At 35.3% G+C, this 60,948-nt stretch overlaps 2 protein-coding genes across 4 annotated transcripts; one reads left to right on the plus strand and one right to left on the minus strand.

Annotated features, from left to right (window-relative positions):
- Nucleotides 1–10,610: 10,610 nt before the first annotated feature.
- On the minus strand, nucleotides 10,611–20,375 carry LOC129264624 (uncharacterized). 3 transcript variants are annotated; one of them, XM_054902532.2, is made up of 4 exons: nucleotides 20,116–20,375; nucleotides 17,865–18,055; nucleotides 13,821–14,150; nucleotides 10,611–13,486 (listed from the first exon to the last, which is right to left on the minus strand). In XM_054902532.2, the coding sequence occupies exons 2-4, from the start codon at nucleotides 18,050–18,052 to the stop codon at nucleotides 12,565–12,567; spliced, it is 1,440 nt and encodes a 479-aa protein (XP_054758507.2). In that variant the 5' UTR covers nucleotides 18,053–18,055; nucleotides 20,116–20,375; the 3' UTR covers nucleotides 10,611–12,564. The 3 variants fall into 3 exon arrangements, with proteins under 3 accessions (XP_054758507.2, XP_063958471.1, XP_063958472.1); XM_064102401.1 differs by having other exon boundaries at nucleotides 20,112–20,133; XM_064102402.1 differs by lacking the exon at nucleotides 20,116–20,375 and adding an exon at nucleotides 19,903–20,102.
- A 1,613-nt stretch (nucleotides 20,376–21,988) lies between these two features.
- On the plus strand, nucleotides 21,989–58,538 carry LOC129264623 (leukocyte tyrosine kinase receptor-like). Its single transcript, XM_064102400.1, has 25 exons — nucleotides 21,989–22,103; nucleotides 23,188–23,328; nucleotides 25,896–26,109; nucleotides 26,739–26,869; nucleotides 34,364–34,495; nucleotides 35,717–35,875; nucleotides 36,111–36,238; nucleotides 36,712–36,878; nucleotides 37,618–37,817; nucleotides 38,019–38,256; nucleotides 40,065–40,209; nucleotides 40,762–40,890; nucleotides 41,234–41,396; nucleotides 42,088–42,270; nucleotides 42,705–42,800; nucleotides 43,257–43,349; nucleotides 44,453–44,557; nucleotides 45,039–45,225; nucleotides 45,838–45,925; nucleotides 50,575–50,769; nucleotides 51,108–51,298; nucleotides 52,017–52,118; nucleotides 53,688–53,822; nucleotides 54,211–54,301; nucleotides 55,244–58,538. The coding sequence occupies exons 2-25, from the start codon at nucleotides 23,241–23,243 to the stop codon at nucleotides 56,201–56,203; spliced, it is 4,320 nt and encodes a 1,439-aa protein (XP_063958470.1). The 5' UTR covers nucleotides 21,989–22,103; nucleotides 23,188–23,240; the 3' UTR covers nucleotides 56,204–58,538.
- The last annotated feature ends 2,410 nt before the right edge of the window (nucleotides 58,539–60,948 follow it).

Genomic DNA, 60,948 nt, shown 5'->3' on the forward strand with positions numbered 1-60,948 from the left:
TAAGGAATGCTTGCTTTTCACACACAAAACTCGCTAACCCCGGACTAGTGGTTTTTGTCGATCATTCGTAGTACAAGTACTTCACTCGTACCTTTTTACACACGCTACAATTTCCTTAACCCCGTACTATAGGTGGGGCCAAATTGCCATTTAGCCCCACCTATAGTACGGGGTTAAGCTTAGCCCACTTTCGTTTTACACTAGCGATCTTAACCCCGTACTATCGCTCTTAGCACCGCAATTGCTGGGATAACCCTGCTTTTTTGCAGGGCCAAATAATCCCGTACTAAAGGTGGGGTTAGCCCACTTTGCAAAAATGCTGTGTAAAAAGAAAGTGGGCTAAGCTTAACCCCGTACTATAGGTGGGGCTAAATGGCAATTTAGCCCCACCTATAGTACGGGGTTAAGGAAATTTTAGCGTGTGTAAAAAGGGTATAGGGGTGTTTAACATGAAGTTGTTTTATATGCTTGACTGAACCATGGACCTATTACGAATGGACATTCAACGAATCCCCTCCTTTGACACAGAGACCGTCGCCGCTAATCCTTTTATAAACAGAGCGCTGGCAGCTGACACCCATCAAGCCGGTCGTAAAACACGCTCTCACTGATTGACCGCGGAAATCAATTGTACGCTGCTCCTACCCATTGCGATGTTGTTCGTTCACTTTATCAAAAGCAACGCACAGCAGCGAACGTTAGCGCTATGAAAATGATAGCAGAAACAAGAAAACAGGCGTGCATAAACGTATTTTTTACGTACATCGCTAACAACCGGAAATGAAATGCATTGACATCACCTTGCAGATCCGTATATCTACGGCAAAAAAGCAGTTGAAATTCGACGAAAAAATCTGCGGAAAAACGTTAAAATCTCAGCTTTTTCGGACAGTATCGATGTCGATAGTAGCGCTTACCTTCGGTCAGAAGTTGATTTTCATTTGGGCATAAAATTCCACAGGATTGATGAAATTTAACGGGATTTTTTTTGATGGACAGACGACAATCGCACATTATAGAGAGCCTAAAATAATGTACTGAAAAACCGGATATGAATTGCGCATTGCATTCTAGGTAATGTAAGGACTTTCCCTATTGGCAATCGGGGCTACAACATGACCGTCTTTGGTCGAAAGAGGGCCAGTGATCGATCGGTGACGATCATCGGGCGAAAGGAGCTTGTGTAAACAATCACCCCGGACGGTCGTTGTAAAAACCGCGTAAAGAGAAAGTTAAGGGTTAGACAGCAATTTTGACAGCTGGAAACAGGTGGTGGTCATAAAATGCTCTCGTTGAATGTCCATTCGTAATAGGTCCATGACTGAACAAACCACTGGAATTTGAACGCAAAGTGTTTGTCAAAGATTTAACAAATTTTGAAATTAAATCATTATTTTGAATTGTTGCAAAGTATAGATTTCAAATAAAAAATGATGATATTTATACAATAAGTTTGGTCAATCCCCTTACCCCATCCCCTCCAGTTTCTAAATTCTCTAGTTCCCTTGGACTGGAATCAACTGGTAAATATTTGCAACATCAAGTTTGATATTAAGAAGGATCCTACGATAGTCAAATTTCAAAATGTCAGTGAACTTTCTGCAAAAAGCACTGTCACAATATCTTCCAATGGATTTAAGGAAGAACCTACAAAAGGATGCTGCAGGAATTTTTTAAAAACTATAGCCACAAGCCTCATGTCAAGTTTAAAAATTGATTTTTTTTTTTTGTTCTGAGGTGAAATTTTTAATGAACTGTTTATGAAATTACTCTGATCATATTACACCTGTATCTTCCCGTGAAAAAGCTCAATTCATATTATAGTTGCATACCATGGTCTAAAATCAGACAAAAAGTCTTACATGGATTTTTTCTGTATACCAAACATGTACTTTGATATGATCTTGTTTGTTTTAAAGCATGCATACCACTGGCAACTCTGTTTGAGGTTCCATCAGTTTGGCCGGAAATGTCTCTCATCTTTGGCAAACAGCATGCAAGACAGTCATTCACCTCTCAGTACTGTTGGCATAAATATGGCAGCTACTTGTACTGCAATTATATCAAGTGCCAAATCATCGTCTGGCAATTGACAAGGTGTTTGAAGACCCTCTTCATTTGAAAATTTGATCATCCATGTGTTAATCCTTTTACAATAACTGGGAGAGAGAAAGAGGGGGGGGGGGTGTAATGAACAAATCAAAAATTCAAATCTAAAGCTCTGTTTTCATTTAGCTGAAACTAAGAATTCTGGAAATCTTTCTAACACTCAAAAATGAATTTGAAATCATCCTTTGTCTAGTGTAATTTTTTTAAACAAATGAAAAATTAAACTCCTCTTTTGTATTTTGTGCAAGGAGCTTTGTCCATGCAAATTAAACATATAATGTTTATTTTCTCTCGTTTTTGTGGGTTGAACTGAATACTTAATAACTCATTTTCACAAATTGCAGTAGATTTGATAATGCAAAGTTGTTGTTTTTTTCACCTAGAGTTTTTCAATAACAAGGTTATGGCAAATTTGCTGTTGGCAAACTTGAAAAAAAAAATGAGTGTTTCAAAATAGTGCCAATGTTTATCATGTTTCCTGTCTCAATGATCTAAAACTACCATTTACTTGTACACATTTTTCTGACCATGCAATGTATAGATAGGTGGCATCCCCTTTGTACATTCTATGTGTAAGTATATCTGGACATCTGACCATTGGTGTAAATGGCATTGCAGGAGATATGATCACTAGAGTAAATGACACAGTGCAGAAAGGACTAGTCTTCGCACTGAGAATCAAAATTATAAAAGTCTCTGGTGTAAATGTCATTGCATGAGATATGATCGCTAGAGTAAATGACACAGTGCAGAAAGGACTAGTCTTGCACTGAGAATCGAAATTATAACTTAAGTTTCTCTCATCAACTGGAAATTCTCTTCTAATTCTCGCTAGTTTATTTTATAATGTCCAAACAAATATTGATTTTTCTCTTCAACCTTTTTCATGTTTTACATTAGTAACCAGATATTTGAGTTAATAATTTAGGCTAGAGTTTGTAGTTCAAGCAACATATTCAATATTAGTACAGACATGTTCACACATGGCTTGGTTAATTAGTCTTTAAATCATTGATATTAAACAAGATATTTTGATTAGGGTAGGTTTCAATTATTATGGCCATCAAAAAAAATTGTAGCAGTGTGCCTTACTCTTTTTTAAATAAAAGGAAAATTTAGGATTTGAACAAGGTGGCATGCATCATGCTTAATAATCTCAAAGTACAGTTCATAGCATGCTTTCTAGAGTATTAAAAATGAAATTGCCCCTGAAGATTGCTGAAGCGGATTGCGAATGTGGCTTAATTAGGGTCATTTGGTTTTATGAATAGTAATGGGTCTAGAATGAGGTTGAGTCAGAGGAATGATAGATGCTAAGTGTGATCTTAAATAAACATGAAATCAGTCTTTGGACTGCAGACTGTCTCGGGTAGATGTGAAAACAGCCTTCCATTTTCTACTTAAAGGTAAAGTACTATTCAGGGGAGCATTTTTCATGAAACAAAATGGTCAGTGACTGTCACTAACTTATTATATGAGCTACTACAACGTGGAGCGTTGTGGCCCAGTGGATTAGTCTCCGGACTTTGAAACAGAGGGTTGTGGGTTCAAATCCCAGTCATGGCGTAATTTATCTACATTGTGCTGCACTCGACCCAGGTGAGGTGAATGGGTACATGGTAGGATTTATTCCTTGAACGCTTCAGCGCCTATTAATACGGCAGCTCAGCTACAGCCTGGGTAATAATATGATACCAAGTATCAAAGCACAGTTGAGTATATGCACATAGTAACTGCGATATATAAATGGACATATTAGTATTATTATTACTACAAATCTTGCATCCGATTGGCTGAGGGCCAATTAGTGGGTGAAAATAACTGACAAATCTTTACATGAAACACTTCCCTCATTACATGGATTTTCAGCTTAGACAAAACTAATTAATAATCAATCAATAAATAACCATAGATTATGAAAATCTCTTCTGGAAGTTGCCCAAGAATACCTGATGATTTATTATGCACATAGGCCTATAATACACCTGCCTGAGGTGGATTTCTGGTAGTTAGAGTGTGCAGCAATACATTTTGCATTCCTAAAATAAAGGATTTTTTTTTTGGGGGGGGGGGGGGGCTAAGTGTCTTATCAAAAATCAATTTTTTTTTCTATACAAAACAGTATTTTCAACTAATCATGTTGCAATCATATAGTTATAAGCTGTGAAATTGTTACTTGAATTCAACAATATACTTGTACTTCATTGCTACTTTTCTGATTACCATACTTTTGAAAATGAAATCACATTACCAGAATTCTACTGTATCTTTAAGAATGATGTATGATTCTGAATACGCAGCTTAAGTATGTTTCAACAGACCTTGTTTGGTGAATAAACATTGCAGTATATGAATGTTACCAGTTCTGTCTCCCATTCTCATCACAGTCATACTCTCTTAAGTCTAAGTAATCATAAGAAACTTCAATTTCACATTTTTTTTCTTTTGCAGTGGCTTGAATATCTCTTGAAATTCAATTGCCGAGTTTGAAGGATTGTTGTAATCCATACCTCTAAACAAATATTCTTTTAAACCCTGTTTCATAAAATGTGTTATCTATTATGACATGTTGCGAACTGCTGTTATAAGCTACTGATATTTTACCTCTAAATTGGCTGAGACCAACTTTGTCAGCTACTTGATTAACATGTTTTTTTATTGCCCTGGGTATCGTTTCATTAAACTTCTCATAACAAACTTTCTGTACTGATATTGTTGCAAACGATGTGTTGATTTTTGTCATAATTTGTTAATTTTTCTGTCATATTTGTCTCATTTTTTGTTGATAATAGGTTATATCAAATGAGACCCAGATGTGCTCCCAGATCACTAGTAATATCATGGTAACATTGTTGACCAGTCAGTTAAAAGCATGATTTGGAGATTCCATTGATGGAAAAAAAATTACCCGTAACGATTTATTTGAGTTAAGTTTGAAGAATAATTAGGTTTATTTTTAATTTACTATATTTAGAGAGTGTGACTGTGTATGTTCTCAAGACTGTAGACTTGTGATCATGTTCTAGGGCCAGTTAGAGAAATGTATGCATTAAAACGCAACTAAAAAACCAAGCTCAACTCCCTATTACACACATTTAATTGGTTGAAGTCAAGTTGTGTTTGATCATATCTCTTAAGGACGCTGGAAATCCTATAACCTAAGAAAGGATCATACCCATTAAGAAATCTGCCTCTGTGTATTGTAGAGCATAATTTTGTTGGAGAATGAGAAGTGAGTTATTAGCAGTTTGATCAATAATGGCAGAAATAGGCTAAATGTACTCCTTGAGATGGTAAGAAGAATGAACACATATGGGTGAAAAGGAATGGGAGTTGATAAAAGAGGAGGAAGATAACGAAAGAAGGGGAGTGGAAGATAGACAAATTTAAAGATATTTTAAAGGTGCATGCAGAGGAAAAGAAGTAGAAGAGGTAGGAGGAGGGGGAGAAGAAGATGAAGATTATGGTGATGATGGTGATGCAAAAGAACATTATGAAAGGAGGGAGAAAGAGAAGAATGTAGAAGAGGGGAAAGAGCAGGAGGAATAGGAAGAGGAAGTGAAAAGGTGACTAGGGAGGATATGTGAAGGATAGATGCCACAAAGTAGATGTAAATTGTAAACAGTCTGCAAGTTCAGAATATTACTTACACAGTATTAGTTTGCATTCAAGATGGCTATAAATGTAGATCCAGATATTTTCTGAGAAAAAAAATGATTAAAAAAAGAACCACAAGGAAACAAACCAAACTGAATTCCTGAAACAACATCAAAGTTGAAATAGTCATTGCACTTTATGAAATTCTTTAACAGCTAGATCTCAGATATTTATCTTCCTAGCATTATAGGTGGAAGTAATTAATAAGATGTATCAGCATTGATTTTCTGTGCATCCAGATATATCCCCTTGCCCTTTATCAAGGCTTCTACCATTCCAGGTTCACTGTGTCAGTTAGTATTGATTTCTATATGAAAGATAGACAGGTCAGAGAGGGTTTGCATGTCTCAGCTACTATTCTATGCAGACAGAATTTTCATATATTTACTTTTCTATTTATTATTTTTTTCTTATTATGATTTAGAATTTAGAATATGTATTTATTCATTTTATCATTTATTGATTTATTGACATATTACTGTATTGATTTATTTCTTTATTTGTTTATTCATTAATATGTTTATTTATAGATTCATTTTTGTTTGTTTGATTTATTTAATTGTTCTCATTTATTGACCTATGCCACTGTTTTGTGCAAAAAGTAGTATTTGATTTTCCATTTAAGGTGCATCCATTCGTGGTATTCCCTTAAGCCATGAATTAGTTCATCCAACTGCATCATATCATCATCTCGTCTCTGTATTCTGTAAACAACGCACCTGCCTCCCCATGAGAGTACTTTGTATACAGAATCCACCATTCGATATGAATTAAAAGACGGCTAATCCTGTTTCTATTGATGAATGAAGCAAGGCTCTCACCTTGCATAACAAACCTTGGCCAAGAATGAAAAAAGCCTGACCTTGTTTGGCTAAAAAGGAAGAGATGCCTGCCTTAAGATGTTTAAAGGGAGGACCATTGTGAAGTGAAGTTTGTATTTACACAAGCAGAAAATTATAGTCCAATCACAAGTTAACAAAGAATGTTATCAGTATTTTGATTTGAATTAAATTTCCAAATACCTTTCATAGGAAAAATTAAATGCATCTGTTGTAGGGCAGTTCGCCATGGTGTTTAGTTTGTTTTGAACTAAAAATGACGGGAACAGGATTAAAACAGAAGAAACTTACATAATAATTAATATTTGATTTTAATTCACGATTTCAAAAATCTGAAATTTTGTATATTGCATTTAATATCCTACTCACAACCTATCCCGTTTGGCCTATCTTTGCTGAAAACAAAAATTAGAAGTTTACAGTAGTTTCCACCCTTTTTGGTTGTGTCTTTTAATATCCTGAATGAAATTATTTCCATTTGAGATAAAAACTTGAAAATTGAAAGATGAAGTTCATGACCTAATTTTTAATATCTACATATTTATCTGAATTGAATTCAAATAAATACTGTCGCCTATAATATTTACTCTGTGTACAATAGCATGCATATATACAATGCATACCAGACATAATAACCATAGGTCTAGTGTGACAATATCCATCAGGGATCAAAAGGTTCAATTGTTAGTCATAAATTTATTTGCCATACAGGGGAGGGATCACCCATTTGATGGCCATTTGTTCCAACGTGATGATATGTTTTCTTATTTTTATTTTTTATTTGTATTTGGTTTAAAACATAGATGGAGGTATTCATGTTTCTCCTGTTAGAGTACATTTATTAGGAGGGTGAAGTGGAGTGGGGGCGAGGGGAGGGGGTCATGACTAATTTACATTTTACTCAAGTCCTACTACATTTCCTGAATGTCACAATGACACTAAACCTAACCATACTCTCCTTCTCCAGCAATGGAATGTCAAAGCTCATTGATGCTGTTGGGTCCTGTAACAAAAGATACAACCAATTGTACATTAGATTTTGATTTCAAAACGATAACAAGCATTGAAGGAGTAAAAAGTACACAAATAAAATTATTGAAAATCTAGTTGTGTCATCATGTCTTACCAGCAAAAGCTAACCCTTTAAAAATAAATTTGTATGGTCCTACTTGTGTGCGCCTGGCCCCTCCCTTCCGGGAGTAAATGTCCTTATGTTCAATTCTTTTAATGAATCAAATAAGATTGTTTTGACAGATGCACTCCTTATGCTTGATAATTACAAGGAATTAATTTTGTACAAATATAGGGAAATAACACACACAAAGGAACAGTGCATTGGGAAATGTGCTGAGAGGGTTAACAAGATTCTGATATGAGGTGGTTTTCTTGATCCCTAAGCTAAGGTCTCACTGCATATCCAACCAAGGCACATGTCATGTGACCAGGCAATATCTGAAGTTAATGAGTACCTCGAGCATGGTTTCTACCTTCATGTATGAATGAACGGCCTTTCACATTAATGTTCACTTTGGTGCATGACTTGCTCTCAAACTCAATTTGGAGCCAAAAATTCATTTAAAATAATTTACAAGAAATTATGACTTCAACGGAGTATAAAAATTGAGAGTGCATCAGGGTCAGGGGCTGAGAAGAATCAATATAATCAATAATAAGGGGAACAAGTAAATTATTTTTCTGAAATAATTCAGATATCCTTTTGCTCATACATGGAAAACCATATCAAGTTGGATGTCCATGCACTACTATAGTATACATTTAGTGCTTTGAAAAATTAATTTCTATTTTCTTGAATTTTTTTGAATGTGTGGAAATTGTTATTGTTTAATCTTCTTTTTGATTTCCTTTTCTTCTTGTGCTCTTTCTTTATTTTTCCTTACATCCTTCATATCTTGGTAAATTGCTGATTCATCCACCGCCAACTTGTCCACTCACCACATGGTCTACCTTCATTTAGTCTAATGCCATTCCATCCATCAACATTTCGTCTATCAACCATTTGGTCTAGTCATCACTCCGTCTAATCACCATTTTGTCTATTACATTTTCGTCTAATAAGCAGTTGGTCTAACACCCATTTTCTTTTCATTCATTTTGCACAATTAAGAATTTAGTTTAATTAGACCAAATGGTATATGGACTAAATGGCTATTGGACCAACTGGTTATTAGACGGAATGGCATTAGACTAAAGAAAAGACCATGTGGTGAGTAGACGAACTGATGATAGACCAATTGGTAGTAGACGAGTGTGGCAGTTGGACGAATTGGAAATAAACCCATATCTTCCCCACCTCCCTTTCTTTCTCTCTTGCTCACTATTCACTTCTACCCATCTCATTATCACTGTTTGTTCTCAACCTCCTCCCTTAACTTTTTAATAGATTTTTGCTTTCCTTGCTTCAACTGTATGGAAGATTCGTTAAATCAATGATCAAGTAAAAAAAAATGAAGGAAAATAGAAAGTCAAAAGGATTGAAAGAAATGGACAAGACAGAAACATATGAAAGGAGAGAGATGAAGAAAAAGAGACGATGAAGAAATGAAAGACATAAAGACATGTGAAAGAAAAAAAAAGATAGGGGAAGAGAGATTAGTAAGTGGCAATATATTTGAAAAATTATGAGATGGAAAGGAAAGAAAGGGAGAGAGAAAGAGAGGGGGTGTGAGATGCGAATAGACAGGACAAGAAGATAAATGAGGAGAGAGGAATAAGACAAAGTGATCAGACAAAGTAATATAAGAGACTGAATATTCAAGTGAGAGGTGATAAACGAGAGAAATAGAACACGGTATAAGGGAAGAGAGAGATGGAGAGAGAAGGATCGAGTTAGGAGTTGTATAGAAGAGTGGCATACAAGAAAAAAAAGAGGAAGAAAATCAGAGATGAAAAAACAGAGGAAGGGAAAAGAGTAATCAGGGAGAAAAAAAGAACCAGGGGGCCGGAACACAAAACTTAGCAATTTGGTCATAATTGATTGCACTTAAAGGTCAAGTCCACCCCAGAAAAATGTTGATTTGAATAAATAGAGAAAATCAACCTAGCAGAACGCTGAAAATTTCATCAAAATCGGATGTAAAATAAGAAAGTTATGACATTTTAAAGTTTCGCTTATTTAAAAAAAAAACAGTGACATGCAAATGAGACAGTCGATGATGTCCTTCACTCACTATTTCTTTTGTTTTTTATTGTTTGAATTATACAATATTTCATTTTTTACAAATTTGACAATATGGACCAACTTGACTGAACCATATAGTATTAAACAATGCTAATTCCATATGCTCAGGGAGGAATTATTGTTGTTTCACTTGACTATGAGGAGAAAATTACAATATTTCATATTTCATATAATAAAATAAAAAAGAAATAGTGAGTGGATGATGTCATCAGTCTTCTCATTTGATTACCGACCAGGATGTGCATATAATTGTTTTGTGAAATTAAGCGAAACTTTAAAATGTCATAACTTTCTTATTTTACATCCGATTTTGATGAAATTTTCAGTGTTATGTTTGTTGGATTTGTCTCTTTTTATGCAAATAAACTTTTTGTTGGTGTGGACTTGTCCTTTAATGATCCTTGTTATCAAGGATAAAAATCAGCTCTATGATCAACCTTTGTGTTACATAGCCTCGGAAGAAGACAGGCAAAGTCCATGATGTTGTCCAATGACAAAAGGAAGCAACTCTTTGAAATTAGTTTCTTAGTAAAGGAGGAAATTTTGTCATTATTTCATGTTGAAATATTTAGTTACTTTTATTTTGGAACATCTATACATTTCAGATATTGGGGGCTAAATGAGCATACAAGAAATATCACAAATCAAGAAAAAAAAAATCATTTTTTAAGAAGGTGCAAGTTGCTTCCTTTTGTCATTGGACTGCAGCGTGGCTTATAAAATTTTACAGAAAGATGGAAACATTTGTTGCATTCTATTTATTCTCATGATTTAAAAAAAACCCACATAAAACATGAGAACAGAGATTTAGAAAAGAAAGCAAGTTTATTGGCACAAATATGTGAACAAAACACTTAATTGTATTACATAATATTTGGAGGATAATACTTTTATGGTTTACATCAGGGACACAATTATAACTGTTATCTCTATTTACCAGTCGTAAGTTAGTCAATAATCTAGACAAAGGCTGCAGCTATACTTGTATCTTTGCTGTTATGCTTAAACAAGAGTGAGCGCAAAGCAACCACCGCCTATACCTGCTTGTCTTGCTTTGGTTGATGTTTTCTTATTATCAACTAATGTACGAAAAACCTGCACCAATTCTTTGTCGATAAAATTATAATGACTAAAGCAAGACTAGAGGGTATAAGCTTTATCAGTTGTAGGCATTGATTACATTTAGTGTAACAGCAAAGATATCCCCAACAGAAATTTTAGCCTGCTGCAAGCTAGTCACTAACTAGTGGTGTACTTAAAATGCGATTGGAAGGTAGCAAACAGTACATGCTCGCTAAATGATCACTTATTTCTCTGGATGCCTATAAGCTTGTAAGGTTATCCTTTTGGTAGTCACTAGCTTGCTGCTAGCGAATGACTATCTTGACATTTCTGTAAGGGATAGCTTGCAGTCACTGCCTAGATTATAGGCTAGTCCTAGGTACATTGAATCACAATTTAATATCATGACAGTAAACATCATAATTGAATACTACAGTTCATTGCTCTTTGAACACCACACTAAAAAGAGTATGACTTTCACAAATTGTAACATATTATCAAAATTATTCTTATGATTCATTGAACATAGAGATTCAGTTGATTTTTAGTTGTGTTTGATTGCAGCTCTTGAGTTCCAGATGCAGCAAGCTTTGGTTAGGTTAGATACTGACCACAAACTGCCAATAATCTACATCACCAAGCTCAGATCATTAATGGCAATAAAATCTACATTTGGGTAATGACAGTGAGATTTTAACAACCTACGCAGTCCATGAATAGCCTGGTTATCAAAAATTATTTTGAACGTGTTTCAACCACCAAAGATTTGTGCATGCCAGTACTCTGAATTTATACTTCTTTTGAATTTGGTACTTGACTGATTTAATCTAAACTTTGTATAGCTTCTGATAGCGAATGTGCCCCGATATGCTGTGTGCACTACACTTCATCTTATAATATAAAGACAAAGTATGCATCTCATACTACCTGTATAATGTTGATTTCACAATATCAGGAACAAGACTCAAACACAAAATTCTACTTTGTCTACTGGTTTGCCTCTTACTCTTTATATTTTTGTTATGGACAATAGATGACAATACAATTTGTTGCATTACTAGTTTGGTATTTTTGATTTTTTAATCAGGCAAAAATGGAAATAATTGTTATAATTAACCAAGGAAGATGTGCGTGCTTGAGATGTTGTTTTGTTTTAAGTATATTGGAGATTGGGGCAGTAAATAATGGCGTTGTGTTTTATTGCTCTATGTACAATTTTTTGGATGGGATCTAGTTTCCAAAGTTTTACATATACCCACTAGACATTTTTCATTTGGCAATTATTTATTTTACATGCCTGTTAATGATGATGAGTTCTCTTTTTCTTCTTTGGAGATTTGAGCTGTAAAAATACAAAATACTATTTCCAAATCGGCAAAATAAAGTCACAAATTCACCTCTCACTTGCTTCAGTTAGATTTCTAAACAATAATCACTCGGCACCAAAATATATGCCACTGCTTGACAATTTAAGGTATGATAAGCAAACGTACAATATATGAGACGGAAGCACAAATAATTAAATGAATACTAAATTCAAAACCAATGCAAATTATGGAGTTGCTGTTTAAAAATGATTTTAATCTACAATGGTATATTATACATTTGAGCAACCAATGGAGGGCGGTGATAGATGAAAGCAGGGGTTAGATGTAGAAAAGGGAGAATAATTTGCAAATATGCGGATGCTGGTGATGATTACTGTGGTTGTTGATTTGGATTGACCATATCTTGGTTTGGAACGCCATGGTAGCCTTCAGGAGGTCCTTGCCTTGGAATGGGCGCTCCCATCGCCCCATTGGTAGGTCGTTCCTGGATGTTCTCCTGGTTCATGTGTGGTGAGACTGCATAGTGGGGAGCAGAAGTATTGACTGAAGGTGGAGGATGAGCCACTTCTGCAGGGGGTGGTGCCACTGGGGCAATGCTCTCGGGAAGTGGGTCTGGAACAGCGGCTTGGGTAGGAGGAGGAACCACTACAGAAGTAGGAGCAGAGGTTCCACTAGGACCAGGCGCGGCAGTATCCATCTCATTTCCGTCATCTTCGTCATCATCCAGACCTTCATCCTCATCTTCGTCACCTTCATCATCCACAGCTCTTCCTTTGCCACTCTTGGAGTCGTACAACAGCTCTATCTTCTTCACCCAGTATTCCTTCTGGAGAGCCATGATATCTCTTTCTGTTTTCAAGTTCTGCATCTTTGTTTTATGCTCTGTGTTAAGGAGATTCATCCTCTTCTTGTGCTCAATAATATGAAGATTGAGGATTTCCTGTTGGATCGCATCAGTAAGAGCGTTTCCTCCGGCTGCCATTTGATAATTAGAGGTTTGGTATACTTCCTCCTGCTGTTCTGCTTTGCGTTTCCGAGCCTTCTTTTCCTGCTCCACTTTCTTTGCTTGGGCAGCTTGAGCTCTGGCTGATGTTCGGGTAGGTGTTTTGCCAGAGCTTCTCCCAGATGATGACCTGCGGCCGCGTTTCCTGGGAGTCTTTCTTGCTGATGGTGCATAATCCTCATCCTTTTCATCATCTGGAAGTTCAGGTTCAGAATCGCTTCTCATTTCACCTTCAAAGCTACCTTCTTCGTCATAGTCACCAGGGTTGTCCTCCATGGCTAGAGTGTTGCTGGAAGAGAGGAAAATGAATTTCAATTTATTTTTTTCCCACCACTTTAAGCAATTAAGCAAAACTTTTAAATGTAATAACCTCTTTATTTTGAATTTTCTGTGTTTTGTAATGACGATTTCATTTTTCTTAATTTATTGAAATAAAATTTTTGTTGGGGTAGATTTCGATCTTCAGCATAGATGTAGAGTTTGCTTGTGAATTTATGGACTGATGAAATCTGTGCTTGACTTGCCACCTTGATGCACCCCTCTCTGCTGGATGTATGTACAGAATTATGGAACCATTTGTGAATAGTCATCATCCTGTTAAATTATCAGATTGATGAACTTACTCATACACTCCTTGCTGGTATTCTTCATTGATTCTCCTAGCAGTCTCCTTGAGTTCCTGGCACAGTTCAGGCTGGTACCTGAACTCCGGATGATCCTCTGTCCAGTCATTTTCCTCATTGTCCTGGTCACCAAGCCCATCGTCCAGGTCAATGGACATCAGTCGACAGATCTTCCTGGAGAGGAGTGTCATGTTGTGACGTTTGCCTACCATCTTGGCTTCCATGTACTGTTTGTATTCCTTCCGAGCGGCCTGGACCAAGTTCTTCCACTGGGTGCGGCATTTCTCACCACCCTTCCCCCTCACAAGGTGCTCTTCAAGAGGACCAAATCTGAATGAGAAGAATGAACATTGTTGACAGTCCACTCATGGGGGGGGGGGTGGATGGGCATGAATTACCCTTTGAATTTCAAATTATATAACGCAACCTATGAAAAAGGGTTCCCCCCTCCCATTGTGCATGAGTTGCTCTCGGATGGAAATGCCAAAGGCATTTTCTCTCTGTTTATGGAAATTGGCAAATTTCTAACTTCAAAGTTAATCCTATTTCTTTCAGGTAAAAAACTTGAAGAAAAAAAAATACAGTATTGAATAGAAAAAATGCTGTTGCCAATTTGAAGACTAAAAGCTGATCAAATGTGACTTCAAATATTCCATTTGTTAACCCTTATTAAAAGGGGGGGGTCAATTTGACCCTCCCCCCCTTGACAAATTTTGTCACTACATTACGCTGTCGCATGAAACTTTTTGACTGCTCCACTTGCTGACTTTTTACTTTCAAGTCTTGCGCATCTTTTGAGACCAAATTTGCGACGCCCAGGTATGCGGCACCGAAATCACGCAACAGTTTTTAAGTGCATGTCAGAGGCAAAAACATACACAAAAAAACAATCTAGGGCAAAATTTATACGCTTATTTGCATAATTAATAAAAAATATAAACAATAAATTTTTTGAAAATTTTACTGTAGTCTTGCAGTTTACATCCGGCTCTACGCGCCGCATACATTCATAATTTCGAAGCTTCGTATTTCCGAAGTTTGTAATTCCAAAGGTTCGTTAATGCGAAAATTAAATAAGGTTTGTATTTCCGAAAATGAAATTAATTCATTTTGGTAACAAAACGGTGTTGTCATTACAAGATAACATGATATTATGCAATTAATAGTAATAACGATCGATGATACATGTGTGTGTTTTGGCCAGAGCATGTATTGCATTAATAGGTGCCCGGATCAAGCATAGGCTTAATTTCGATTTTATCTGAGCAATTGCTGCCTAAGCAAATGGTTTAAGGATGCCTGAGATTAAGTGTGTTGGTCGCATGCGAGCTACCTCCATATAATAGGATTTGTATGGGAGCGGATGTCATTTTTAATAAGAGGTTCTGCAGGTAATAAAAATAATACTAATGATGATCATGATAATCCAAACGATGATCATAATAAAAATGGTAATAAAGAATATAAATGTTAATAAAATTTTATTGATCGTTACGCCTAGTGTTAACAATGTTAATATTTTTTTCATGATTACAAAAAAATGCTCGGAATGTTACTTTTTATGTGGGGCGTTGTGGCCCAGTAGATTAGTCTTCTGACTATGAAACAGAGGGTCGTACGTTCGAATCCCAGCCATGGCGTAATTTCCTTCAGCAAGAAATTTACCCACACTGTGCTGCACTCAACCCAGGTGAGGTGAATGGGAATGGGTACCCGGTAGGAACAAATTCATTAAATGCCTTCCTTTGGGCGCCTAGGTAGCCCAGCTAAAGCCGGGGTAATAATAATAGCAGGGCCCGCCGGGAGAACAGTTTTCTGAACTGAAGTGGCTTCCCTGGGTAAATAATACCAATATTATTATCATCAATATTGTTATTATGCCTTATTAGGCCTACATGAAATTTCCAAAAGTTTGAGCTTGTAATTCGCTCGCAACATCTCACAAGGATGCCCTTTTAAGAGTAATAAGGTCCATAATTGATCAAAGTTTTACAAGTTCAGATTTGAAAAAAAAAATTCAAACTGCTTGCTAGTGAAAAATAAAACCTAAATATATAGTTATCTTTTCAATCAGAAATCAATATTAAAAAAACTTTGCCCAACTTAATTACTACAAAACACACAACTTCTTTACACAGATGATAATCTCATGGTGAAAATATCCGTTTGCACCAAAATGCCCCTTTTGGCATATGAGTGCACCTTTTTTGGCTTTGCCCCCCCCCCAAAAAAAAAAAGGAAAATACGAACCTACGAAATAAAGAACCTTATTTCGTGTTCGGATTAACGAACCTTCGGAATAACGAATCTTATTTTGTTTTCGGATTAACAAACCTTCGGAACAACGAACCTTATTTCGTTTTCGGATTAACGAACCTTCGGAACAACGAACCTTATTTTGTTTTCGGATTAACGAACCTTATTTCGTTTTCAGATTATCGAACCTTCAGAACAACGAACCTTTCGTTTACGGATTAACGAACCTTCGGAACAACGAACCTTATTTCGTTTTTGGATTAACGAACCTTTGGAACAACGAACCTTATTTCCTTTTCGGATTATCGATCCTTCGGAATAACGAACCTTCGGAATTATGCCACAAATGTTCAGATTAACAAACCCTTTTTCGTTTTCGGATTAACAACATCGAGGTATAGGCAATAGGTGTTTCTGAATTACTAACCTTCGGAATAAAGAACCTTCGGAATTACGTGTAACCCTACGCGCATGCAAATTTTCACGGCGATCACGCAATCAGTGGCCAATATATAAGGTCAAATTGACTCCGGCCCCCAGTATATACATGTACTGGTCTGAAATAGCCCAGTGATTTGATCATAATTGGATAACAAATAAAGTTATTGAATTGTTAAAATTTGCATTATTCCGGTGAAACAGTTCTAGGCATGTCTTAGGTGGGCTGATGATGTCATATCCCCACTTGTTCTTTTGTATTTTATTATATTAAATTAGGTTTATTCAAAAATTTTCTACCAAGAACTTAATCAATCGGATTGACAACTGATTAAGTGCATTAGTTATTTATTGCTGCAACTTATTTCATCATAATGGAGACACATCATTTACACATTTATGAAAAGATGAAACAATTATGATTTCATGTAATAACAAAAGAAAAAAGAAAGTGGGGATGTTACATCATCAGCCCACCTAATGAATATTCATGAAGATATGCCTATAACTATGTCACCGGAATAATAGGCCCACAAATCTTTAAAATTGAATAACTTTGTTATTTTCAGTATTTGCTCTGTGGATTTTCACTTGGATTACTTCAGCCCAGATTAACCCTTTAATAGTCCTCTCATGGGCAGCAATTTTTTTTTCCTGGGGGGGGGGGGGGGGGGGGTGGATGGCGATGTGTCATTCTTCAAATTTCAAATTTATAAAACAACCTTTAGAAATGTTTTTCTTGCCCCCTCCAATTGTGCATGAGTTGCTCACAGATGGAAATGCCAAAGTCACTTTCTACCGTTTTTTTCAAATTGGCAAATTTCTTACTTCAAAGTTAATCCTATCTCTTTCAGGTAAAAAACTTGAAAAATAACAATTACAGCATTGAAAATAAAAAATGCTGTTACCAATTTAAAGATTAGAAGCTGATCAGATATATGGCTTCAAATATTCCATTTGTAAAATGGAATGAAATGAAAAGTAATAAATCAATAAAATCATTATCCAGTATTCTGAATTGAATGAAAGGAGGCAAAAAAGTGAATTAATCTATTTCTAGTATGTGTTTTAATGCCCTGGCCATGAGAAAGATTTTTTTTCTAATTTTCATAAGGCAAGCATTAAAGCATAAACATTTAAAAGTTGTGCATGAAATGGGTTAGAAAAGAGGTCTATTGTGCAATCCACATTCCGCAATGTTCTTTTAAAGCCAGTATAAGAGCTACATGTACAGCTAGCTATGTTTGCCTTCTCATAATTTTTTTATTTTATTTTTTTTAATTTTTTTTTGGGGGGGCTGGTCTGCCTTCTTTAAAGGAGTCTAAAATAGAATAATTAATCATATCTTACTCTTTGGCTATTGCCTGATAAATCTGTTCCCAGACCCTTCTCTTAGCATTGATAGAGGCTGTTTCTTTCCTTGGGTCGGTGATAATATCAAAACGATTCTTCACATGCTCGAAGAGGAAGAATTTCTCAGCAGTGTTCCAGTTCCTCGACCTTGGCCGACGTGATCCATACTCGTCGTCTTCCATCATTTTCTACAAAGGCAAATGTGGAATAATTGATATATTAGCAATATATAAAAATATATAAATAGTCTAACAGGATTCTCGAAGAGACATTTGAAGAAAAAAACTGCAAAATACATGTCACCAATCAGCATAGGATAGATTACTCATAGCAGAATTCTTGAATACTTCTCATGTTATAAATGTCATAAAAGATTAATTAAAGGTCAAGTCCACCCCAGAAAACGGTTGATTTGAATTAATAGAGAAAAATCTAACTAGCATAACGCTCAAAATTTCATCAAAATCGGATGTAAAATAAGAAAGTTATGAACATTTTAAAGTTTTGCTTATTTTTCACAAAAAAGTGACATGTACAACTCAGTGAAATGCAAATGAAACGGTCGATGATGTCCATCACTCACTATTTCTTTTGTTTTTTATTGTTTGAATTATACAATATTTCAATTTTTACAGATTTGACAATAAGGACCAACTTGACTGAACCATATTGTATTAAACAATGTTAGTTCCACATGTTCAGGGAGGAATTAATCGTTGTTTCACTTGACAATGAGGAGAAAATTCGAATATTTCATATTTCATATAATAAAATACAAAAGAAATAGTGAGTGGATGATGTCATCAGTCTTCTCATTTGCATACCGAACAGGATGTGCATATAACTGTTATGTGAAATTAAGCGAAACTTTAAAATTTCATAACTTTCTTATTTTACATCCGATTTTGATGAAATTTTCGGTGTTATGCTTGTTAGATTTTTCTATATTTATTCAAATCAACTTTTTTTTGGGGTGGAATTTTCCTTTAATGAATCTATAGTCTAGACCAACCTGTATGGTACAGAAATAATTAGGAAATTAAAAGAAGTTAATTCAACTTCCACAACTTGGAGTAATCCAAGAAAGAAGTAAACTATTCACTATTATAATTATTATTAATTATCCAACTATTACCTATTTAATGTAACTTTTTTGGGGGTCATTAACAGTGCTAAATATAAACGGGGATAAATTGAGAAAAAAGGAAAAAGTGAATACATGATAGAGAAAGAGATATACATGAAGATAAAACAACCTTAAGAAAAACGAGTGTACGCACTGATTATATACTCAAGGCACAGAATGATAATGATTATGTATCAGGTATTGTATAATCTCCCCCCCCCCCCTTAATTGACTTCTAAAGAATTATTGTTGTTCATTCTATTTTGTTTTGTTTGTAGGCCAGATGGAGGCTAGCACAATTAAAACTAAACATTGAAAGATAGACATCTTTACCATTCTGTGTCTTTCAACTAAATATAAATGTATTTATTTATATTTGCATGAATATATATATATTTATATTAACAAAATATAAAAGAAAACTATATAGAGAGAAAGATCGATAGATAGAAGGGCCGGGGCAGGTTGTTGATACTGGGTCTGATCTGATAGAAATTGAGTGAAAATGGAAAAATGGGATACATGGGGGAAGGGGGGAGGTAGTTCAACCTAGGTAGACAAGACAAGTGAGGTTGAGCATGGAGGGAGGGGCGCTTGCATGGTGAGACTCGAAATCAAGAAGGTAAATAAGAGAGAATAAGCCATATCCATAAATAAGGATTGGCCTGATTGAAGAGAATTAATAACACTCATATCATTATCAATGTGAGAGCAAGACACCTAACACACTTTGGTTTTACACATATACAATTATATTATTAGAATTAGGCCAACAATTTTAACAATATGTATCCCTGGATTTGTCCATTGACTGTCAAGCCTATATATGCACACTCCAGTCAATACCCATGCTCTATTGTACAGCTACCCATTGACTACACACATTTCTAGCATTCATCATACACAAACCTGTGCCAAAATGTCAAGTAAAATCACATGTAGGTTACATTACAGAGCTCATATTCTCAAGATATGACTGATTTAAAACCATCCCATAAGAATAGGAGGCTGATCATGAATAACTACATGATCTATGGTTGTAAATCTTAACAGACATAAAGATAAATCTGATTTAATTATAATCAGAGGAATAAATTTAGTCCAGGAACAAAACTGACTTACCAAGCTGTATCCCTTCCACTGGCAGCTAACTTGCTATTGTGTAGAAAAATGCTATTGGTTTTGTGCATGTTCGCACTGCTGTGTGGACCATGGCAGCCTGTGTTCCCATGTAAACTTCCATTCACCTGTTCCAGCATACACTCGCTGTGGTGTGTGTATGGAGTGTGTATGTAGTGTTCAGTGCAGATTGTGTGTGTGTGTAGCTTGCCCTGGCTGTATGCAAATGAGGTCCAGTTCAGAGGGATTGAATGTTTGGGGAGGGGTAATAAGATTAGATGAGACAGGATGGGGGTAGGAATCATAAATAGGACTGAGACAAAGGAGGAACAAAATGATTAGGGATTAGGGATTAGGGATTATGAGTTAGGTGTGACTGTTCATGTGAATTGCCAGTACTACTGTCTGTACTATTTACCTTGGTGCTGGGTCAATTTTTTTTAACAGGGCAATGCCCAATTCCCATTTATTTTTGTAATCCTAACTGATTAATAATACCAGCAGGCCGGGTTTGGCATAGCATTGTTTTAAAGAAAATATACACAATCAATCTCTCATAAAATTGCAACAATTGCAAAGGGAGTTGAAATTGAAATTGAAAAACAGTATAGGCATATATCCCCGATTCATTTTTTTGTTTTAAAATCCCTCATTTCAATATTGGACACTCTTTTCATATTCTTATTTTTTTGTCCAATATGTTTAGTATGTATACAACAACCTCTCTTGTTGGAATTGTTTTGTATTCTTTTAACACTTTTCACAACTGAAAAAAAAAATGTACTGGATGGAGTTGGTTGCTCTCTCTATAGTGGCATGGTTCGACAAATGGATAAAAAAGGAGATTGCTTCAAGACAGTGTACAAATATTATTATTGAATACAATGAAATATGTTAATAATATTCAGGATATTCTCATTCCTATTCATTCATTGCTCATTCTCTCAATCAAGTTGTATTGTGAAAATTAAAGTATTAAAAATGATTTAACGAGATCCAATTTTAATTTCTTCTCTTGATTTTCCAAAATACATCAACCTTATATGTATAATGAGGAATTGAAAATCCTGAAGGAGGTAACGCTAGTCTACAGTCGAAGACCCAATTAACATGTTAATATATTAAGTGGTACGTCTTTACAGAAATTAGCACAACTTTCTTGATTGTCAAGTTACAGTACACTCACCTCTGATAGTCTGTCAATTCACTACCTTTAAAGGGATACTCCGGGCTGAAAATATATATATCTAAATAAATACATTAAAATTCACAGAGCAAAATGCTGATAATATCAAAATCAAATAACAAAGTTATTTAATTTTAAAAATTTGCATTATTCCGGTGACACAGTTCTAGGTATGTCTTCATGAATATTGATTAGGTGGGCTGTTGATGTCACATCCCCACTTTCCTTTTTCTTATGTTATTACATGAAATCATCATAATTGTTTTATTTTTTCATAAATGTGTAAATGATGTGCTCTCCATTATGATGAAGTAATTTGCAGCAAGAAATAACCAATGCAAGTAATCAGTTGTCAATCCGATTGTTTTAATTCTTTTGAATAAACCTAATTTCATATAATGAAATACAAAAGAACAAGTGGTGATATGACACCGGAATAATGCATATCTTTAAAATTCAATAACTTTGTTATTTGTTATCCGATTTTGATCAAATCTTCAGCAATTTGCTCTATGAATTTGACTCTATTTATTGAGATATATCTTCAGCCTGGATCATCCCTTTAAACTATGAACTAAAAAATCATTGCATCTTCATTAATTTGCACTCTTCATCTTCATAAACTTTGTTAATTCTTTTTCAATCTTTCTCCAAAATCATTATATTTTCCGTCTTTGTATATTTGCAGGTTTGTGTCCTGATCCTACTCAAGAGCTGCAGTGTTTGGATGGAAGTTGTGTTCCACATTCAGTTGTTTGTAACTTTAAACAAGACTGCCTTCATAATACAGATGAGGGGTACTGTGGTAAGACTATTCAAATCAACATTTTATTTAGTTTTTTTTTTCTTTATTCAAAAGGAAACCTCTTTCTCTCAGTAGATCTAGAACTTTTTAAATTCTTCTGGATGTATAAGAAATGAGGGCCATTTTGTGAAAAATGTGTGTATTATTAAACAATGATAATAAAAATGACAATAATGATAGTGCTGATTATGATGATAAAAATGATAATGATACTGATAATATATAGGCTGCTGGTGCTGATGATGATTACATGATAATGAATGATATTAATGATAATTCTTGTAATGATGATAATAATAATGACAATTGACATTTACATCATATATTTTCATTTTCCATAAAAATTGCACCATTTTATGGAATGCAATTCAATAACTTGTCAATATTAGAGGGAACAGTGCAAGAGAAAAAGATTTGTGAGGAGGAGAGAGAGAGAAAAAGGGAAAACAAGGGATGAATAATTTATAAAAAGACAAAGAGGAAACAAGGTGCATTTCTTTTTCCCCCTTTGTGTATAAGGAAATTCTAATCATGATTAATATTTTATAGTTTTATTCTTTGGAGGTTTATCCTACCATTTAAAAAATGCAAGGTGTTTTGAGAAAGCGGATTGTCTCTTTGATCTCTGGGCTGTGTGATTAGATTCACAGAATAAAGCTTCTAACCAGATGAGGATCATCTGTTCAGGGAAGTCCTACTTCCCTGATCAGTGTGAGTTCATGAGAGTGTGTGTGGGTGGGGTATTGAGTGGGTGGTACAGCTCTGAGTTTGAAATTCATTATTGCAAAGGGAAAACAAAATATCCTTTAAAATTAGATTCTACGAGTCACATTTTATTTTCTCAATTAACCATAGGTCTGTCATGTGACTTTGAAAGTGCATGTGATTGGATAAGTCCTCCTATTGACATGTTCACTCCTGGATGGTCCTGGATAGTCATTCGCAGTACTGACATGATAGAAAAAAAAATCCCACCCCCAAAAAAATGATATCAGGTATATCTAATCAGTTTTCTCAGAATCTGTAGATCTATACACTCTCAGAAAAAAGGGTTCTATGCTTTTATTTTCTCAATTTACCATAGGTCTGTCATGTGACTTTGAAAGTGCATGTGATTGGATAAGTCCTCCTATTGACATGTTCACTCCTGGATGGGAGGTGCGAGATGGGCCATCACCGAACCCTAACACGGGGCCACCTGGAGGTTATGACCCTAGTGGAGATGGTAAAATAATAAATTTCCTTTCCTATTACTATTTATATTTTGACATGTGTATTTTTTTGTCATTTGCAGTACTGACATGATAGAAAAAAAAAATCCCACCCCTCAAAAAAAAAATGATGTCAGGTATATCTAATCAGTTTTCTCAGAAGCTGTAGACCTATACACTCTCAGAAAAAAAGGGTTCTTAGAGGGTTCTATGCTTGTTCTATATTTGGAACCTTTAAATGTTTCGTAACATGTTGTGAATTCCCTCAAACAGCCACTTTGGAGTCTTTTTTAGGTTCTTCATAAAACCATTTGATATTCTTGAGCAGGTAAAGATCACCCTTTCGTGAACCTTTTTCTCAAGGGTAAAAAAAAAACTGGGCAAAAGGGTCCCAATTCACTCCTTAGAGTTTATATAATATGTAAAAGGTCAAGTCGATGTAAGCATTTAGTTATTATGAATAAATAGAGTAGAATCAAACATGAATAAATTCAAAGAGGAAATAATTTTTTGTGGCAACCATCCATTCATGCTTGAATGCCAACTGGAAATAACTTGCATTAAATCCATTAAAATTTCTCATCGAACCAGCAAGACGTAAAAAAGAAATTGAGTTTAATAGTACCAATGGGGCTTGCAAAATACCATTATATAATGGGAATAAACCATGTATGAATTATTAATGATAATGAAAATGACTTTTAAAATGCAACTATATTGAACTTGTTCAAATCCTTCTGTACGTCACAAGTTTCTTTTTCTCTGTCACACCAATTCTAAGTTCTTACAAGAATTAAAGGAAGTATTTAAAAAATCATTGCTTTGGTTCGGATTGTGGCAGATGTTGGTTTACCTTAAAAGTAACATTGACTGAATTTATAAACACAGTAATTTTCATTCAAAGGAGTAATCTAGAGTTTCTTATGTAAACTGATTTTTCATCTGAAAAACCTTCACTTTTTCTTACCCATTATTTAACCAAATATATACAAAATTATTTAACTGAACATGAACAAAATTATAGCCCAATTCCCACCCCCACATGTATAGAATAGAAGTTTAACAAATAATCTGCTGTTGGAAAAGGGAGTTCTTTTATAAAAAGATGATTTATTATTTCACTTTACCAGGAGGTTATAACGTATAGCCAACCCCTTTTCTTCTTCATTGCTTCTTCTTTTTTTTTATAAAGCTAATCATAAAATAATTTCAGACTTTTTTTATGGATATTATGAGCACAGTTTATGAATCCTTATTCAGAATGACAAAATTGTATTTTAGAATTGACTCGATGTTGTTTCTATATTTTTTTTCTCAAATGAATGCATTATTGTATGTTCCTTGTCCTTATCTATCTCATAAGAAACAAACTTATTTCCTTAGAACTTCCATTTTCAGTAGTAAATTGTCAGATACTAAAATTAGACCTTTTGTACAAATTATGAACATATTGAATTATCTTATTGTTGCTGTGATTTCAAGCAACAATAAGATAATTTAATCTCTCTGTGTGATCTGCCTCTTTTTCACAATTGACACAAAGACCCTCAATTAATTTTGTGAAATATCGGCACAAAGGAATTGAAAAGAACATGCTATATTTCATCATATAATTTCATGTCGGACCAATTTGTCTATCCTTGTAGCCATTTGTTGAGAGCATCTCAGCCATGGCCTTTATCTGGTGTCAACACCATGAATGATTAAGTCGCAGAGTTGGTGGAAGCTATCCTCAATCAGATGAATAATAGATTAGCAATTAGGTTAACTAAAGATCAGTTGCGATAGTCATCTATATATTTTATCAGATTATGATGCATGAATTCCCAAAGTAATATGATATTTAGTGGGATTTTGGGGCTGTATAAGACCTTTATTTGTAGAGGATTATTGAGTCAATTCATGAAATGAGGGAAAATCAGAAGTAAATGAAAATGATAATGAAAACTCATAAAATTGAAATCATCAATATCCGTAGTCTCTGAAGGGGAACAATAGGCACATCAACTGAACGTGGGAGACTAGAATTTGATCATTAACTACATGAATTAATTGTTTTAATAAGAAAAAGTAAATAGATTGATACATCTATAAATTTGGGTCTAACTTGCACTCTCAAAATGTTGCTTAACATCAGAGCCGGATGCTTGGATGTTGTAAATTTGGTCTAAAAAATTGCGCGAGACTCGAGAAATAAGTCATGAGGCAGTTTGGAGTCTGCTTTTTTTACATATTGTGAACATACTGCGCAGATGTCTTAGCGGCAGATTCCTCTACCCCTGGTATTTTATGGTCTAAAGCAATAGATTGTTATTAATATAAGCAAATCGAGTCAATTCTAGGTTATTTTCGGTCCCTTTGAAAATGTGCACTTAACAGCTTTCATATTTCTAACATTTATGTTTTAAGAAAGAGGCAAGAAATACATGAACAAGTTAAACTTTTTTCAAACCCCCAAAGAAATGAATTTTATGCTGTTACATTTGGATATTTGTAATTCTTTGTGTAATTGCAAAGATTATGAATTAATTAAATTGAAATAAAAAAAGTGAAATACATATTTTCATCTCTTTTTTTATAGCTGTAGGAAATTACACCTATGTCAGTTCTCAAGGAAAATCGGCAGGGGCAAAGGCAGAGCTAGAGAGCCTCACATATCAAGAAACTGGAGCTCTTTGTAGCATCAACTTCTTCTACTACATGAATGGCACAGACGTTGGGACACTGACATTGATGGTTGCCATAGACAACCAGAGGTATCCCATCTGGCAACGCTCTGGTAGTCAAGCAGCACGGTATGCCACCTTGTTTAATATGGATGATTAACATTTGAGAGTTGTTAAAGGGTAGATGATGATGGCAAGTGATATTCTGATGATAATGAGGCTTCTGGTTCTTGATAAAGACCTATCTCTGCATTCATAGAGGTGGGCATGCATCTCATGGTTCAAAAAGTATGTCTAATCAGGGCTAGGTCTTTTCATAAGGCATTTACACACAATTGCCTTTCTCTACCCAGGAAAGCTGTAGGACTACCTGTTAGGAGTGTATTCTTCCAGTGCTTCAGATTTCTTGGGTCATTTTTTAAGATATTTTTTTTCTTTGGAACTCTTAGAATCCCCTGTGTTATAAAGGAATTCATTATTGGGAGTAATGAAATACCGGGTGCAGAATATGTAAAATACCAAGGAGCAATGTAAGATAACGTGTGGAAGCACAAGTAGTAGAAATAATAATAGTAGTAGTAGTAGTAGTAAGATAAGTAATATCAGAATTGGAAGCAGAAGTAGTAGTAGTAGTAGTGGTATCTGGCAATCAGTAGCAACATTAGTACAAGTAGTAGTAGAAGTGTAGTAATAGTATTTTATTTTTTTTGGGGGGTTCATTATTATATTTATGTTTCAAGAATGCTTTCTCTCTTTAGGTGGATAGATGAACTCATCCTTCTAAGGTCAATACCCTCACCATTTCAGCTCATCTTTGAGGCTACCATGACTGGTGGAAATTCTGGAGACATCGCTCTTGATAATATACAGCTTCTAGACTGCTCTCCAGGTGGGTTGATCTCTACTAGCTTGTAAACCAAGTTGCAAATTGGCAACATCTGATATTTTGGTTCCCATAAATCTGCAGCTTCTCCAGTATTGCATTTAACCCATTGAAAACAATTTGATTTCAGTCTAATCCACATTTTCAATATATCCCTGGCCGATTTATCTTGGGTATGGGGCTCATAAATGGGTTGAAAAAAATGTCAGATGTTGTTTGAAGGTTTGTATGGTGGCATGTACAATTGCTGATGTGGTTTACGGTGCACCATGTGGAGTATTATAGAAACAGTGGATAGAAGGAGAAAAATAAATGGATAGGCAAGAAAGTGGAAATTTGAGAGTAGAGTAATCTTTCTTGAATATAGTCCTGAAAAGAACTGTAAACCAGAAGAGATTGATGATTTGAAACAGCTTTAGTAGTAGGATGGATGAGGAGATGCTGACTTGAGTCGGCACGTAGAGATGATGAGCAGAAGCAGTAGAGAGACTCGACATTTCGGGCAGGTTGACTGTCCGTCTTCAGAAGAGCTTCTTCATATAAGTTTTTTTTTTCTTAGGCTTGAGTGAGAATCTGTTCTTTTTCTCAATATCTAGCGGTTCATAGGTAGAATGTGCAAATTTCCTGGTTCTGTCAATTCCTAATGAGAATTTGATTAAAGCTCATTTCACTGTGATTCATCAAATCAGCTCTAGAATGGCCTATATCTTGGTTGAATAGATGTGTAAACGTCTTTTGGTTCCAAATAGGTAATGTGTGAATGTTGCTAGATATATTATTTCGAAAGCCCCTGTAACACATTTGAATTCACTCTTTAAGCCAGCTCCCTAGTTGGCTTCATGATCACAATCAGCAACTTCTGAGAGTAATTTGGACTCATATTTTTGGCTTTCAGTATGCAACATAGCCATAAGCCAGTTTCTAGGGGATGTCTTCTTGTGTAAACAGTGTAATGATGTTATTACAAGGTTTTGTGTGCATGTATAGGCAAACCCCTGAGTTTCTATCATGTTAGACCTCTTGATTGCAATGTAGAGTCTTGACTCCTGACTCTGTCTTAAAACAATAATTAGAATTAGACCATAGAGGTAGGGCCTATACCTCCATGATCAGACCATGAGGGCCACAAGGCAAGAAACTTGCCTGAAATAATGTTATTGTTGTATCCAAAAGCAGTCTTTTTAGAGGTCCAGAAGTATGTTTGACCATGGACCTATTACGAATGGACATTCAACGAATCCCCTCCTTTGACCCAAAGACCGTCGCCGCTAATCCTTTTATAAACAGAGCGCTGGCAGCTGACACCCATCAAGCCGGTGGTAAAACACGCTCTCACTGATGGACAGCGGAAATCAATTGTACGCTGCTCCTACCCATTGCGATGTTGTTCGTTCACTTTATCAAAAGCAACGCACAGCAGCGAACGTTAGCGCTATGAAAATGATAGCAGAAACAAGAAAACAGGCGTGCATAAACGTATTTTTTACGTACATCGCTAACAACCGGAAATGAAATGCATTGACATCACCCTGCAGATCCGTATATCTACGGCAAAAAAGCAGTTTAAATTCGACGAAAAAATCTGCGGAAAAACGTTAAAATTTCATCTTTTTCGGACAGTATTGATGTCGATAGTAGCGCTTACCTTCGGTCAGAAGTTGATTTTCATTTGGGCATAGAATTCCACAGGATTGATGAAATTTAACGGGATTTTTTTTGATGGACAGACGACAATTGCACATTATAGACAGCCTAAAATAATGAACTGAAAAACCGGATATGAATTGCGCATTGCATTCTAGGTATTGTAGGGACTTTCCCTATTGGCAATCGGGGCTACAACATGACCGTCTTTGGTCGAAAGAGGGCCAGTGATCGATCGGTGACGATCATCGGCCGAAAGGAGCTTGTGTAAACAATCGCTCCGGGCGGTCGTCGTAAAAACCGCGTAAAGAGAAAGTTAAGGGTTAGACAGCAATTTTGACAGCTGGAAACAGGTGGTGGTCATAAAATGCTCTCGTTGAATGTCCATTCGTAATAGGTCCATGGTTTGACAAGTGTACATTCATCATTTTGTGATGTAACAGGGACCTAAGCCTGTTGCCTAATAGGCCTGAATGAGCAGTTGGATATAATGAAGTTAATTGACTCCAAAAGCTGCCTCAATCTGCATTCATAGGTATGCTAACCCTTGTAACATCATATTGTGGTGTAACTGAGTCTGAGCTTGTTGCACATTAAAGCCTGAATGAGCAGTTTCGAGTAGATTTTTAGGTTGTCAGGAAATGTGACCTTTTTGGAAATGGAGCGGGAGGATTTATTGTTTGGTTGAAATGATGCACTTTGGATTGAAATGGGTGATGAGTGAGAAGAGCATGGGAGAAAAATAGGAATAGAGAAGATAATAACCCAAAATGAGAGTGGGAGAAATCAAAGAATTTTTTTGTTACACAAACTTGGTAAATTGAGGGGAAGAAGAGATTGTATATTGGAAATTGCAAAATAGTATAGAATACATACAATGCTTGAAGATTACCTCACCATAAAAATGGACAGTATTATTAGCAGAAGAAAAATAAGGAGGGGAAAGATCAGAAGAAGAAGAATCAGTAGAAGAAATTGAAGGAGGAAGAAGTATAAGGAGGAGAAGTTGAGAGAAGAGGATAGACATAATAAAGTTAATAGGAAAAGAATGATGTTTGGATTCATAAAGGATTGGAAGGGACCACATAAAATATTACTGAATCACTTAATTATCTTATTGAAGAGATACATTTATATTCAGAAATGCAGGAATTTAGTAGTAAGTTTCATAGGTTTTGAAATATTCATTTGCAAAATCAGACATATAGAATTGGTAATTGCTAAACAAAAGCACAAAGAAAACATGCACTATAGAAAATGGTCCCCTATTGAGAAATTATTTCAATTATCCATAATTATATTTTGATGAGACAATCCAAACCACCAGGGACTAATTTTTTAGCTTTTACATCAGGTCTGGTTGTTTGTTGTTTTGTTTTGGTTTTCTTTTGGTAATTGTTACAGTGATTCCTATTTAATTATTGTTCTTTTAATGTTATACAATTATGTAATTCATGTATGATTGTTGTTTTTGTAATGTTACAAAAAAATCTTGAAAATCAATAAAATTTGAAGAAAAAAAAAAGTTAATTAGAGATAACTGGACTACAGATAGATTGATGAAATACAATAATGTTGGATGGATACATAAATGCTGTTTATAAATATACCTTTATGGAGATAGAAAGAGAGATACAAAGGAGAGAAGGATAATAAGAAAAGATAAGAGATGTAAAGTAAAACTAGGGAAACGATAATATTCAAGAAACAATGAGAGACAGATAGTGAGACTTACAGAAAGGAAGAGAGAGAGACAGAGTGAGAGATTATGAAAGAGAGGCTGAGAGAGAGAGGGGGGATGGTTCATGCAAAAGACATCAACTGGATATCATGTAATACATGGATAGACATTTCCAATATGAAATGAAAACAATCATAAGCTGACAATTTGTTTAAAAGATAAAAAAGATTACAAAACCATTCTACATCGAGCAAAGAAGGAAGATAGTGTTGTTACATTATTGCATGCCTTTTTCCCAAACCACTTAGAAGCATGACTGATGGCTTTGAAATATCATTTGACAAAGCCCCATTATCGAACACTTTCAGGTGGAATTACGTAGAGAGATACATGTAAGAGCATTTTATCCATGTTGTAAAATGGTTCCAGGTAAATCCATCATATTCCCCTTTGAGAGTTCCAATTGTCTTACAAGCTCGTATATGTGAGAGAGCAAGTTAAAAGGAAATAACCAGTTACAATGATTTATGCTCATTTGGTCTATAAACTCTCAAATAAAATATAACTCCAAGAGCATTCAATATATATTTTTATTTCATTTCACTAATTATTATACTTATTTGAACCATTTGGGACAATGCCTTCTTGGCTCACCCTGAGCATTTTCTTAACCAAAATATAAACATCTCAAGGTTAAATCCTGTTATAAGGAAAGGTGAATCATTTTTCAAAGTTTCACTTCAGTAAGAGTTATTTTATTTTAAGGAATTCCACTGCATAGGATTGTGGTTGATATGCCAAAATCTTTGGCCAAACATTTGTATTAAATTTTACTTTCTGAGTGTGACTTACAGCAATAAAATTTCTGATCTTTTTATTTGGTGATATATATAGATGGTTCTGAGATTGGTAGAGAAGTGCAGCATTTTTCAAGGATTGTCAGAGATGAGGTTCATTTAGGTTTCCATGGGTTGTTTTATGAACCATTTAATATTGGTTCTTTAATATTTTTTCCCATCAGCAAATGACTGATATCAAATGGGCTATGTATGTGGGTCCATTAAAGTGATTGTTTTCTCAAGAACATATTTCATGATAATGAAATGACAATAAAGTGGAAGACAGAAAAATTAAATGCATTAAGTCTTTAAAAGTCAAGGTTCTACATCGATGCAATAAAAAAATTAATAGCCTCTTTTACCAAACACCCAACCACCCACGTAATGTGGAAGCAGAATAGCATGAAGGTTGAATTTAAAGCTTGATTTTATCTTCATGCTTTATTATCCATGGATGGGTGATCTATTTCCTTGCAATTAATTTGAGCAGTTAAGAATATCACTGGCAGTCATGAACAGCTTGTATCAAATATCCTTTTGTTTTAATTTCTTCAATTCAATTTCTATATATTATGTTGCTGGTACAATTTGAATGGTGGGAGTTATTCTCAGTCAATTATTATGTACATATTATGCAAGTAAAGATGAAATATACTGGCAAACCAAGATAGGGCCTGATGCTGGGATAAATGGGTTTAAGTAATGTGTCTCTAAAGGACAAGTCCACCAGCAACAAAAAGTTGATTTAAATAAAAAGAGAAAAATACAACAAACTTAACACTGAAAATTTCATCAAAATCGGATGTAAAATAAGAAAGTTATGACAATTTAAAGTTTCGCTTAATTTCACAAAATAGTTATATGCACATCCTGGTCGGTATGCAAATGAGGAGACTGATGATGTCACCCACTCTTTCTTTTGTATTTTATTATATGAAATATTTTTATTTTCTCGTCATTGTCATGTGAAACAAAGTTTTATTCCTCCCTGAACACGTGGAATTCCATTATTTTAACATTTTGTGGTTCAAGCAAGGAGGTCATAATTTTCAAATTTGTAAAATTTGAATTATTGTATAATTCAAACAACAAAAAACAAAAGAAATAGTGAGTGAGTGACATCATCGACTCTTAATTTGCATATCACTGAGTTGAGCATAGAACTGTTTTGTGAAAAATAAGCGAAACTTTAAAATTCATAATTTTCTTATTTTACATCTGATTTTGATGAAGTTTTCAGCGTTATTCGATCATGTTTGATTTTTCTATATTTATTCAAATCAACAGTTTTCTGGGGTGGACTTGACCTTTAAAGAACTATTTAATCTTTGCTTGTACCATTGGAAAAGAATCATCTAAAAATATAATGATACCAAGGTTGAATTTGTTGAATTGAAAGTAATCAAACTTCTACTATCTAGTATATTCACATTCACAAGTTGTGTATGATTTTCGAGAGAATTGTAATGTATTATACAATTAATGGAATACTTTTGTAAATGTTTGGCATTTTGTCAAATGTGAATGAGGAGGAAATTTATAAAAATGAATGCTATGCATATTTCATTCTTGAAATTTCTGTTTATGTACTTTGGATTAAATAATAATGTTAACAATTTGGAGTAAATGCTTGAACATGCTGGCAGAGTGAGAGGTTAAAATCTTTGTACGAAAATTTTTTCAGACAACTTTCAGTACATAATTTTGAAGTTACATAGATAATACTCCTCTATTTCAAATCAAACTTTTTCATTTAATATTTTAATGTCTGCAACCTATTTCTCACTTTTATATTTCAAGTGATAAATATTTTATTTGCATTTGAATGTATTGTATATATTTTTCATATTTTTTTCTGAGGGGGCTGAACTTTGCAGGAAGTGTGAATGGTAACAGAAACCTTATTTCTCACAGTTTAGTTTAAAATGGAGATTTTCATTAAAATAACATTGCTATAGATGACTGAAAAATCAAACAATAACCCCTAAAAGATGAATCAATTCAAAGAAATTGGCCACGTAACACAAGTTCGTTCATTTAAGCTAGTCCCCATGCTGACATACATTTATCAGTTTCAGGTTCTTTGATAATGCATTTGCACTCATATTGAATAACTGTAGTTCTGTAAGTGGGTGTGATGATGCAAGCGAATGCCTGATAAACATCCATTCATTCTCTTCCCTTACCTGTCCATGGGTCATCCATCATTTCATTAGAGACCAATGGCCGCCCGCTTCTTCCGAAAATTACAGGTTCTTGTTCCTCCTAACATTTGTTATTTTCCCCAGCATTATGAAACTAGATCACCGTTATTATTGGAATGTTTAGGCTTCTGTCTGGGCATATTAGATCATCCATTACATTGGGTTTGTGATTAGACCGAGGAACTCCTTGTTAATTCTTATTTGGTATATCTTTAGCATTAGGGCAGGTGAAGTGATATTGGACATCATTCGTGATAATAAGTTTCAGAAACACTCTAAATGTGGATTGGACATGATGATGTATTTTTTATCAGGATTAATTCATCACTTTGTTATGAAAAAATTTGACAAAGATACACATGGGGGGAGCTTGATATGTTCATGAGTTTGAAAAGAAATGTATTTTGGTTTCCTGTAAATAATGAATTCATATCATACCTTATCAAATCAGATAGCCATACTACCAAATTTTTGTAATCTGTGCAGAAAAGTTGTTTTTGTATAACTCTGGTATTTTATGTCATATTAGAATTTTCTAGTAAATAAAAAAGTGAAATGCTGGTCACGATTGGAAAGTAGGAAGTATAAGTTGCTGATGTTTTTAGAAGTTCTTGTATTTTTCCTTGAATTTAGAAAGAGTGAGTTGGATGTATTGTAACCTTTTTGATGATACAACTTGATCAACTTGACTCTCAATCAATTACTTAAACTACTACGATGATGAATGTATATTTATCAATAGAGAAAAGAAGTCTCTCCAAGACAATTTTTTTTCATCAATACTTTTTCATGATATGATAGATGTAACACCCATTGATACTAAAAGTGTGGTGATTGTTGGCAAGATTTTTTTTTTTTTAAAGGCTATGCTTTTCAGAAGCAGAAGATGGGTGTTGGTAATGTAAGTAGAACATAATTAAAAGGAAAGACATCCTGTTAAAGGATATTAAAACAATGTCAGTCTAGAATTTGAAATATTAGGCCAAGTAAAAGTTTAAGAAATATCAAGTTTCTCTCTTTTCATGATAAATTTCATTTTTGCAATACTTTTCTAAATGTGCAAGCACTACCATGTTTCCTTTTATATTCAAAATAGTTGACTTATGATTTTCGTCCCATTTTCTTGAAACAGATCATATAGCTCCCCCTTGTTCAGGTAATGGCCATTTTGAATGTACCAACTTGGAATGTATCCCTCGACATCAGGTGTGTGACCTACGACAGCACTGTCTTTTTGGAGAGGATGAGAATGACACAGTCTGCGGTAAGAAATAAGTGGTGGTTTGATCAGAATATTGATTATTGCAGTTAGAAATTTGAAAATGTACTCATTGAATCAGTGCTAAATTTGGGAAAAGGAGTTACTTTCTATGATAATTGATATGAATATTTATTGTGTTGTTTTATAATATCGCCCACCTTTTTTATGTTTTGTGTAATGATTTGGCCTTTTTAAGCTGTTTTGTTTTACAGCTGTGAGCTAAGTGTAACCAGTTTTCTCATACTCCATTCAGGATAGAATGACAGCATTTTGTGGTTTGGCACATTCACTTTTTATTACACAAACATCAGAAGAAATATATTTTGAAAAATTCTCCATATACTGCATCCATAACTGATGTATCAGTATATTATGTTCCATGGTCAGGAGTTAGAATGAAAATAATTACATTGATCTTTAAATTAACAATTTGGAGTTTTTGATACTTTCAGAGATGTCCATCATCGATTTTTTATTTCTGATACATTTATTTAGGAAGGTAAAAATTTAGCAATGATTGAAAGAAAATACTAATATTGCCTTTAAGAAAAGTGCTGATGATAGCTGACCTTATAAGGCTTCAAATAGTTGATTATCCTGAATGAGATATCTTTGGGAGTATTTAATGGCAGTTGTCAGGTAATTTATTGAAGTATCAAAGCAGCAAATTCTTTGCATCCGGTTGCTGAAGAGCATGCATCATGACTCAAGTTATACTGTCGCTATAGTGGTGGCAGCAGTGGGATGAAAATCCAAATCAATCGAAATTCTATTTAGACTAAAGCCATGGAATACCCACTGTAGTTGCTACCAGGCAAAGTCTTTTGCATTGTACAATGAACAATTGATGATACAAACAATGACATGGCGGAGGTTGTTCTACACAATATGCGGTCCTTAAATTGACCCTGTGATCTAGATTAGTTTTATTCTTATTGACAAAACTATGGGCAATAATGTGATTTTTTTTAATTTGTGTTTAAACTTCATAGAGAATTTTGAATATTTATAGGCTATCTCTGATCCCTCGGTTCCTTATAGCAAACAAAGTTGTTGTTTATTGGTTTGTGGAATAATGTGAAGTTGACACCTATCTGTTATAAGACCACATGATCAAAATGTTGCATTCTGGGGCTGTTTGAGGAGTTCAGGTCTTGACGTATTGCTATTTAATCCGTCTGTGGCATATTAACTTAAACTTTACTGCTGTTATTGGTCCTTTAGGTCACATTCCATATGGAGCCAGATGCGACTTTGAGTCTGGACTCTGTGGATGGTATGACATCGTGGGCCAAGACCAACAGAACTGGACCAGGCACCATGGCTCTACCAAGTCTACAGGGACAGGTCCTAGTGTGGACCATACTCTTGGAACTGAAGAAGGTTTGCTTAGACAATTGACATTCTGGTTTAATAAATGGATTCTTTCTAATTAAATTTGGATGATCATACAATGTAGGATTGGAGGCTTTGTCCAACCTTGAATTTGTATGAATGAGTCACATGGGCCCATGAACTTTGTAATGATATAAGAAACATACAAGTAACTCTGCTATAAAGTATGTTTTCATGTTCTACAATGACATTCAGAGAAATTTATGTAATTGTTCCATTTCAGGTTATTACATTTATTACGAGACATCCCAAATTGGTGCGGGGCATGAGGCTTATATCAGGAGTCCGGTGTTTGAGGCTCCTCCTGCAGCTACCAGAAATAGCACCAGCCCCATGTATGAGGCATGTGAGGTAATATTCTTTGGAATGTACAATATTGGTGTGATTAGTACTTGATAGAAATTAAAATTTTGATTAGATTCATCTTATTTTCATTTCAAGGCAAATGTAATATAATTAAACATGAATATAATGTAAACAAATACAGTGTAAAAGGCATATCAACAACTTTAGTGTTTTAAAAAAAAAATAGCACAAAATAAAACTACCTGAACATGAATACAAATGGTGTTTTGCATATTCCATTTCCAAACATTCTTGGGGTTTCATGCCAACCCTCTGAAATTTAATTTGTTATAGTGATCATTTAAAAGATTTCTTTAAATGAATGTTTGAATTTGAATGTATTGTTATAAACTTCAAAAGTGAGTTCAACTGCATTGATTATTTTCACTGAGTTTATATAGTTCAGTGTATGGTCTTCTGTGGAGGACAGTCTATTGACCGATGTTGTAATTTGCTATATTCATTGTTTTTTCCCCCAGCTTCGTTTTGCATACCACATGTACGGCACCAATCCTAGCACACTGAAAGTCTTTGCCATATCTGCAGAAAACCCTGATATTTCAAGCCAACTTTTCAGCGAGTATAATGGGAATGTCGATAGATGGAAAGAAGTTGTTGAGACAATCCCTGCTGTTATCACAGACAGGTGAATGGTGTTCTGTTTGTTAATTTTTTTACTAGTTTTTAGGGTATAGTGTGACCCTATGGTGGAGTTCCAATAGATAGTGCTATCTAGTAACAATTACTTTTAGTTGTGGGTTAAGAATATCAGCATTTGTATTATAACATGCATTAGCTAAATGGTAAAATTAAAATTTAGTTCAGGAAAGATTGAATATATAATGTTAAGCTCTTTGGCAAATTAGGAAGAATCATGATACAATCCTCAGCAATAACAAAATTAGTGATTAAGATGGCTATAATAATTGCGAAAGTGAATAGCAATAATAGTGTGTAAATTTCTGTATATGGTGGTGTTTCATTAAGGAGTTTGTACATTTAAGTTATGTATAACTTCATGCATGGCTAGGAATCCTTTCTTGGGCAAAACTTGATTTCTTAATAATTTGTATTCCCACCAGATTTAAATTGAATTTAAAAAAATCTTATTCTCATTGTTAACAAGCATGTTAATGCAAAGTTTTTTTTATTTGTCAAGATTGTATCAGATTGTTCAGAGAGTTTACTCCAATTATGATGAAACATAAAATTGTGTTATTTACAAACTGCTGTATGAAACGGCCTGAGGTATATTCTTCATTTTATATGATCCCAAATACCACTTTGAAAGAGGTTATAATGACTAAAGGCATTCATATTCCTCCATTTATTATTGAAAAATATCTTTGAAGAGGCGCATGCTATTCTTATTATCCTGGCTTTAGATACTTCATACAGATTGAATCAATAAGGGGCCGTGGCTGGAAGGGGGACGTTGCCGTCGATGATGTCTCTCTCAGTCCAGAATGCTTTGAGAAAAATGCTACTATAATGGGATCAACGGTAGGGTACACAAGCACATGGTCTGCGGGGCCACGGACGACCGATATGACAGCATACCCCACCCCTACCAAAGTCATTACAGGTTTGTACAAGACTTATAACAGTAAAATCTGATTTAGAAAAATGTGATAAACCAAAACCTGCACGAAAAACATTCCTTCAATTTTAGAAGTTCTCACTTGGCAAGGAGTTGACTTTTATGGTTACCATATCGTTTGATAGAGTTCATTGATAAGGACAATATCACATCAATCTATCAGAAAATCTAATTATTTTCCTGTAGATCCATCCTTTAGGGCAACAACAACCACTACTGCCACAACCATTAAAAAGGAACCTATTCCAATTGTAAACTTCGCCTTCACAACCTGTGGCACCCACGGACCTTATGGACCGACTCAAGCCAGGTGCACTGCAGCCTACCGATACAGTAACCTCACAGTCAGAGTGTTAAACCATGAAGATTCCATTGCGTTGGCAGGGGTGCAAGTCTGGATTGTGCCAGAGACAAGGCTCTATAGGTAAGTGTATTTAGAAATATTCCTGTTTGATGCAAGGAGGTCTAGTTCTTAGACATCATTTAACTTGTTTGTAGGAGAGAGGGATAGATCTTACCACAAATGTTGAGACTCTTGAAAATGGTTTCATATCTTACGAAGATAGCAGAATGGATTCAGCTTTTTTGGGATGGGGAGTGGGGAGGTGGATAAAATATGTGTCATTATTTGAATCAAATAGTCCGGTAGCCCAGGAGATTTATTCCAGAAAACGATTTCAACCGATTTTTACTATCCAAATTTATAGTGAAATGCGTATTCATTTAAGATTGTCCCATTGTCAGACTCTGTGCAAACAAATATGAAAATAATTGATTTTCATTAAGAAAATCCAGGAGGACCGCCAAAGATATCAATTTTGAACCACGTGGGACACAATTTTGCAAAGGGAACATCAAGATTCATTAACTAGACACTTCAGGCAATACAAAAACGTTGATTAAAAATATATTTTGATGGTGCACAGGAACTCCCATTTCCGACTCGACTATAATAATGCAGTCATACATGGTATAGGTTTGTTGTTGAAAACTAGGCTGAAAACATAGCCTATAGACTGCCCAGTGGGCAATCAATCTTTGCTGAAATCATTCATTTATCAGTAGATACATAATGAAAATGAAAATATGCTGTTTGGAAGATTTAATATCATGTAAAATGCAGGAAACATTGATAAAGCAGGCATATCATTCGCACACATCAGCAATATGGTGAAATGGACCCAAAAACGCACGATTTCTATGTACGCACCATATGAAAAGGGGGCTGAAATCACAGTCTATAATGTCATTTTCAATTACTGACATATATTTTCTAAAAGTATTGATATAGATGAAGAGAACGATATTATGCTTGACAGGAAATATATCAAATAAAGTACACTAAAAAAGAAATTTCTAAATCGATTTTCGACAATTTTTCTAAGCAAGATATCTCCCAAACTATTGATATGCAAATGTCATGACGTCATTTGCTTATATAAACAATAATTTTTGTTCGTGAAATTTGCATGTCTCTTTTGTACTACTTGAACTATAAATTCTGAAAGTTTCATACAAAACAAACATGGTTCGGCTGAGATATTCTCCCTTTACTTCATCTTATGTGTAGAATGTCTAAAAAATTGTGAAATAGGGCCATTTTGTAGTGACGTCATCGATTACGTCATTTCGGCGGGAAGACCACGGATAAAACCCGGCAGCAATGCATTTTTGTAAACTTCAGGGTCCATGCCATCCAACTATGGGGTCATTTGCTTGTCTGGCTTTCGGTTGAATAAATCTCCTGGGCTGCCGGACTAAAAATATGCAGCATTCATAGGACATTTTTGCATTTTTTTTGTTATGATGGGATTTGGTGATGTCAATGTTGAAAATGATTAGGATGGTTGTGATGATGGTGATGATGATGGTGATGATGATGATGGTGATGATGTTACTGCTGCTGATGATGATAATAATAGTGAAGATGATGATGATTTGGTGGTGGTGATGATGGTGATGGGGATGATGATGACGATGATGATGATGGTGATGATGTTACTGCTGCTGATGATGATAATAATAGTGAAGATGATGATGATTTGGTGGTGGTGATGATGGTGATGGGGATGATGATGACGATGTTGGTAGTGATAATAATGATGGTGATATACGTGATCGGTATGATGATGGTGGCAATGTCTATGATGATGATGATGATAATGATAATCATGATATATAATTCTACCTGTATATTTCTGCTCTAATTATGGTTCATTTCATCATGAACAGTATAACTGCCTATGGTGCTAGCGGAGGAGCAGGAGTGGAGAACTCCAGACCAAGCAAGGGAGCTAAGGTTGAAGCCATCTTTAATTTGACCGCAGGGGACCAGCTCTTCATTTTGGTTGGTCAAGAGGGCGAAAGTGCATGCAGTGTAAGTTAACAAGACCTTACAAGGCAGTAAATAACTTGTTTGCAATTAGCAAGATGGCAAAGTACAGCAGTGTGTAACAGTTTGCCTTTCTTGTAATTTGACCATCACTAGAAATTGTGACATCTCAGGAGAGGGTTTTCAAAAAGTATTTTATGAATCATTTAACATTTGCCAGGAAATCATTATTACAAGGAAGTTGATTCAGTACTACAGTATAGGATCACAATCATTGGTACTTCAATCCTTACTGCACTGGCATATTTTGAACATTTTTTTTACTTGTGTGCCATCCACTAAAAATAGCTTAAAAATCAAAGTTCATGTTGGCATGGCAACAACATACTCAACCAAATAGTGTTGCTGATTGTTGTTTATCACTTCATCAGTATAGTAAGGATATGGATAGAAAAAAACATTTGTAGCCTTCAAATTTCTCTGAAATAAAAAAAAAAGTGGACAGCAATTCTTTATTTTCCCAAGGAAAAGATATGGTCCAAACATGTAGCAGGATTATTAGGATTATCTTGTTTACTTTCTTTATTTCTCGGATAGGATCCTGATGTGTTGTTCTCCCACTACTGTAGTGGTAATGCCAATGAGCAAGCCAAGCTCCAGCTAGGTGAGGGAGGCTGGAGTGCTGGAGGCGGTGGAGCAGGAGGTGGAGGAACTTTCATTGCTCTAGTAAGAGATACAACAAATTTGATTTAATCTTTCTACAGATATGTCAGACTGCAAACTATGAAGATGTTATGACCCTATGGAGGGTAGAGCAGTAGGGAGAAATGTTATAGCAGTCGTGTTGACGCTTTCTTCAAATATACATTATGTGTGTACTCTTTAACTTACAACCCTGTTCTGTGCTACATGTCAATTTTTGTGACATGGATAAGTTGCGGTACTGGTTTATGGGAACATGGTCTTTGATACAAAATCACAGTTTTGAGTGACAAGATGTAAATGAAGACTGTTTCTTGAAGGTTGTTTTACTTGTTTCATCAACTTACCTGTTCCTTTTCACTTTCAGATGAATGAGAATTACCCAAATCTAACTCCTCTCTTGGTTGCAGCTGGGGGAGGGGGTCTTGCTTTCAGCCCCTCCCCATCTACCAGCTATAGTCATGGAAGGGTGGGGTCAGCAGGCCCAGGGGTCTCTGGAGAACATGGGGCCTCATCAAGGACCACAGCTGGTGAGCATCTCTTTGGTTAAGTTTTGTACAGATATGATATAACAAAGCAAAAACACATTTCTCATAGTATTCAGACATGATATCATATACAGGGAACTATAGGCTTCAAGTCTCAAAACATGATCCACAGTAACATAACAAAAAAAAAAACTCATGACATCTTATTGCAAGGGTGTGGAATTTCAATGTTGATCTGATTTCAGCTTTTGCTGCTGATTTTTCTGTTGAGGATTATGATTGCATTGATGATAGTCAAATAAATGATGATAAAATAATATGAATAGAGATCATGATTATGATTGTGGGGAAAAGATGAATGATTAATTAGGACATTAATAACAAGGAATGATAACAAGATAATATAATGAACATCACTGTGTTATTTTTTTACTTTGGAAGTAATGCATGATATGCCTAAGGCACCTTGTATAAAACTCAGAGCCATGTCTCTCCCACAGGAATCCTAAAAGCAGCTTTTCAATTCAAATCATCCTTGTAACCAGAGACAAAACAATGGAGATTTCAGGAAAGCTGTAAAGAAAAGGTGCATAAAATCCTTTAAATAAGATTCCTGATATAAGACATGGCACAGACTTTTGTCAAGTTGCTTAAGAAATTAATGACAATGATTAAATACAACAATCAATTTTCCTTCACAATGCACCTCTTCTTTTTTTACTTACCCATCAAGGAGCCGGAGGGGGTTGGAATTCTACCCATGATCATGAGCCTACCGGTAGATCTTTCCTCCAGGGGGCGACTGGTGGTAGGGAGTGTCTCTTAGCCTATGAAGACTTCAGATGGAACACCCATGGGGGCTTTGGTGGAGGAGGAGGGGCATGTACAACAGGTGGTGGTGGAGGGGGTTACACAGGTAGGTCATGTTGGAAAGGATATTCTGTTTCATGGAGATATTTCAAGTAAAAAATTGAGACATTGCAACTAATGTATCAGTATTAACCATAAACTTATATGATGATAGTTGCCTTAAGTTTTACATCAAATGCCCAAAGTATATGCCAATTTAACAACTTACATGATAACATATCTTTATAGTATGTATATCACAAGTAATGCTGTATCTTACCACTTTTAGTTTAAAAGCATGATTTACATATACAAAAAACGAAATATTCTGAAATTATGATGTTCATGGTGGTGGATATGAATAGAGACGAGTAAATAGAAGACCATGAACATTGTTCAGATTGAGCCATATAAAATCATGTGACTAGTGACTCCCTCTGTATAGCAATGTAACATAAAAAAAGAGAAATGTATATGCTTTTCTTATTTCTATTTGATCAGGGGGTAACGCTTCTCTCGTCAAGTCACTTGAAGGAGATGGTCAAGGAGGAATGTCATTCATTCATCCTTCAGTAATGGAACCAGTAGCAGTAGCTGGTAAGTAACAAGTAATTTAAATGAATTTTGATGATTTTTTTTGTTGGCTGGTCAAAATGTTTAAGAAGTACTGTCATAAGTATTGGTGACCGTTTGCCTCCTTATTAATTTTTGTTTGCTTGTGAGGAAGTATTAGCCCTTTGTGACGAGGTTAGCCAGCTCTTAATTGAATAACATAATAAACGACAATTCATTGATTTATCGTGAGTAAGAAGGGTTTAGCTTGTTGTTATCAAAGTGAATGAATATTGAAAATGATAAATGATAAAGGTAACAAAATTAGCTGATTATTTTTATTGTGTTGTAATGGTTATTCTTTTCAGGATTTTTGTAATTATTTATTGTCATTCTTGTTTTCCAACCATACAATGAATAAATCTCTCACTAACTAGGGTATTATCATGATTATTTGATCATTGTTGATGGAAAATTCAATCCTTGTCACTCTTATTACAGGAGCGAGATCTGGCCCGGGTGAGGTCATCATTGTTGCTACTGTCTTCTGCCCAAAAGGGTCTTATAGAACAGCTGACAAACAAAACTGTTTAGGTGAGTATATATATATATATATATATATATATATATATATATATATATATATATATATATATATATATATATATATATATATATATATATATATATATATATATACTTCGGGAATTCTATCCTTGTATAGAGTGCTCGATGTTCTTCACAGGAAGAGCTTTGAATAATAAACACAAGTTCACAAGGTTGACTGGAGGTTCATCAAATTTAATTGCAACTCTGAGTTTCACGCAACCTACGTGAGGTGCGATCTTCAGGCAACTGATAAAACTTTTCAATACCATTGAACAATGCATGTTGCGATTGCGCGGAGCGCGTTACACCAAACACGCACATACTGCTTGGGCGCAGGAAACTAGGTAACCAGTGCGCGCTGAGGTTTTTATAATTTGAATGTTTTTCAAATGTTTTTCAAATAATCGATACTCCGCTATGGGTGGTTGATCGATTTATCGATAATGAGATGAGATGAGATGAGATGCCTCAGCGCGCACTGGTTACCTAGTTTCCTGCGCCCAAGCAGTATGTGCGTGTTTGGTGTAACGCGCTCCGCGCGATCGCGACATGCATTGTTCAATGGTATTGAAAAGTTTTATCAGTTGCCTGAAGATCGCACTTCACGTAGGTTGCGTGAAACTCAGAGCTGCAATTAAATTTGATGAACCTCCAGTCAACCTTGTGAACTTGTGTTTATTATATATATATATATATATATATATATATATCCATGATGTGATATGCATATATCATGACACAATACTGAGCTGTTTGCTAGTATGAACAAGTTAAATGACTGAAAAAAATTTAATCAAGAACAATGGTTGTATCATATATGAACTATCAAATCATTTTGATGCTTTCATGATGTCTGTGAAATGATATATAATTTGCACATGTCACAATATAATCAAAAAGTCTATATAAAGACAGTTTTTATTTACCAAAGAATAGTATTACAAACTATTGTTTATCTGTTAAGTTACTATTTCCATGGGACTCTCTTTCAATTGTCATTTTATTTTGATTCTCTGAGTTTTCTCTTCAATTTTGAATAAATAAACAATCCTTTAATTATTTGGTCTGTTTTGTCTTTCCTATTTCAGCTGCCACATCATCACCACCCGGACACTCCTTACCAATCTCAAAGATCACTATTATCATCATTCTTCTTGTTTTTATTTTCCTGACAATTTTATCAATCTGTCTTGGTAAGATATGAATACATTCTCAGCATTTGAGTGCATTTAAATTGTATCAATACTTTCATATGATTTGAAGGTATTATAGTTATATGAATGCATTTTTTAATGTAAATCCTTCTCACCGATATATAAATTGAATTGTCCATTACATGCATCATTATAATTAAATTCATGATGTTGTTTTATATGTATGAATGAAATCTTTTTCATCTCACTGGAAAAGATATGAATACTTTCTCGTATTATTTAATATGTCATGATACATTCTTGCAATGTAGCTTCCTTTCTTACAAATGTACACATTCAATTCAAACACAAAAATTAATTAATTTAGAATACATTCTTATATTAAGGACATTAGCATTCTATTTGTGCATTTTAAACAGTGTTAATGCAGTCTAAAGCCACATGTTTTTAGAGTATTAAAAAAATTACAATAATTTCTTGAGCCACTTTCCATTTGTCAAATCTCAATTTGTTACCACAGTATTCAAGTATAAGGAACATAAGCTGAAAGAGGCTGAAAGTAAGATGGAAGCTAGTTACCAGCTATCCCAACTTCGGAACAACTTTGCCATTGATGTCAACCCCTGCTACACAATCCCAGGAAAGGACACTCCAGCATCAACCCATGACCTAAAAGAGCTTCCAAGAGAAAACCTGAGGTTATTAAGGTAAATTAAAATAGATCGAATTAATCTGTAGTGAGACAAATCGTCAGTATGATCAAAATGAGATAAAAAGTTCTTACTTTAAGACTTATCATTGGTAAAGCGTAGGTCATGTCTAATTTTCAGGCAGTTTTTGAATGACACAAATTTTCTCAATATCTGTACTACTTGTAAACTCGATGATTGACTGCACTTTTCATGAGGATACAAACATGAGATACATAACTCTATGTAGTATGCCTAGCGACTGAGTTTGGAAACTCTTGTTGGAATGCTATCGAGGGAATGGGGCTATATAAAAGCGAAATATTGTTGTGAATACCTGATTATTTTACTCATTGAAAATTTTCATGGGTATTTGACATTTTTACTGACTGAGAATAAAAATTTCAGTGTTTTTGTAAGTCCTCCTTCTGATTGCCCTTTGAACCAAATTATTTGTTACCATAATTCCTCTAGTGATATATCATTAGTATATTTAGATTTTATTTATGTAAGTATATCTAGTTCTCTAGGTTTGCGTTCATACTTGCCTATGTCAGAAGCTACAAATATTTAAATTGTTCTGGAGAAAATTTTTGGAGTTTTTATTGTTTCGTTTATTTTTTCTTTCAGTGCTCTTGGACAAGGGGCATTTGGTGAAGTCTTTCGAGGGGTATACCAACCTCCTCACCAGAAATCTGAGATTGACATTGCAGTCAAGGTAAGCAATTTTGTGTTGGCATCCAGTGAAAAAATACATAGGAGCGATGAGTGATTTCGCTCTCGTCTGCTCTGGGATTGCTCTCGCAACTGCCTAAAACTTGCGAAGTACCGAGCGACTCTCAACATGAGAATCACTCCCATCGGCGCCTGTCCAGTCTCCTGTCCATGCCTGAATGAAATCCAGGCAGCTAGCACAGCCAGGGCAGCTGCAGTTCTTACTTCCATGCACCATCGCTTTCTGACATGTAACTGAGTGGACTCTTTAGAATCACGGGCCCGGTGCTCCAGAAAATTACGTATCTAGTTTCAAGCTCTGATGAATCAAGGGTTCTATTTTTCAAAACGCTGTGTGGCATTAGGTCTCGCTGTAACATCGATACAGACAAATTTCTGGTTTGGTGTTTTATTTGTCATTTTGATGATATGATCCTAAATATGCAAGAATGTAAAGTTCGCAAACTCAGAACAAAATATATGTCAAATTATTTTCATACATTAAAGAAATCATGGTGCTTAGGATAGATAATTGGTTATTAGGATGATTAGGATGTAAAGACCCTACTCTTAATGCAGTATATATGTCACTATGATTTTTAATTGCAGAGACATCATTGTCTATTTATGCATTTTGTGTTCTGGACACATGTTTTTATGCTTCCAAATTATTACCTCATAAAGCTAATTAAGTACATGATTAACAACTATAAATTTATTTTATTTATTTTGTTTAAAGTATACATCCGAAGAATCAAAAGTATTTTATAATGACTTTATGTGGTCATCATTGTAAAGGGGAAGTATTACTAATCAGATATATAACTTCACTTTTCAAAATAGTGATCAGAGTTTGCAGAAATCAGCTCTCAAAAATGATTTATTTTCATGCCATATTTCTGCCTTCCACCGGTCCTCTTGCGAGCTCCAGCTGAGTGACGTCACACAATGAGCAGAGCAGCTGAGCTGACAGCAGCCCATTGGAGACGATCTTTCCAATCAGCGTTTTTTGCTCTTAGAATTGTTTATTGCTCTTAATATTGGTCTTGTTATATAGATAAAAGTTTGAATTTACTGAACAGTGAAAAAAAGTGCACATTTAACGTATTTTGGTAACCGATATTTAGCTTAGAAATTTTTTTTTTTTTCAAGAAATATATGTGAATAAACAAAGCATATTTTCACGTAGAAATCACACTTGCGTCACATTAATATTATAATCAATATAAAGCATAGACATTCTTCTTTATGACTGAACAAAAATTATGAAATTTCATTAAGTAGCAAAGTCAGGAACCACAAAAAAAACACGGCAATGTCCATCGCGAAATTACTGAAATTGCTGTTGAATTGCCGAAGCATTATTAGGCAACAGCGGCGAGCGGACTTTATTTCATATATCTTAAAAATGCATTTCCGGTAGGGCAATGGTCTGTGGCCAAATGCGTTGGCCATTGTTTTGTCATGTGCGAGGACCCTGGTTCGAAACTCTGATTTTTTTTTTTCTGGGCATTTTTTTTTTATTCCTTCCCCGTCCCTACCCATCGTTTTTTCTCTTTTTATTTTCTTGTGAAATTCTATTCAGACCTGTATTTATCAAATCTTGCTTCTTAATTGCTGCTTTTGATTTTCAAGTTCTTGATTAGATTATTTCTACTCTTATTTGGGATGGGAGGGGTAGAGTTAAAAGTCAAGTCCACATCAACTAAAAATTATTTGAATAGAGTAATTTCCCTTGTTGTTTTTACTCAAAACAGTCATATACACAAAACAATGATATGCAAATTAGAGTTGTCACTCACATCACATTCGTTTCTATTTTTTGTGGCATTTTGTTTTTTATTCTTTGCAGATTTGACGATAGGAAACTCTTCATCTGATCACATTAGGTTATATTTACGGAACTGTTAAAATAGTAATTATATAAATTTGAATCAAAGTTTTTATGAAATTTCCTGCAATATCTTGTTATTTTTCTTTAAATTCAAATGAATTTTTGATTGCGTGGACTTCTCCTTTTCTCTTAATGTAGGGAATGCATAGCAAAATTTATCCAGAAACAAAATTGTCTTAGAATATGCAAATCAGTAATTGGACACATGTTCACTTTTCTTTCATCCAGGCCACTTCCTCACATCCACCAGGCTTTCAGTCTTATAACAAAAATGATGAACCATCACACAACAGCACAGAACATTCACAGTGCTTCACAATTAATATTTCTCTTCTGTTCATACATGCAATAAATATTGTGGAAAACAAATAAAAGGCGTACCCATATTCAAATACCGTTTAAAAGGACAAATATATTATACCTTTCGAGAAAAATCAGCACGTTAAATATCTGATAACAAAACATAATTATGGGGCACTGCAAGAAACTTATGTTCAATTGCAAATCAAGCGTAAGTCTTAAATTCAAATTCAAGCGTAATAAGGTCGAGTTGCAATCGTAATTCAACTACATGTTTAATCAAAGGACTTACCCTTGATTTGGGACGTGTGATTGAGTATAACATTTCTCGCAAAATGCCCTAGTAACATTGAAATTGTTCTTTCGTTTTATTTTTGACAAGCTGTATTCCTGTCCAAGTCAAATTTCTTAGTTCTCTCCAAAACTGTGCTCAAAATTGTTTCCAAGATTGATAAAGAAAATTTTTCTTTTGTATCATTATCAGTCCACAACTTGCAAACCGTAGGTCCTGGAAAGAGTGAAGAAAAAAATGGCTATATCCAAATCATAGTAAAAGGACATGATGGAATCTCCCAGATTGAGGTAGCAAGCAGAGACCAGAAGTCACCAGAGTCAGCAATTGTGCAGATCTGTGTGTAGAAGAGAGAAAAAAAGAAATAGTTTAAATAATCAAATCAAAGTATGAATTTAATTATCGTGATGATTGATGACGTGCGGTGGCATGTAATTCCCGGTCAACAACAAATGATAGTAGGTTAAGACACCTGAAAAGTTCCACTCAGAACACTGGTGCTCTACCTCAAGTGATGTTTGTGTAGGCCCCACTCCACTTCACTACCGCTACACTACCGTACATGTACGCCACACCTACCCGGGTAGGTGTGTAGCGTAGTGTAGGCTGTAGCAGTAGTGAAGTGGAGACTACACGAACATCACTTGAGGTACGGTGCTCTCTGAGTCTCTGTGTCATTACAAAGATTGCATTTATCTTCATTGTTGAAGGCATTACGCATGCATATATGCAGCAACACTCTAATCAGAAAGAAACACCAGACTCTAATTTTGGCCCACCCAAGGGTTCATTACATGCCGCCGCGCAAAGAAAATTCAAGCCATAGAAGTCGTGTGTTGTGGACCCAAGAAGTGAGATCCCAGCACGCGCGACCCACTAGTTAGAAATCCACTGTCAAACGCGGTTCGTGGTGCGAGGTTAGTATACTAATACTAACCTTGCAATACGTGTGAGTGATTTTGGCCAGGAATCAGGGTAATCACTGCTGAAAATTTGTCTGGCTTCATGACATCGGCATCATGGTGATATATTTCTGTGTGTAATAAAAACTTAAACATTCCTCTGAAACAGCAGATTTTCAGCCATGGTCCATACCAGTGCTCCTAAATAATTTAATCGCCTGCCTGAGTCCTGACCAGTTTTAGAAATCTAAAGAAAAAATCTGCTGGAATTGTGCAAAAACCACTCACACGTATTGCGAGGTTAGTATTAGTATACTTACCTCGCACCTCTCTTGTATCCTTCCTCCGTTAAGGTCGGAGATCGCTGGTAACAGTTGAAAAATGTAGACACTTCCTAAGACGAACCGCGTTTGGCAGTGGATTTCTAACTAGTGGGTCGCGCGTGCTGGGATCTCACTTCTTGGGTCCACAACACACGACTTCAATGGCTTGATTTTTCTGTGCGCGGCGGCATGTAATGAACCCTTGGGTGGCAAAAACATTATTTCTAAAATAAAGACTTTTTAATTTTAATAGTATATGCCAAAATGCATGATTCTAAACTTATATCAGATCTGTATCTGTCATCTGACCTGAATGCATCGTCAGAACAAGTACAGTTTCCAAACATGCTTACCTTGACTTTTGACTGGATCAAACAGCGTAACCTGCAACATGCATCGGGAGCAAGTGAATGGGACCATGCAGCTTGGAGTTTTTCAATAGTTAGTATAGTAGAGCAACACAACGAAGACTGTCGAGTGGACAAAATCGATCTTTCCAGTTCACAATTCAATAAAAACCGGGCAAAATAACACAGTTCTGGTTCCCTTATAGTCTGAAGTTGTCGAAAACAGAATTCGGATATCACAATACATGAAGAAAACGGTAAATTCGAAGAAAAATAGAGACCAGGAAGGTGAATCAGCTATCAGTGTACTGCTGGCTTGCAGCGGCTGAGTGAGTCGATCATCATGTGACGTCATTATTCTCGACTGTATTTGATCGCGTTAGTGTGTTTCTGGGGGCAGCTGGGGGGCTAGCTGAGAAGGGTCTCTAATAATTTCATTTCTTGCATTTCCACGACAATAAGACTTTTTAGTGACATATTTGTGTATAAAAAGACAAGACCTTTCCATTCATATATAATTTGTCTATAATCATCACTTTCGTGAATTTTCTTTGGATGTATACTTTAAGGTCTTTATAACTGTCTTCTTTTTCAGACCCTACCAGAGCATTGTACGGAGCAGGACGAGTTGGATTTTTTGATGGAAGCGCTCATCATGGGTAACTTTGAGCACCCCAATGTTGTGTCTCTTCTGGGTGTTTGTTTCAAGGAGAAGCCACATTTTATTGTCCTGGAGTACATGGAAGGAGGAGAGCTGAAGCAGTTTCTCAGGGATATCAGACCTACTGAGGTATGGAGGAGGGGCAACATTCTTGCACTTCAAGGGAAACTCTTAATTGGAGGAAAGAAGTGAAAATAATTTTAATGAGTTTTCCCCCTTGTACTTTGTTCTTCATAAAGAATATCATGAAAGATCTGCAACAAACATTTGCCAGTATTTCTACACGCAGCTGTTCACAGCACTTCATACCGGGGGGGGGGGGGGGGGGGGTTGGGGCACTAAGTATATAATGCGTGGTGGGTATGTGCCGCGGAGGGGACCCCCATTTTTACACTCGAATTTCCGTTCCATGGCATAGCATTTTTTAATTTAACATTTATGTTTTTGTATTTGTTGTTTAATTATAGGAAAAGCCTTCTTCCGTTAAAATGAAGGACCTGTTACAGATAGCCCAGGATGTAGCTCAAGGGTGCCGCTACCTTGAATCCAGACGTTTCATTCATCGAGACATCGCAGCAAGAAATATCTTATTGACCACCAAGGAGGTTGATCGTGTAGCAAAAATAGCAGACTTTGGCATGGCAAGGGATATATATAGGTAAGAAGTTGTGGTATTTGACTTCATATTTAACATATAGAACAAGGTGATGCATTTAAGGTGTAAAATGCATTGTGGGAAGTACTGTCATACCTATTATTGACCACATATAGAATGACAACCTATCTGTAGTAATTTGGTTTCCCCTGAGTTTTGGTTTCCCATTCAACCTGACTGTAAGGATAACCTGCCAATAGAGACTGCTTTTCCTGACTACCCAGGGTAGTCTATACTAAAATTTAATTGCATTATGTTATTTTTTGTGTCACATTTTCACATTTACCTACTTAGATTACATTTTATAGACAAAGAAGCATTATAAATAAAGTAATATGCAGCCATTTAATACATTAGTTTATCAAACTTAGATATGGTTGTTGAATCAACCCTTGCGCCACTTTTAACCTAAGGGGGATTTGTTAATCTATCAAGTATAATTTAGTATATGAATATAAGTATAAAAATTAAGTTACTTAAAAGAAAACTTGCTTATACATGAGCACATCTTTTTTGTAATTTGTATCCTGAAATTCCAATTGGAAGTGCCCAAAATGATGAAAAATTTGCCAAAATCCTCTTTGGACATACACAAAAATAAATCTATCATTCCAGTTTTCTTAATTTACTCAAAATGAACTATCATGCACTTGGGTCTTCTTATACCCATATACTCAGTTTTCATTAATATTATCCATATTTTTGTCTCTTTGTTTGATAGGGCTGATTATTATCGGAAAGGTGGGCAGGCTCTTCTCCCCGTGAAATGGATGCCACCCGAAGCATTCCAAGATGGTATCTTTACATCTAAGACTGATGTTTGGTATGTAAACTCATCTCTTGTTTTCTCGATATTATCTTACTTCAAATACACCATAGCGAAAAATTGTGCTGTAAATGGCTGGTTTGTTTATACTATGCTCAAAGCTTTGCTGAATTTTGGTTGATCTGAATCTAAAATCTGATCAAAATGTCTTTATTAAAAAGTCTGATCCTTGATATTTTTTTTTTTGTGTGTGTGTGGTTTTTGTCTCGCCTGCATAGCAGAGCGAGACTATAAGCGCCGCTTTTTCGACGGCGCTTTTTCGACGGCGGCGTCGTCAACATTGAAATCTTAACCAAGGTTAAGTTTTTGATATGTCATCATAACTTAAAAAGTATATGGACCTAGTTCATGAAACTTGGACATAAGGGTAATCAAGTATTACTGAACATCCTGCCTGAGTTTCAGGTCACATGACCAAGTTCAAAGGTCATTTAGGGTCAATGAACTTAGACCATGTTGGGGGAATCAATATCGAAATCTTAAGCAAGGTTAAGTTTTTGAAATGTCGTCATAACTTCGAAAGTGTATGGACCTATTTCATGACACTTGTACATAAGGGTGATAGTGTTTCATTAAAGGTCCTGCCTAAGTTTCAGATCACATGACCAAGGTCAAAGGTCACTTAGGGTCAACTAACTTTGACCATGTTGGGGGTAGTTGTGGAATCATCATAAGTTTGAAATTTTATGGATCTAGTTGATGAAACTTATACATAAGAGCAATTAAGTATCCCTGAACATCCTGTGCAATTTTCAGGTCACATGACCAAGGTCAAAGGTCATTAAGGGTCAACGAACTTTGATAGTGTTGGGGGCATTTGTGGAATTGGCATCATAACTTAAAAAGTTTATAGATCTACACATGTAGTTCATGAAACATAGACATAAGGGTAATCGAGTTGTTTTGCACATGTCTGAGGTCACATGATCATGGTCAAAGGTCATGTTGAGTAAATGGACATAGTATTTTATTATCATATGAGTCTTTTCTTTTATGAATAATTATTTAATAGTCTTTTTCAAAGCAGCACTGCTGGTATATCAAATCGCGTAACGCAGGCGAGACTGCCAGAGGCGTTCCACTTGTTTTTTGTATAAACCCTTTCTCAAACCCTTTCTCAAGCATGGATTGGGTAAGAATATCAGGATATAAGTTTTTGCATATATTACTTTATGATGCATGTGCAATAGTTGAGTATATAAGATAAAAAGTCAAAAAGTCTTTTTCAGCCAAGGTAATGATATCTCAAGTGGCAATAAGTTTGATAAGCCTTCAAATACAAATTTCCACAAAGAATGAATCAATTGAAATGATATAACAGTCACTACACTTTGTAAACTTAGAATATTTGAATAATAGTCCAATATAATCCACACCATTCAATCTTGACCAACACTTCAGACAAGTTAAATATACATGAGAATATGGAGGATCATCTGTTGTTCCTCCACCAGGCTATTAGAAATTTGGCCTATCATGAACAATAATCTCTCATGGTGCTGGGCCAGCCATTATTTCGGTTTGATTTTTAATACAACATTTCTATGATTTGTGTTTTTTGTGTAGGGCATATGGTGTGTTGCTGTGGGAGATCATCTCGTTAGGATTCATGCCATATCCTGGAATGAGTAATCAAGAAGTGATTCAGTTTGTAGCAGCAGGAGAGAGAATGAACCCACCAAGGAGCTGTCCTCAACCTGTGTAAGTAGCCAGCCAGAGCCTGGTTTCACAAAAATCCATCCTAAATCTGGGTTATTGGACAGTTCATAGAAAGATTGGTTAATAACACACATTTCTATGATTTACTTAGGAGGTCAGATGTAGAGCATTTTGGTGAAACAATGCCCTAAGGTCTTATGGCCATGATTTTTTTTACCAGGGAAATGCAAGTGATCAATAATAGGCCTATTGTCAATTCCACCTCTCTCTGTTGTACTATGACTATGATTATTCTTATCAAAGGTTGTTATACTTGATACAATTTGTTTATCTTGTCCATAGAGAAATTTGCATACCTATTCTCCATATTTGATAACAGTCAACCTTTAGTAAAGCTTTTTTGTTTGTATTCCTTTTGAACCTTTAATAGATTTAATTTGATGTCCCAGTGCTGGCGTCACATCCCCGAAGATCGGCCTTCGTTCACCACTGTTCTAGAAAGCATTAATTACTGCTTACAGGTGAGTTTAGAATTTGTTACTTTGGGAGTGTTTCATGAAAGGATTTTACAGATGTTTTTGTGACAAGGACTGTTTTATGTGACAGTTATCATAGTAACAGTGTAATAACAGTGCTTCTCAGCCAATCAAAATCAAGGAAAGCTGTCAAATTCGACATCTTGTCAAAAGGCAGATGTTGATGAAAAACTCTCCCGACATTCATTCCTGCAACAATTAATTATCAAAACAAGGTTTTTAATTTAATTCAGGTAATCATAGTTGAATTCTATACCTTGCAAAGTTTTGCAGGATTTGAAAATAGTTTTCAATGCAAGGATACTCCTAGTTCAGTGGTTTCAATGGCTGCTTGCATCTAATATGCATTCAAGCAAACTACTCTATCTGTACACATCAGGAGTGTTTCATGAAACAATTATTCAGTGATTTTCACCGACAAATTTGATCTGAGCCAATGAGATGCAGGGACTGCGGTAGCTTATAGCAATCGTCAGTGAAATTCAGTGATTATTTGTTTCAAGAAATGCTCCCCTGGATATGATCATGATATGAATATCTGTACTGAAAGCTACTGAAACATGTGGAATGATCAAAGCTTAACAAAGTTGATGCTAACATAATGCAATGGAATTGTCCACAGAACTTTCGACAATTCATCACACTGATAACCACAATTTAAATACATATTTATCGGGCGATATGAATTTGCATATCAGCACTCTAAAAACAATTACATGGGCTGTCACACCAATAATTGCAAGGCAATTTACCGGTGCTACTGCTAGATTCCTACTACTGTATACTCAAAACCTCATGTATGTGGCAAATAGAAAATAAATTCAAGGATTCACTTGCACAGGCTATTTATGACAGTTTTGGGCAAATATTAAAAAACTTGTATATAGTTTGTCTACAAATGATATTGCTGTTACTTTTTCTCTGCAGGATCCAGATGTTTTGGAAACACCACTTCCCAAGGTACTCACAGAACGGAAGAAACAACTGACAATCATGAGACCTCCAGACCCCAAGAGATCCCCTGTTCTGAGGGTGGAAAAGGTTGTTAGGTCCAGAGAACCCTCGCCTTGCAGTAGCCAGAGGGAGTCGCCCCTCCGTCACACCCCATCCCCAACCTACAAGCCTTCTTGGGCAGGGCAACCTAGCAAAGGATCATCACAGCAGGGGCTCCATCACCCTGGTGAAGGCAGGCAGCATCATAACCAATCACCTGTCCAGTCGTCTTCGGTGCTACTCACCAACAAATCTTATGGCTTTAGTTACCCCTTTAGAGACAGTGCAGGAGATGCTATGGAAAGAACTTGCCAGAATGGCTTTCCTGAAGATCCAGTGCAAATTAGTAACCTCAGTCCAACCAGGCATGTTAATGAAACAGAACAATCTGGTGAGATGTCCACTCTTCTTAAAATAAAGGGTGGCAAATCTTCTAGAAGTGACAGTTCGACGAGTGTCCCAGGAGGCCGCCAGGAACCTAGATGTAAACCTGATCCAACGTGCAAAGCCAGGAGATCGGCAAGTATGCGTCAGGAGGCACCCAGGGAATTCACCAAGCTTCCATTGTCACGAGGACTGAGCTGGAGCCAAAGGCCCTCTTTACAAGACAATCAAAACCTTCAAGATGCCGATATCCATCGTTCCTCGAGTCTTCCTGGCATCAGGGTCATTGTGACTGCATCTGATTCTCCTTCAAGTGACACTACCACATTACAACCGCAGCTGAAGAGTGCCACCAATGGCAGCTTCTCTCGGGCAGGAAGCCTGAAGCAAAAACTGAGCAAGAAGTTGTCGAGGGACTATCGTAACACGGACAGCGAACCCCTGGTTAATAGCAGCACATCCGAAGACAATATGATCCTCAACAAACAGTCACAAGATACCTTTTTATAGCATCTGTAAACAAGCATTCTATTATTTTTACTGCCTTTTATTGCAAGTCTCTGATGATAAGAATATTGATTGTTGTACTGTAAAGTGCATATGTCAACCACAAAAGGTGCTAATTACATTTCAATAACCCTGGTGGGGTGTGGGCCAGCCGGTTCTAGTGCTTTGTTACAGCATGAAAGGGATCCCTTTCTGCTGGTGCCCATTTATGCCCTGGATGGAGAGTGGCAAATGTATAATGGACAATGGCCTATGTTCATTGGCATTGCCTTTGGATTCAAATGTTGACCCAGAGTTCACACTCCATGACAAACTTAATCTACAATTTTATTTGTGGGGGGTGGAGGGATTCAAAAATTCATCCTTTAAGTTAAGCATGACTTTTAGAATAATTGAATCATGCTGTGACAAAAGTGTGAGCTGAAACATGTACTTGACTTAATTACAAATTATTTAATTTGAAATTTTGTAAGACCTTAATTTGAATTTTATATGCTTATTAACAGTAATAATATATTTCAACAGTTGTAGGCCTGTATTTCAATTGTTATTGAATGTATTGAGCAAACATTTTGGCTTGACATCTTTTACTTAATTACTTTATAGACAGCTTTATGATGCAACTTAATTCCCTGATGTTGCAGAAATAATGTAAATAAGGAAATGTAGATATGATAATCACTATTGAATATGGAAAAAGAGAATATATATATATATTTATGTTTAATGCTCTAAAAATTGATCAAGTATTATAGTTGATTGGCCATTACATGCTGCATATGTAAATTATTCCTACTTAAAACAATGGTGATTCATGCAAATGTGCAAATTTAATGAATGAAATGATGCAAAAATTTTTTTTAAATAAATTGAAATATATATTGCAATATTTGTGAAATTATTATTCATAGATGATAATGTACTCTTTTTATACTTGAATTTTTAATAATGGTATTTGTGTATCTTGTAATATGCAATAACAGGTTGCAAGTCTTATTTATGATGGATTATTTGATGTACGGTATGTTAGTTTTTGTCTAGCCTACGTCGCAGAACAAGACAATGGGTCAGACCGTCTGATGCATAAAAAGTAACAATTGCTAATGAGCAATTGTTTGAGCATAACCTATTGCTAGCCAAGCAAAAGATCGATTGCTATATTTTGTATTATTCAAATTATTCCTCTAACTTGTTTCTACTGAATCAAGTTATATAGTTGGCATTCAGTTTGCACTAAATAGTTTAAAGGTCATTTCAGATCAATTGACTTGGATAGAAAATGATATTTTGTACATCATTCCAAAAATACTTGATGAAATTAAGTGAATCTTGTATAATAGATATCACAAATGATAAGACATGAATGATGAATAACAAGGCAAGGTCAAAGATTATTTGAGGTCAACAAACTTAAGATTGTTTTAATCAAATGAATGTTTGGTGTTATATTTTTGAGATAAATTATTCATCTTAGTTGTTTTAAAAGTTAGCACTGCTGCTATATTGAATTGCATAATGCAGGCGAAAACTACCAGAGGCATTCCACTTCTTTGATGTAGGCCTACCAAGATATTAGATTAAGAGAGGTATACTGACAAATCTCATGGGAGACATTCATGGGATTCAATGCAATTTGATAAAATCAAACAGGCGATAATTCTGAAAATATTCATGTTGTTTAGTCTTTCAATAATCTCTTTCAAATACTGTCAAGTTTTAATATTGAAAGCTGGTGTACCAATATCAAATTTTTTATTTTCATCTTTCATATTTGTGTTTTTGTGCCTTTGTATAATTTCATTAACATATGCTTTATTATGTATATATTGATGTGAGTGAGAAAAGCATAGCACCCAGGGAAGCACTCTTCTTCATGGACTGATGGTGGGAACAATTAGTCTGAATACCTACGCTTTCCACTTAAAGAAGGTTGTTTAATATAGGTGTTTTCAATTGTTGATTAATGTCCCATATGGATGCTTTCTTCAATTTTCTTAATCACAAACATGAACCATCAGTGGAAATACATACTTATCAGTGGAAATACATACTTTTGATGTTTTAATGTCTGCTTTGATACACGATTCTCCTTTTATTTTTTTTGATTGCTTGAATATAACCATGATCAATAAATGAATGTATTTGAAAACCCTGTTTTTACAATGAAAAAGTATTGATTGAATGCCCTTATAGATCCAAGTTGAAATCATGGGTAACTTATTAAAGATTTCAGGTACTGCTGGTTGACTGGTGCAGATTTTATTGCCCTTAGTAGAAAAATCATTCAATTTGATACAATTCTATTTAAGAATAAAGATGTAAACTCTCAAAATATAAATGATGGTCTCAAGCCTTTTGGTTAAGTACTGGCTGACAATATTGGATGACATTGGGATAATGAAGAAGATGATGATGTGATGATGATGATGATGATGATGATGGTGGTGGTGGTAGTAGTAGTAGTGATGATGATGGTTAGGATGATGATGATGATAGTGAAGATATTGATTGTTAAGCTGATCATAGTGAAAATGGTGGTTAGGATGATGATGATAGTGAGGATGGTCACAGTGAAGATGATGACAGTTAGGTTGATAGTGACAATGGTATAGGATGATGTACTCTTAGCAAAGGAGAAGAGTGTATGGTGGTTTCACGGTGCTGGTCCTTATTAATGTAACCTTACGCAATGTTAAACTTCAATATGCTCAGAATTAATACAGCTGCCAGGGTTTTAACTGGAACGTCAAAATCCCAGGAGGGGGACAGGATACTTGAATTATAAAATGATACCTATGTGCCGCACCAAAAACAAAAATCAGGGGCTCTGGAACTAAAATTTGGCCTTAAAATGGGGGTCTCCAGAACTGCTCAAGAATCAACGATTGCTAAAAATGCAATGCTCTGGAACGGCATAATTTCTATGTTTCGGACTGTTGCATGAATATGCATGAAATTGGTCATAATGTTTCTTCGCAATGAACAAATCAGCAGCCTCCGAATTGCTCTGCAGAGCTTGCTCTCGTTGAATGCAGTTTACCACTGTGCTGCGCTAGCTGAGTATGAGCGGGCATTACCCCTGAAACCACAAATTTGAGGGTCTCGGAAAGGGGAAAAATAGGAATTTCTATGGCTTTCTAAATTGGTGATGCTCTGGAACAGAAATTTAGGCTGAAAATGGGGAAATGGGGGTCTTGAAAGCGGTACATACGTATCCTACATTTATACTAAGTGAACCCCCCCCCCCCCCAGATCAAAATATCAACACATTTCTCAAATTCTCAAAAACTTACATTAGTTGCCAATCTGGAAGCATATAGAATTTATAATAGGGGGGGTCTACTTCTTCTCACTTGGAAAGTTTTAAATGGTTCGGCACCAAAATATTTACAAGACCATGGGTGTCGATCAGTATTCTTGGTTGGGGGGGATGATGACACAAAAGTTCTTGTGGATGGGGATCTTTCAACATTACCCCCACTAAAATCACGAGTTAGGACATTTGGGAGTGATTGATATGCATGGTGTTCTTGGAAATTCCTTCAGTGTAGTGTACTGTACTTATATAATTTTTTTTTAAATTCAATTTGTGTTACAAGTAAGCCTATTCTAAACTCATATGAAAGAAAAAATGACAAAAATTTTCTGGAACATGTACATAGTGATCTGTTGATTGAGCATGATGTATACACAGGGGCATTGATCCATTTTTCAGATGGGGGGGGGGGCAAAATCATGAATCAACGTTCCAAAGACGCTCGATCATATAAAACGAACAAACTCACCCACACACCCCTACACATAGGCCTATATTATATATATATATATATATGAATCATGAGAAAGAGACACATATCTCAACCTCACCAACAATGCGACCGCGAAGCGCGAGCTGAAAATTTTTAGTATGACATGAAAACAGGAAAAATGTACCTGTTTAGGTTTGCTTGTAGTAACTCATGAGGAGCATAGATACATTTATCTCACTAGCGAGCAAGCTAAAATTTCTTTATATTCTGACGTGAAAGCTTGATATTCTAAGCACTTTTGGTACCAATGATTAAGATGGGTATCTAGAAGAACAATAGATGCGAGCGCAAAGCGTCAGCTGAAAATTTTAATATTTCGATCTGGACAAAAAGACAATTTAATGGACGCTTTTAATAAAGAACAAGATATATATCCAACAAAAGATTATTGCAAATCGAAGCGGGAGTTCTTTCGAGGTATAGAGCTGAAAACGGGACATTCTATTCACCTATTTAATCATGAAAAGTATGGGGTTTTGGTACAGAAATTATGCGAGCGCGAAGCGCGAGCTGAAAAATTTTATATTCCGATCTGAAAAGCAGACATTTTGAGCACGATTTTAGATCAAAATCGAGTTGGTATCTTAATCTCGCTTGCTGGTTTCAGTGTAGCATTACAATCTTATTTTATTTTTAGTTGCACATGCGGAATTATTGGGAGGGGGGCAAAACGATATGTTCCCCCCAAATATTTTCATTGGTGGGGCTATTACTCTAATAGCTATATGGTAATTCCTTAGACGATTTATCTTGCCACCCTTTTACTCCCGTTTGTTTTTCCACCCTTTTGAATTAATTGATTTATTAAAATTAATTCATTCACCACTGGTGGGATGGAACACCCTATCAACAAAAGTTGTTTTTCGTTGGGGTCCTTTTATGTCATGTGTTAAAAATTATCATATACATAAACATTTCATTCTTTTTCATCTTGAACTT

This window comes from Lytechinus pictus, chromosome 7, assembly GCF_037042905.1.
Source record: "Lytechinus pictus isolate F3 Inbred chromosome 7, Lp3.0, whole genome shotgun sequence".
In the NCBI taxonomy this organism is placed as follows: domain Eukaryota; kingdom Metazoa; phylum Echinodermata; class Echinoidea; order Temnopleuroida; family Toxopneustidae; genus Lytechinus; species Lytechinus pictus.

Bases quoted from the DNA above. Each gene is read 5' to 3' on its own strand.
- LOC129264623 (XM_064102400.1), top strand. From the start codon at position 23,241: ATGTTCACTCCTGGATGGGAGGTGCGAGATGGGCCATCACCGAACCCT. The intron at 35,876-36,110 runs GTTTGCTTAGAC...GTTCCATTTCAG, and splicing joins TACTCTTGGAACTGAAGAAG to GTTATTACATTTATTACGAG. The intron at 52,119-53,687 runs GTATGTAAACTC...TTTTTTGTGTAG, and splicing joins ACATCTAAGACTGATGTTTG to GGCATATGGTGTGTTGCTGT.
- LOC129264624 (XM_054902532.2), bottom strand. From the start codon at position 18,052: ATGATGGAAGACGACGAGTATGGATCACGTCGGCCAAGGTCGAGGAAC. The intron at 14,151-17,864 runs GTAAGATATGAT...CTTCTCATTCAG, and splicing joins TATCAGGCAATAGCCAAAGA to ATTTGGTCCTCTTGAAGAGC. The intron at 13,487-13,820 runs GTAAGTTCATCA...CCTCTCTTCCAG, and splicing joins TACCAGCAAGGAGTGTATGA to CAACACTCTAGCCATGGAGG.